This window comes from Schistocerca piceifrons, chromosome 9, assembly GCF_021461385.2.
Source record: "Schistocerca piceifrons isolate TAMUIC-IGC-003096 chromosome 9, iqSchPice1.1, whole genome shotgun sequence".
Classification (NCBI taxonomy): domain Eukaryota; kingdom Metazoa; phylum Arthropoda; class Insecta; order Orthoptera; family Acrididae; genus Schistocerca; species Schistocerca piceifrons.
The window spans coordinates 104,754,634-104,826,722 of NC_060146.1; the positions used below are offsets into that span (position 1 = coordinate 104,754,634).

The 72,089-nt window shown below is 44.1% G+C and overlaps 1 protein-coding gene and 1 pseudogene across 1 annotated transcript; both read left to right on the top strand.

Moving 5' to 3' along the window:
• Window positions 1-20,331: 20,331 nt before the first annotated feature.
• Window positions 20,332-20,449, top strand: LOC124717433 (annotated as a pseudogene).
• A 164-nt stretch (window positions 20,450-20,613) lies between these two features.
• On the top strand, window positions 20,614-21,742 carry LOC124717195 (transmembrane protein 183-like). Its single transcript, XM_047243973.1, has one exon. It carries the CDS (start codon window positions 20,691-20,693, stop codon window positions 21,711-21,713), a length of 1,023 nt encoding a protein of 340 aa, XP_047099929.1. The 5' UTR covers window positions 20,614-20,690; the 3' UTR covers window positions 21,714-21,742.
• Window positions 21,743-72,089: the final 50,347 nt, after the last annotated feature.

Here is a 72,089-nt window from a genome sequence, read left to right on the forward strand (position 1 = left end):
GCAGTATAGATGGTGTACATCCGAGAAATGTTTGGAAACGTAAAATTTTGCTCTTCACAAAACGCAGAAAAGTGATATGTTTAAAATATCAATGCGTGACAACTGCAGTCGTTCAAATACCTGAATGTACCAGTTTGTATGAATATGAAATGGAACGATCATATAGGTTCAGTCGTAAGTTTTGGAAGACTTCGGTTAATCGGCAGGAAACTGCGGGAATGCAATGATTCTACAGAGCAATTGCTTACAAAACGCTCGTGTGTCCGACCCTACTACAATGCTCAAGAGAGACCTATGCTAGGTAAGACGGAAAGGAGGTACTGAACGTAAATAAAGATGGCTAGCACGAACGTTAACAGGATTTTCTGACCTACGGATGGGCGTCACAGAAATGCAGAGAATCGTGAATTGGCAGTCGTTAACTATCCCACAGAAGGATTCACACAAGGTGAATACATTACAGCGTCTTTCGTGTCGATTTAATAGAGACCGCGTGGACAGTATAAGACTAATTAGAGGGTCCACAGTGGCTTTTATATAGTCATTCTTCGCCCACTCCCTACTCAGAAGTAATGGGAAGAGACCCTAGTACGTGGTACTCTGGGAAATAACTACCCTCCGACATGCGCATCACAGTAATTTGCAGGGTACTGATACACGTGTGAAGGCTGGTATGTTATTCAGAACGCGCATGAAACCCCTTTAACTGTTTCCATGTGATACACTCATGTCCCAAGTCTCAAAACTCATTCACACATTGTATAATACAATGACGGTACTGGCCGAGGGTGACACTATGGTCAGTTGGTGCTTACAGGCATGCCACGGCTTCTGGACTCACCTCAGATTTACGTTATAACCACTTACTGGCTTCGGTTGAATGAAATACCACAATCCAAGATCAATGTATGACCGTTTAAGGTATGTTATCCTCTAATTCAGTGTCTCATCAATCTGTCCTAAAAAATGAAAATTTGTGTCACATGGGAAATCGGAGCTGTAGCTTCCCCGCTTATGGAGTATTTGAACATGTCCCCAGACGTTACTCAAACTTCAAATGTCACTAGTGTCTCCTCCTCTCAGATGTGAACGCTATAGTCAAAGGCTCGGCCACGTGGCAAGTGACAATATCAGTACTAGCGCAACGGATTTTCTGGGTAACCATGGATTACTCTGGGACTCAACAACGAACTTAGATCTCCCCCCCCCCCCCTCCTGCCCCTCAGCCCACCGACCCAGTCCATGGACCTATGGACCTGACCTGCAGCTGTTTCATTTCCCCAGTACATGCCAGTCAGAGGATGGCATTTTTCTATGTAAAATATTCCAGAGGTAAAATAGTCCACAGTTCAGCTATTTGAGTGAGAACTACATGGGGCATGAGGGAGGTGGGGAGGATGTTGTCAGTACAACAAACAAACCTGGCCTCTTTAGGACTACTGAGGAGGATGTTGCCATAAGAAGAAACAAATCTGGCTTTGTAAAGACCCTAGCATGGAATATTATTATGATTCCTTGATTCGGTTGTTACATGTTTATACGAGGGTTGTCCAGAAAGTAAGTTCCGTGAAATGAACACCACAGTGAAAACCCAATGAGGCATTGGGCAGATGTGTTGTGTAGTGTCTCTAGTATGACTGTTATTCGCATCAAGACGCTCTTTTCAGTTGTGAGCACTCTGTGAGCGAGTAAAGGTGGCTTGTCTCCCGCCAAGCAGGAGGGGCCACTGAGAGGCTTCGCCTTAATGAATGCAGCCCACCTAACACAACTGCCACACACTTCCTTCTTCGTGTTAATTCTCAGCCGCACTCTGCAGGGGCAGTGAACACGCTCCTGCAGCCTTTTCGATGGGAAGTGCTCGATCACCCACAACACGGCCCTAATAGGCTCGTCCTGAGTATCATCTCTGTTCACATGAAACGCTGGATACGAAGACAACACTTGGGCGCAGGCTACGCGCTATAGACCAGCGCAGAGAATTAGCAGAAAGCGCAGGTGGCTACCTTCTACAACGATGATGTCGGAAATTTGGTATAACGCTCCGACAAATGTCTAAGTCTGAGCGGCTATTATGTAGAGAAGTATCTGGAAAGTGCAGCTAAAATAAAATGTTTTTGATTTTCACTGTAGTTTCCATTTAGCGACCAATGGAACTTACTTTCTGGACAACCCTCGTATTTTCTTCTTTCATCAATAAGTTTCAGTATCCAATAATTTCTACGTGGTGTTGTCTTTTTACCTTCTTTTATCCCATAATACTTTCGCAGATTCATCTCCAAAAGCTATCATCATCACCTATTGTAATTATTTTCCCATATTTCAGTCAATCGTTCCCTACTGCTTCAGTAAATATTACGTGTGTTGTTTCCCTTTGCTTACAGCCGTTCCCAGTACCACCGTTGCAAGGCCATATTGGCTAATGTTACATGATCAGGCCAGTCAATCATTAAGACTGTTGGCCCTGCAGCTATTGAGAAGTAACTCTCTTTGGTAACCACACGTCACTGCAGTCTCTCCATGGTCACCATTTATTGATTAAATATGCGAGTAAAATGCTATGTAGTATCTCCCTCTAGTATACTGGGGCTCCCTTATCACTGACTAACGGATAAATTTACATATCACCGCGCGGGGTAGCCGTGAAGTCAGGGGTGCCTTTCCATGGTTCGTGCAGCTCCCCCAGTCGGAAGTTCGAGTCCTCCCTTGGGCATGAGTGTGTGCGTTGTCCTTAGCGTAAGTTAGTTTAAGTCAGATTAGGTAGTGTGTAAGCCTAGGGACCGATGACCTCAGCAGTTTGGTCCCATAGACCTTAAAAAAAATTTAAAAAAATGCATAAATTAGTACTGCATTATGGAAATAGGCAGTGTTGCTAAATAAACCAGAAAAATATCATGTCTCTTTCACTGTATCACATAATCGTATTTGGTATAATGGGTTTTGGCTGATATAAATAAATAAAAAATTAAAAAAATTAAAAGTAAAAAATTATAAGTAAAATACAAACAAATAAAATTAAAAATAACTGTAATCGGAAAAATCTATTAACATTCTTTGGACACATACACAGAATGAACAACATCGGACTCACAAAGTGGATTTTTGATGTAGTTAACAGCTCAATCAAAAAACCCAACTGGTTTCATGAAATGGAAGAAGACCTAAAACAAGCAGCAGTCAATAAAGAAATGATAAATGAAAGAAACAAATTCAGACACAAAATTATGAACACAAAATATGAAGCAAAGGAAAGGAAGAGACCAGGGAAAATATGGACAGAACAAAGGGAATACGAATACAGTCAAAGAATGAAGTGGTTTTGGGAAGAGAAAAAGAAGAAGAAAACATGAAAAAAGGGGAATTTGAATAATCATGTAACATTCATGTTCAGTCACTGTCCTAAGAGCAAAAAAGTGTAATAATAATAATAATAAAAGCAACTGTACATTGATCACACAGTGGTAATTACTAAAGTCAACAGGAAGGGAACACCGGGACGACAACAGCAGGAATATAAGGAGGAACTTCAACAGCTAAATGTTTCAATAGGAAGTGATTCCAGTGTGGTATTACGCCACCCCACTGGAGGGAGACTCCACAGAGCTGGGCCACTCTACCGACTGCGCCAGCTGCTGGAGTCCTCGACACACGTCCTCGCTTCCAGAGACCAGTCGAATTTGGAATTGGACGAGAAGACAACTGGTTTTGATCAACAGAGCGTCACACACCACAATGAGTATCAAACAGGCACTCTGTCCAAAATGGAAACTACGCCCTGGCGCAAAAAGCAACAGCTATACCAGAATTATAGGACAATCTACTACACACTGACGACTAAATTGAGAACCACACAAAAGACCGTTATGTTTCTAGCTGTACACTACAATACTAAAAACCACACGTTGTATGTAAGACAGTTCAGCAACCTCCTGGAAACTGCGTAATCTAAACAACGAAAATTAATTGTGTAACTGTTGTGCCGAACGAAAATACCCTTGTCGGTACAACTGTGGGTTCCTTATTTTGCTCTGGGAGGGGACCAAGTGAACACTATAACACACAGAATATTAGTTCACTTCATTATAGCATAGATAAGAAGAATTACTTAACTTTTTTACAATTCGTTTCCACAGAAATGTCACGAATAATTGCAATTGTCTCTGAACATTGACGCATCACTTGACACAGACACAATACCAGTCTCTCACTTGGAGTACATTTAACAATAACTTTCACGTAGGATTCTGCCTGACGGAAGACGGGTCTCAGTCGATGATCAGGGCCTGTGTTGAGCGATCCTGTGTTTGGCCGCACGTAGATGTTTGGTGATTCGCTGCGGTGTCGCAGCGAAACGCTGGTGGGCGTGGCTAAGGCAATGTCGCTCATTCGTCGAAGCAACTTGCGGCGATTGTCTTTGCTTCGGCACCTCACTCTCCTCCGAGTTTTAACTGCCAAGTTAATCATCAGGAAAAAGGTCAGAGATTATACATTTTTGTTTTCCTATGTACTAAGGTTTAAATAAGTCACTCATAGAGAAGTCTCAGCCAACTACGACAGTCAGAGTAACACAACAAGTACAGCAAGTTGGGGCGGTCTCTTGTAGTACGCATCCCTCGTTCAGATTGTTGCGAAATCACAGCGACATGTTCGAGTAGAAGATCACTTGCAATCGTAGGCCCTTTTATGGCCCATAACTTAACGGTTGTAACCATGACACTTCATTCATTGTCCCATGATGAGCTGCATCAAACCAGTCTCAGGACTGAAGACCACAACAACAACACGTAGAGAAGAAGATTTTATTTCGGCAAAAGCATTTGTCGCGTCCATCAAAATACTTGCATATCCTGAAGACTTTTTTTAAGGATTCAGATCCGACGAAACTTCAATTTTTAGAATATGCTGTAACACTGTAATGAGGTTCTCGTGCATCCTATTGAAATTAACCGCTGTTTAAAGGTGTTTCACCCACAAATGGGATGCCAACCACAATCAGTCACAGGTAGGCAGCCAAAGGATGCAAATAATGTAAAGTAAAAGGTAAAGTACACATACAATGTAACTTAAAAAAAAATCTGACACATCGTATTCCTTAACCTAGAAATAATTGTGTCCATTTAAGGCAAACAATAGAAAACCCACTGAAGGAGCCACAAATGTGGTGAAATATGATTGGATGATAATACAAAATAATGATGTATGTACATCCTTAGTTAATTGTTTTTCTGCAAGGACGGGGAATGAGCTCAAAATCCCAATATAACAGTTATTAATTTGTAGATTTAATGCTTTAGTTCTATTTATTTTTGTGAAATTATGAATTTACTGTATGTTAGTTGCACTCCATTTTTGTATTAGCTTACACTAAATAAATAAATGTTAATTACATAATTATTGGTATTAAAATATTGTTGGGGTAGTACACCCCTACCACTACTAGTGGTCCGGATGATCTGAAAAGCCATGATATTTTAGAATATTTGATAACTACATATATTAGTACCGAATACATACTTTTGGGGTTGCTAGTTTCATCGATGACAGTTCCAATGACGTTTCACCCTTACGTGCGGGGCTAGGGACCTGAAATTCCAGTGATATACTAGCGTATCTTTGCAATGCCTAAAATAATTTCTACCGAACTTAGCACACATATTTGGAAGAAATTTCTGTTACAGGAAGATACCGCCAGCACCCCTATGGCTATGGGTGGGGGTGAAATGGATGACATAAAATCATAACTTCAGGAACTCTTGGAGAAATTTCAACCAAATTTGGCACGCACGTGTCTCATCACATGTATTGTTTGTGAACTGAAAGAAATACTGATTTCAAAACTCCTCGTCGTTCATTTAAACCCAGAGCATTGCGATAAACACAATTTTAAAATGGGAGGAATGTGAGTGAGTATGAAGAAATGGGAAGAAATAGTTAACCAACTGCATTGTAAAAGCGCCTGTTCCATACTCGCACTTGACGCAATGTATACGACTTTTCTTATACTTCTTACACAGGTTGGTTTAGAAGCTTCCTCGGAATGATACTGTACTGCGAAGCTTGCTGCAGATGCAGATTAAATATGTTTACAAAGATGGCAGGAGAAACCACGGACAAAATTTTGTTAAAAAAATCCTTAAAAACGTATCACGTGAGTACAAATAGTTCTTTCGTCCATTGACAACTGGCTCTGTGTACCTCCACAAAGAGCGCTCTGCCTAAATATAATTTTAATGTTAAGAATGCGACACCGCACTGTATCAATACATGTGGCGGAACGCAGAAGTTATTTTGTAAACTGAGCGCGCGCTGTCGCTATACTTCGCAGGTACTGTAGCACAAATAACAGAGCGTGGCGCAAATTTTTAGCAAATTGCTGGAGCGCCAGATTTAAAGAGCACGAAAAACGCTATAATAGGGAAAAATGGAGGTAAAATTATTCGTGAACGGGACAAAATACGAGAGAAATAATGGCTACCTGTAACTTTAGTTCTTATCTTAACGCCCACAGTCGCCTATTTAGTAGCTCTGCTTTACTCGAACAAGACGGCAAAAAAATTGGCCGCCCAGGGTAATGAAACAAGTTTCGGTGCGGGGACAAAAAGCGTTGTAGGGATAGAGGTGTTGGCTTCTTTTTCTTTTCTCGCGGACAAAATACGGCCATTCACGAAGTCTTAGAGAAATTATTACACAGAAGTCGAAGTTTCCGCAGGCGCAGACCTTCGGCTGCTCTCTAACTCGTTTACCCGACCCGGGGAAAACAGCGCGGAATCGGCAGGGGAGCTTTTAAAGTTGAGCGTAGACCCAAGTCTTTAGTATACTTGCGAAGAAATGCAGAGATTATTGCAATAACTTCCAACCAAAAGTATGTCCTGTCACTAGTAACGAAAAGAACTAACTTCGTCATCCCGATTCAAGAATAAGTGCTACGGTCCGATGCAGTTGATTGGGCTTCTATTCCAAAGTAAGCAACTTTGGCATAAGACAGTATTCCATTCGTAATGCATGCTCAAGTCAACCTTGTCTCTAGTGTTTACTACACTACTGGCCATTAAAATTGCTACATCAAGAAGAAATGCAGATGATAAACAGGTATTCATTGGACAAATATATTATACTAGAACTGACATGTGATTACATTTTCACGCAATTTGGGTGCATAGATCATGAGAAATCAGTACCCAGAACAACCACCTCTGGCTGTAATAACGGCCTTCATACGCCTGGGCATTGAATCAAACAGAGCTTGGATGGCGTGTACAGGTACAGCTGCCCATACAGCTTCAACACGATACCATATTTCATCAAGAGTAGTGACTGGTGTATTGTGACCAGCCAGTTGCTCGGCCACCAGTGACCAGACGTTTTCAATTGGTGAGAGATCTGGAGAATATGCTGCCAGGGCAGCATGCGAACATTTTCTGTATCCAGAAAGGCCCTTACAGGACCTGCAACATGCAGTCGTGCATAATCCTGCTGAAAGGTAGGGTTTCGCAGGAATCGAATGAAGGGCAGAGCCACGGGTCGTAACACATCTGAAATGTAACGTCCACTTTCAAAGTGCCGTCAATGCGAACAAGAGGTGACCGAGACGTGTAACCAATGGCACCCCATACCATCACGCCGGGTGATACGCCAGTATGGCGATGACGAATACACGCTTCCAATGTGCGTTCACCGCGATGTCGCCAAACACGGATGCGACCATCATGATGCTGTAAACAGAACCTGGATTCATCCGAAAAAATAACGTTTTGCCATTCGTTCACCCAGGTTCGTCGTTGAGTACACAATCACAGGCGCTCCTGTCTGTGTGGCACCGTCAAGGGTAACCGCAGCCATGGTCTCCGAGCTGATAGTCCATGCTGCCGCAAACGTCGTCGAACTGTTCGTGCAGGTGATTGTTGTCTTGCTAACATCCCCATCTGTTGACTCAGGGATTAAGACGTGGCTGCACGATCCGTTACAGCCACGCGAATAAGATGCCCGTCATCTCGACTGCTAGTGATACGAGGCCGTTGTGATCCAGCACGGCGTTCCCTATTACCCTCCTGAACCCACCGATTCCATATTCTGCTAACACTCATTGGATCCCGACCAACGCGAACAGCAATGTCGCGATACGATAAGCCGCAATCGCAACAGGCTACAATCCGACCTTTATCAAAGTCGGAAACGTGACGGTACGCATTTCTCCTCCTCCCACGAGGTATCACAACAACGTTTTACCAGGCAACGCCGGTCAACTGCTGTTTGTGTATGAGAGATCGGTTGGAAACTTTCCTCATATCAGCACGTTGTAGGTGTCGCCACCGGCGCCTACCTTGTGTGAATGATCTAAAAAGCTAATCATTTGCATCTTCTTGCCGTCAGTTAAATTTCGAATCAGTAGCAAGTCATCGTGGTGCAGCATTTTTTAATGGCCAGTAGTGTATCATCCTCCCCCATGAACCATGGACCTTGCCGTTGGTGGGGAGGCTTGCGCGCCTCAGCGATACAGATAGCCGTACCGTAGGTGCAACCACAACGGAGGTTTATCTGTTGAGAGGCCAGACAAACGTGTGGTTCCTGAAGAGGGGCAGCAGATTTTCAGTAGTTGCAAGGGCAACAGTCTGGATGATTGACTGATCTGGCCTTGTAACAATACCCAAAACGGCCATGCTGTGCTGGTACTGCGAATGGCTGAAAGCAAGGGGAAACTACAGCCATAATGTTTCCCGAGGGCATGCAGCTTTACTGTATGATTAAATGATGATGGCGTCCTCTTGGGTAAAATATTCCGGAGGTAAAATAGTCCCCCATTCGGATCTCCGGGCGGGGACTACTCAAGAGGATGTCGTTATCAGGAGAAAGAAAACTGGCGTTCTACGGATCGGAGCGTGGAATGTCAGATCCCTTAATCGGGAAGGTAGATTAGAAAATTTAAAAAGGGAAATGGATAGGATGAAGTTAGATATAGTGGGAATTAGTGAAGGCCGGTGGCAGGAGGAACAAGACTTCTGGTCATGTGCCTACAGGGTTATAAACACAAAATCAAATAGGGGTAATGGAGGAGTAGGTTTAACAATGAATAGGAAAATAGGAATGCGGGCAAGCTACTACAAACAGCATAGTGAACGCATTATTGTGGCCAAGATAGATACGAAGCCCACACCTGCTACAGTAGTACAAGTTTATATGCCAACTAGCTCTGCAGATGACGAAGAAATTGAAGAAATGTATGATGAAATAAAAGAAATTATTCAGATTGTGAATGGAGATGAAAATTTAATAGTCATGGGTGACTGGAATTCGAGTGTAGGAAAAGGGAGAGAAGGAAACATAGTAGGTGAATATGGATTGGGGCTAAGAAATGAAAGAGGAAGCCGCCTGGTAGAATTTTACACAGAGCACAACATAATCATAGCTAACACTTGGTTTAAGAATCATGAAAGAAGGTTGTGTACATGGAAGAACCCTGGAGATACTAAAAGGTATCAGATAGATTATATAATGGTAAGACAGAGATTTAGGAACCAGGTTTCAAATTGTAAGACATTTCCAGGGGCAGATGTGGACTCTGACCACAATCTATTGGTTATGAACTGTAGACTAAAGCTGAAGAAACTGCAAAAAAGGTGGGAATTTAAGGAGATGGGACCTGGACAAACTGAAAGAACCGGCGGTTGTACAGAGTATCAGGGAGGGCATATGGGAACAATTGACAGGAATGGGGGAAAGAAATACAGTAGAAGAAGAATGGATAGCTTTGAGGGATGAAGTAGCGAAGGCAGCAGAGGGTCAAGCAGGTAAAAAGACGAGGCCTAGTAGAAATCCTTGGGTAACAGGGGAAATATTGAATTTAATTGATGAAAGGAGAAAATATAGAAATGCAGTAATTGAAGCAGGCAAAAAGGGATACAAACGCCTCAAAAATGAGATCGACAGGAAGTGCAAAATGGCTAAGCAGGGATGGCTAGAGGCCAAATGTAAGGATGTAGAGGCCTATCTCACTAGGGGTAAGATAGATACTGCCTACAGGAAAATTAAAGTGCCCTTTGGAGATAAAAGAACGACTTGTATGAATATCAAGAGCTCCGATGGAAACCCAGTTCTAAGCAAAGAAGGGAAAGCAGAAAGGTGGAAGGAGTACATAGAGGGTCTATACAAGGGCGATGTACTTGAGGACAATATTATGGAAATGGAAGACGATGTAGATGAGGATGAAATGGGAGATATGATACTGCGTGAAGAGTTTGACAGAGCACTGAAAGACCTGAGTCGAAACAGGGCCCCCGGAGCAGACAACATTCCATTGGAACTACTGACGGCCTTGGGAGAGCCAGTCCTGACAAAACTTTACCATCGGGTGAGCAAGATGTATGAAACAGGCGAAATACCCTCAGACTTCAAGAAGAATATAATAATTCCAATCCCAAAGAAAGCAGGTGTTGACAGATCTGAAAATTACCGAACTATAAGTTTAATAAGTCACAGCTGCAAAATACTAACACGAATTCTTTACAGACGAATGGAAAAACTAGTAGAAGCCAACCTCGGGGAAGATCAGTTTGGATTCCGTAGAAACACTGGAACACATGAGGCAATACTGACCTTACGACTTATCTTAGAAGATAGATCAAGGAAAGGCAAACCTACGTTTCTAGCATTTTTAGACTTAGAGAAAGCTTTTGACAATGTTGACTGGAATACTCTCTTTCAAATTCTAAAGGTGGCAGGGGTAAAATACAGGGAGCGAAAGGCTATTTACAATTTGTACAGAAACCAGATGGCAGTTATAAGAGTCGAGGGACATGAAAGGGAAGCAGTGGTTGGGAAGGGAGTAAGACAGGGTTGTAGCCTCTCTCCGATGTTGTTCAATCTGTATATTGAGCAAGCAGTAAAGGAAACAAAAGAAAAATTCGGAGTAGGTATTAAAATTCATGGAGAAGAAATAAAAACTTTGAGGTTCGCCGATGACATTGTAATTCTGTCAGAGACAGCAAAGGACTTGGAAGAGCAGTTGAACGGAATGGACAGTGTCTTGAAAGGAGGATATAAGATGAACATCAACAAAAGCAAAACGAGGATAATGGAATGTAGTCTAATTAAGTCGGGTGATGCTGAGGGAATTAGATTAGGAAATGAGACACTTAAAGTAGTAAAGGAGTTTTGCTATTTGGGGAGCAAAATAAATGATGATGGTCGAAGTAGAGAGGATATAAAATGTGGACTGGCAATGGCAAGGAAAGCGTTTATGAAGAAGAGAAATTTGTTAACATCGAGTATAGATTTAAGTGTCAGGAAGTCATTTCTGAAAGTATTTGTATGGAGTGTAGCCATGTATGGAAGTGAAACATGGACGATAAATAGTTTGGACAAGAAGAGAATAGAAGCTTTCGAAATGTGGTGCTACAGAAGAATGCTGAAGATTAGATGGGTAGATCACATAACTAATGAGGAAGTATTGAATAGGATTGGGGAGAAGTGAAGTTTGTGGCACAACTTGACCATAAGAAGGGATCGGTTGGTAGGACATGTTCTGAGGCATCAAGGGATCACCAATTTAGTATTGGAGGGCAGCGTGGAGGGTAAAAATCGTAGAGGGAGACCAAGAGATGAATACACTAAGGAGATTCAGAAGGATGTAGGTTGCAGTAGGTACTGGGAGATGGAAAAGCTTGCACAGGATAGAGTAGCATGGAGAGCTGCATCAAACCAGTCTCAGGACTGAAGACCACAACAACAACAGTGTATCATCTTTCACGGCAAGAATATACGGCAGCTGGGGGATTGTTCTTATCCTCATTGGCAAGTCTGAGCAATAGTCTAAGAAACCGGAAATAATTGCGTAGTATTCGTCTCCCCCCTTCCCCACTCCCCTGGCCTCCCTCCCCCAAATAATCCATTCAGAGTTTCTCATATTTCATGTAAGCACAGCATACAAAAAATAAATTAGTCACCCGCAGGTTACATCACGATAGTACCGTATAAGAGCGCCTGTAGCCTTGATAATGTCGTCAGTTCTGGGAGGAAGATAGGCCAAAAGCTTCTTCAGGTGTGTCATTTCCAGCTGAAGACCATCGTTGGTGTTTAGATCCCGCAGAGCTACAAAACTGCGAGGGTGTTGGTTGCTGCGTTTCACATGACGACTTAAATGGTACCATACTATTTCTCTAGAATTAAGATCGTATGATTTAGCGGGTCCGATTCGGTTCACTAGCGTGGTTAAGGGGAGGTTTACTATCTTTTGGTTCAAAAAATCGATTTTTTTAAATTTGATTTCTGGATCCATAAAAGTGTTTAGAAGCCACCACTGAAACGCTTTTTCCGAATTCGGAATGGAAATGTTTGTTATTCGCGGTTGGACAAAAGAATGCAACTGCCTGAAATCGGCCTTTTTCATGCACCAGTTTCTTTTCGGGCATTTCGACTTTGTAGCCGCGAAAAATTATTCTGTGAGCTTGCCCATGACTAAAACTGATAAAGTAATCAAGGAGCTTACGACATACTACGGTTTGGCAAATCGGACGGCATTCCAATTCGGTAGAACAGATGAAGAAGGTAATATGGGCAACGTATTTCCTCAAGTGTTCGACGGATGACCGCCCACAACACCAAAATTGTCCGGCTGGGGAAACTAGTTGGTGCACGTGGCGCATTGCAGAGGCTACCGGACATCTGGACGAATGTCAACACGACCAGCCACTCTCCAAAGTAGTTCAAAAAGTGGTTCATCCGCTCTACGAGGGCCTTTCGGAGGACGAGTTATTGTACCGGTGCTAGGGTGGAAACACACAAAATTCAAATGAAAGTTTCAACGCGTGTGTTTGAAAATTAGCCCCCAAGCATTTGCATTCTAGTGTGAAGACTGTGGAGGTTGCGACTTTCCTGGCAGTGAGCATCTTCAACGAAGGGTATTCTGCAATTCTGAAGACCATGACAACGATGGACGTCCCCCTGGGACTCTATTCGCCGCAGTTCGCCAGGCATTCGGACGACCACCTGATTCAAGCGGCCGGAAACGGCTTGTCACCGGCCGTACGATCGGCTCTAGAGCAGCGCAGGATGGCCCCGGTCGAGCAGAACGCCCTGTGTGAGGAAGAGGAAGGACTAGTTTATGGACCCGGAATAGCAGATTGAACGTAAGTTGCATAATATTGCATTTATATGTTGTCAAAACTTCAAACGCGATTCTCTCGAAATGACTCTTTTTTTTTACCGCGCGGTATGGCAACTTCAAATCTACTGAACCGATTAGCATAATTCTTTGTTTCCGACGAAGCTAACTAAATTGCCTAGGAGTTGTACCACTTTTATTTGGATCCATTAACTATAAATATTTCTACTTGGCCGACGAAGTCGAAAAATCGACGAAAAAACCCTATTTTTTTTCAAATGGTCCCATTTTATTTCCTATGGTCCAAATAACATAAGCGAGGTACACTTCCTAAAGAATCTTATATAATTCGCTAACGTCAATTCAATTTTGATTTCAGACCAGCCGGCTGACCTGCGACGTACCGCACGTGGAGGTCTACATCGAAATTTTGTTACGTTCCGACGGTACTTCCGCCTTTGCTCTTCGACACTTCCGATCGTAAAATTCTATTTTGTAGAGGAAATATCAATAAAAATTTTGTCCAAATTTGACATGGATATCTATAACACATCCCGAGAAAAAAATCCTGAAAGAACGTGGTTTTTTTGGGCCCAAGATAGTAAACCTCCCGTTAAGTGTTCGTCAGACCAGGAGGATATGCGTGTAGCCCTGTGAACGAAGTTGTTGTAATCCTGCAAGACAGGAGTGTCCAAAACAAACCCATCACGAAGAAGTAGAAGAAATGGCAACGGTCATCAGAGTGTTTAAATAAGTATCCTGCTTAATGTTCAGTGCCACTTCAATTAGTGGGTCCAAGGCATGGTACGGAAAACATGAGAGAGCCTTGCATCATTTGAAATACAGAAAAAAAATCACTACCCATTGCAACTCAAAACACGTCCCGGACAACATTTTCTGTCAAATGAAACTATAGGATTTCAGAGACCTTTTCAAGTCTCAAACACTTATTATGTATATGTTGTTGTTGTGGTCTTCAGTCCTGAGACTGGTTTGATGCAGCTCTCCATGCTACTCTATCCTGTGCAAGTTTCTTCATCTCCCAGTACCTACTGCAACCTACATCCTTCTGAATCTGCTTAGTGTATTCATCTCTTGGTCTCCCCCTACGATTTTTACCCTCCACGCTGCCCTCCAATACTAAATTGGTGATCCCTTGAAGCCTCAGAACATGTCCTACCAACCGATCCCTTCTTATGGTCAAGTTGTGCCACAAACGTCTCCCCAATCCTATTCAATACTTTCTCATTAGTTATGTGATCTACCCATCTAATCTTCAGCATTCTTCTGTAGCACCACATTTCGAAAGCTTCTATTCTCTTCTTGTCCAAACTATTTATCGTCCATGTTTCACTTCCATACATGGCTACACTCCATACAAATACTTTCAGAAATGACTTCCTGACACTTAAATCTATACTCGATGTTAACAAATTTCTCTTCTTCATAAACGCTTTCCTTGCCATTGCCAGTCTACATTTTATATCGTCTCTACTTCGACCATCATCAGTTATTTTGCTCCCCAAATAGCAAAACTCCTTTACTACTTTAAGTGTCTCATTTCCTAATCTAATACCCTCAACTTCACCCGACTTCATTCGACTACATTCCATTATCCTCGTTTTGCTTTTGTTGATTTTCATCTTATATCCTCCCTCCAAGACACCATTCATTCCGTTGAACTGCTCTTCCAAGTCCTTTGCTGTCTCTGACAGATCTGACAGAATTACAATGTCATCGGCGAACCTCAAAGTTTTTATTTCTTCTCCATGGATTTTAATACCTACTCCGAATTTTTCTTCTGTTTCCTTTACTGCTTGCTCAATATACAGATTGAATAACATCGGGGAGAGGCTACAACCCTGTCTTACTCCCTTCCCAACCACTGCTTCCCTTTCATGTCCCTCGACTCTTATAACTGCCATCTGGTTTCTGTACAAATTGTAAATAGCCTTTCGCTCCCTGTATTTTACCCCTGCCACCTTTAGAATTTGAAAGAGAGTATTCCAAACAACATTGTCAAAAGCTTTCTCTGAGTCTACAAATGCTAGAAACGTATGTTTGCCTTTCCTTAATCTTTCTTCTAAGAACGACAGTATTGCCTCACGTGTTCCAGTATTGCTACGGAATCCAAACTGATCTTCCCCGAGGTTGGCTTCTACTAGTTTTTCCATTCGTCTGTAAAGAATTCGTGTTAGTATTTTGCAGCTGTGGCTTATTAAACTGATTGTTCGGTAATTTTCACATCTGTCAACACCTGCTTTCTTTGGGATTGGAATTATTATATTCTTCTTGAAGTCTGAGGGTATTTCGCCTGTTTCATACATCTTGCTCACCCGATGGTAAAGTTTTGTCAGGACTGGCTCTCCCAAGGCCGTCAGTAGTTCCAATGGAATGTTGTCTACGCCGGGGGCCTTGTTTCGACTCAGGTCTTTCAGTGCTCTGTCCAACTCTTCACGCAGTATCGTATCTCCCATTTCATTTTCATATACATCCTCTTCCACTTCCATAATATTGTGCTCAAGTGCATCGCCCTTGTATAGACCCTCTATATACTCCTTCCACCTTTCTGCTTTCCCTTCTTTGCTTAGAACTGGGTTTCCATCGGAGCTCTTTATGTTCATACAAGTGGTTCTCTTATCTCCAAAGGTCTCTTTAATTTTCCTGTAGGCAGTATCTATCTTACCCCTAGTGAGGTAAGCCTCTACATCCTTACATCTGTCCTCTAGCCATCCTTTCTTAGCCATTTTGCACTTCCTGTCGATCTCATTTTTGAGACGTTTGTATTCCTTTTGCCTGCTTCATTTACTGCATTTTTGTATTTTCTCCTTTCATCAATTAAATTCAATATTTCTTCTGTTACCCAAAGATTTCAACAAGCCCTCGTCTTTTTACTTACTTGGTCCTCTGCTGCCTTCACTACTTCATCCCTCAAAGCTATCCATTCTTCTTCTGCTGTATTTCTTTCCCCCATTCCTGTCAATTGTTCCCTTATGCTCTCCCTGAAACTCTGTACAACCTCTGGTTCTTTCAGTTTATCCAGGTCCCGTCTCCTTAAAGTCGCACCTGTTTGCAGTTTCTTCAGTTTTAATCTACAGGTCATAACCAATAGATTGTGGTCAGAGTCCACATCTGCCCCTGGAAATGTCTTACAATTTAAAACCTGGTTCCTAAATCTCTATCTTACCATTATATAATCTATCTGATACCTTCTAGTATCTCCAGGGTTCTTCCATGTATGCAACCTTCTTTCATGATTCTTAAACCAAGTGTTAGCTATGATTATGTTGCGCTCTGTGCAAAATTCTACCAGGCGGCTTCCTCTTTCATATCTTAGCCCCAATCCATATTCACCTACTACGTTTCCTTCGCTCCCCTTTCCTACACTCGAATTCCAGTCACCCATGACTATTAAATTTTTGTCTCTCTTCACTATCTGAATAATTTCTTTTATTTCATCATACATTTCTTCAATTTCTTCGTCATCTGCAGAGCTAGTTGGCATATAAACTTGTACTACTGTAGTAGTTGTGGTCTTCGTATCTCTCTTGGCCACAATAATGCGTTCACTATGCTGTTTGTAGTAGCTTACCCGCATTCCTATTTTCCTATTCATTATTAAACCTCCTCCTGCATTACCCCTATTTGACTTTGTGTTTATAACCCTGTAGTCACCTGACCAGAAGTCTTGTTCCTCCTGCCACCGAACTTCACTAATTCCCACTATATCTAACTTCAACCTATCCATTTCCCTTTTTAAATTTTCTAACCTACCTGCCCGATTAAGGGATCTGACATTCCACGCTCCGATCCGTAGAACGCCAGTTTTCTTTCTCCTGATAACGACATCCTCTTGAGTAGTCCCCGCCCGGAGATCCGAATGGGGGACTATTTTACCTCCGGAATATTTTACCCAAGAGGACGCCATCATCATTTAATCATACAGTAAATCTGCATGCCCTCGGGAAAAATTACGGCTGTAGTTTCCCCCTGCTTTCAGCCGTTCGCAGTTCCAGCACAGCGAGGCCGTTTTGGATATTGTTACAAGGCCAGATCAGTCAATCATCCAGACTGTTGCCCTTGCAACTACTGAAAATCTGCTGCCCCTCTTCAGGAACCACACGTTTGTCTGGCCTCTCAACAGATACCCCTCCGTTGTGGTTGTACCTACGGTACGGCTATCTGTATCGCTGAGGCTCGCAAGCCTCCCCACCAACGGCAAGGTCCGTGGTTCATGGGGGGGATTATGTATATATGGAATCTGAAACAACAAATGGAGAGTTGTAACAAGGCCAGAATTCGAACCTCTGCCCCTGTGCACTAGCAGATGTGCTAACCACTACGCCACCCTGGCACAGTGGCTTTGCACGAATGCACAGACTACCCTAGCATGCCTCCTTCCTCAATCCAAATTCCCATTCACACCTCATCCCACTTGGTATTCCGCCAAAACTCAAACAGCATTGTATAGGCTCCGCAGCTGTAATGGAATACCGCCTCAGTAACAGAAAAACTAAAATCTTAATTTATTTTTCTGTAACACGGAAGTCATTACTGCTGCTGATAAAGTATACCATCATCACCAAGAAGACATATCGATTCAAATCCCAGAAACTCTTTTATATTTTTATCATATTTAGTAATCAGCAGAGACTATCTTTAAATCACACTAAGCGACACAACATAACGCTACTCGTAATATAAACGCATGCTCATAAATTAAGGATAATGCTGATATGTGGTGAAACAACGCTCTGGTGGGCGGTTTGCAGGTTTAAATCACCTCGGCGTATGACCAAGCGGTGCATTTGACCTGCGATCGTCACACGGTGGCGCTGGCAGCAGTCCACATACGCGGAGGTGTGTTGGTGCATGTCAGAGAGCGGTGCAGCGAGTAAGTGTGGCCGGCCGAAGTGGCCCCGCGGTTCTGGCGCTGCAGTCTGGAACCGCGAGACCGCTACGGTCGCAGGTTCGAATCCTGCCTCGGGCATGGATGTGTGTGATGTCCTTAGGTTAGTTAGGTTTAAGTAGTTCTAAGTTCTATGGGACTGATGACCTCAGATATTAAGTCCCATAGTGCTCAGAGCCATTTAAATTTTTGAAACACAGCAGGTCGCAGCACGGGCCCTCCGTGTGCCACAAAGCTTGATCTCAAGATTATGGCAACGATTCCAGCAGACAGGAAACGTGTCCTGGCGCTATAGTACCGGTCGTCCACAGTGTAAAACGCCACAAGAAGATCGATATCTCACCATCAGACGGCCAAGGAGTACTGCAGGTAGCGTTGCTCGGGACCTTACCGCAGCCAGTTGAACAGTTGTCTTCAGACACACAATCTACAGGCGACTGAACAGACCTGGTTTATTCGCCTGGAGACCTGTAAGGTGCAGTCCACTGACCCCTGGTCACAGGAGAGCCCGTAAAGCCTGGTGTCAAGAACACAGTACTTGGTCATTGGAACAGTGGTTAACGGACGAGTCCAGGTATAGTCTGAAAGTGATTCTTGCTGGATTTTCATCTGGCGTGAACCAGACACCAGATACCAACCCCTTAATGTCCTTGAAAGGGACACGTATGGAGGTGGTGGTTTGATGGTGCGGGGTGGGATTATGATTGGTGGACGTACACCCCTGCATGTCGTTGACAGAGGAACTGTAACAGGTCAGGTGTATCTGGACGTCATTTTGCACCAGTATGTCCGCCTTTTCAGGCGTGAAGTGGGTCCCACCTTCCTCCTGATGGATGATAACGCACGGCCCCACCGACTGCCGTCCTGGAGGAGTACCTTTCAAACAGAAGATATCAGGCGAATGGAGCGGCCTGCCTGTTCTCCAGACCTAAACCTCATCGAGCACGTCTGGGATACTCTCGGTCGACGTATCGCTGCACGTCTTCAAACCCCTACGACACTTCAGGAGCTCCGACAGGCGCTGGTGCAAGAGTGGGAGGCTATACCCCAGCAGCTGCTCGACCACCTGATCCAGAGTATGCCAACCCATCGTGCGACCTCCGTACGTGTGCATGATGATCATATCCCATATTGATGTCGGGGTACATGCGCAGGAAACAGTGGTGTTTTGTAGGACATGTGTTTCGGGACGGATTTCTCAACTTATCACCACTACCGTGGACTTACAGATCTGTGTCGTGTGTGTTCCCTATGTGCCTATGCTATTAGCGCCAGTTTTGTGTAGTGCCACGTTTTGTGGCACCACATTCTGCAGTTATCCTTAATTTATGAGCATGAGTGTAGTTATAAGACTGATATCAGTGCATCATAATTGGAAATTACTACAGTAACATTCACGATGAGATGGCTGAGAGAGGCCAATTCAAACGTATTCAGAATGAATAAAAATATCGGGGTGCGATTTTCGCAGAGCTATAGCGGACAATATGACTAATTTCCTGGCGTTCGCGTGCTCAGTCCGGAACCGCGCGACTGATACGCTCGCAGGTTCGAATACTGCCTCGGGAATGGATGTGTGTGGTGTCCTTAGGTTCGTTAGGTTTAAGTAGTTCTCAGTTCTAGGGGACTGATGACCACAGATGTTAAGTCCCATAGTGCTCAGAGCCATTTGAACCATTTGCACCACAGCAGCAGTACAGCTATCATTGCTGCACACACTCCCCAAAGCCGAATGCCCTAACCAACACAAACCTAAATTCACACTCTCAACTTATTTGTCACTTCTTAGATCATTGCTATTGCCGAGGCTCTCCAGCATTGGAATAGCACTGCAGCATTGGTCGTAATGTGGAAATATTACAGTAGGTGATCTGTAGATCTTGTAATTACATTTTAATTCATTTCTCCAGCTTCCATCATTATTGAAGATAAAGATGAACCTTGAATGTCTTGACTAAAATTTAATTATAAGATCAAAGTTAACAGTATAATGGCAGGCCAAATAATTCTAAATTAATTCTGCATTACACGTCAAAGTGACACAGATACATGACATTACTGTTCGACATGATCACAAAGACTCAGCAAACAACGGTCAGAATGTTCTACCAGTCGTCCAGTTCCTTGACAACAGAAATCTCCACCTTAGTCGCAGGGTGATACAGATATTCATAAACAACCTCATAGTATCATTCCATATAGTAAATTGATCTCCGCATCACAGTGCTCAATAATGATAAGAGGGTATGATGGCTGGCATTTTGTGAGTACATAGCGAGCGTTCTTCAAGGTGAAATTAGATTATTGATGTCTTAAATATATCACGAAAGGCAACGGCCTTGCTGCAGTGGATACACCGGTTCCCGTGAGATCACCGAAGTTAAGCGCTGTCGGACGTGGCCGGCACTTGGATGGGTGACCGTCCGGGCCGCCATGCGCTGTTGACATTTTTCGGGGTGCAATTGAAGAGCTACTCGACCGAATACATAGTGACGTCACCGAGAAGTGTTACCGAGGTGAATCTAGCGTCACCCAACTGTTCGCCATCGTTGTAGCTCAAAACTCGAGAGAGTCGTTTACATTTTCGTTGTTTCACTTGTGTAAGAAGTGAACAGTTAAGTGTCAACAAGTTTCCGCCCTACGTTTTAGGCCTGATCAATTGATTTGCTGTAGAAAAGTCCATGCAAAATGAGTTGCTGTAGGCGAAGGAGACGCCGAACGCGTTCAGAAGGTTCATGTCGGGAATATTGTGATGTTACTCTGGAAGACTTCGCTAATTCCTCCGTGAGCTTTGGACATGCTCGGTTAAAGAAACCAATGAGAAATGTTTTAAGAGAAGTAAAATCATTGACTGAAGCAACTGGTAGTAAAACATATGATGCTGCTGCTGAACATTCAGAAGAAAATGCTGATATGAATCAAGAAGTACCTGTGAGACCTACACGGAGAAGAAGGAAAACACCCCCTGAGAGAAATACCAGTACTGGTGTTAGATATCCAGTTGATCTTTGGTTTCTTATATCAGATTACATTGAACCAGAGTGTGTTGGAAAATTTGCAAGATTATGTAAAGATTCCCTACATGTTGTGCAGATTGCACAGTTTTGGTTGTCTTTGTACAGAAGATACTACAAACCAGGCACTCCTTTACCTGAAAAGCTGCAACCAGAATCAATGGTTCAACGGTATGGGCTGAGAGCCAGAGTAATAAGAGCTCTTTATTACATGCACAGACCATTTACCCTCAGATGTGCGAGTGCTACTCTCTCAAAATCAACAGTGTTGAACAGAAAGGTTGTTCGCCAGTGGTATCAGATTAACTTGGGATCAGGCTACTGGACATACTACTTAAAATTACAAGATATTAATCATACAAGCAAACCAATATCCTCGAACCTTGTTGAAGTGCTGGATGATATCATGATCAATAGAGAAGAAGGCTGCGTGACAATGATGATCGAGTGCTCACAGTTCGTGCACTTGCCCCTACTTATGGGAATGGTGTTGAGAGATATATCGGTTGTGTTGGGCACTGCACTCTTAGGTTCTCAGGCCCATTTGCAGTTTACCTACAGTGTTGCTAACACAGGACCAGCTGTGTGTGTAGATGTAGTTTACATAGTAAGTTTAAATTTTATTCACTGGTGGAATCCTTGTTACCCACATGCAAAACACCCACTCCCCTGCATAACTATTGCTGACTGTAAATGAAGAATTGGAGGTGGAATTACAGAATGAAAATGAAGTGTGATTGTGTTCTAAAGTTAAGTATTGTCTTTTCTACAACATTAATAAAGGAACTAATGTAAAAGATTTTGGTTTAAACATATCAACTTGTACGTTAAAAATTCAGTAATGAAACCAGTAAATAAATGCATTTGTGTATTCGTGTAAAAAAAAAAAAAAAAAATAGTAGCGGCGTCAGTCAAGAATACCATCATAACGACCGGAAGAGCGGTGTGCTGACCCCACGCCCCTCCTATACGCATCCTCCACTGAGGATGACACGGCGGTCGAATGGTCCCGATAGGCTACTCGTGGCCTGAAAACCGAGTGCTTAAATGTATCACGAAGTATATGATGTGAGAGAGATGTTTCATCTGACATATAGAACTTGAGGAACTGAAGCTAACCAGTGAACACAAATGATGGCTATTTGAAATGGAAACTGGAGATGCTAGTTGAAATGGTGAGAAATCTCCCACTCTAGAAAAATAACCAAAACAAAACAAAAGTGTTCGCAGTCAGTGTTATGATTAACTGCGGCACGCCATGTTTTGTTCCTTCTGTGCTACACTCAGCTTTGGGCCATTGTACTTATTAAGGACGTTCTCCAGTATTTTAATTTCAATTCATACTGTAACAGAGTTTCGTACAATAGATGCTGCTGGAAGGTAAGAAGAATTACTGAATTACTGTCGATGTGATAGTGTGTCTTCAGTTAAACTGAACAAAAGACTGAAACGATCACTTTTTTGTAAATTGCGACTTAGAAATTTGAAATGTGGATGAAAAACGCCTAAAATCTTCTTTCATAACGACGCGAAAGTGTGGCGCCCTGCGACATCATCCTCCGGGTTGACGGCGCTTCAAACAGCAACACAAACGAAAAATATGCCAGACCTCAATTTGGTGCGGAATTTCACCACAGCACCGACTGTGGACGTGTCACACGATGCGAAAATTGTTACACGTTCCTCTACTCATATCTCACTCCTTCTCTTGACACCATTGCAAAGGAGGTCAGAACTACAACGCCCAGTTTTGAAATTACGTGGCTTTCTTAACGGCGACGGAGAAAAAACGTTTAGTGGTAAGGCAAACTAAGTTCTGGCACACTTTTAGTAATCATCCAAATTAAATTAATTGATCAATTACTTACCAACACTCCTGACGACATCATTGGTTTTCCCCAGCTCGCACGTGCCCCTCTTCCTACATCACCCCTCTGGGCAATACCCTTCCCATACACAGAAAAAAAATTCCGATTTTGGCGGGATATTCAAAAAATGGTGGGAGATTAAAAATTTCGTGGTACATTCGAATTTTGGTGGTAAATTCGAATGATAATTACATTGTATTTCAGTGGACATAATAATAATATATTCTTTATTCATAAAACTTCAATTTACACTCACACTTATAGTCGACATGAAAAGGCCTTGGAGATGGCATAAAAGGCGGCAATGAAACCACTTCCTCCATTGGGGAGTCCATTCACACACATTTCATGGTCGAAAACGCTACGTGCAATAGAACTGTGTTCTTGACATCTTTTATACTGCTGGCACCTCCACACGACTCAGTCCTGCTCTAAGGATGCTTTGGGCCTGGAAATGCCGTTGAAAGTGATCGGACCCATTTGGAGTGGAGCATGACCTCAATTTTTGTTCTCATGTACGAGTTGGAAGCAGTAGTGACCGTCAAAGAGTATTTATGCTTTTTCAGCCTTCCTACAGCATGATCATCTCTGAGGTGGGGGAACGGACAAAAACATGAATAAAACGGCAAAGGCCCCATCTAACCCACTCCTCCACTCCTTCGCCCCCAATTTGACAACACTACCACGCAGTGCCAGGTGTGCACTTGAAAACTTTAGAAATGACTGATTGCCAGCCGGAGTAGCCGAGCGGTTCTAGGCGCTACAGTCTGGAACCGCGCGACCGCTATGGTCGCAGGTTCGAACACTGCCTCGTACATGGACGTATGTGATGTCCTTAGGTTAGTTAGGTTTAAGTATTTCTAAGTTCTAGGGGACTGATGACCACAGCAGTTAAGTCTCATAGTGCTCAGAGCCATTTGAACCAATGACTGATTCCTAAGCGCTTGTGGAAAGGTAATCCACTTGACACTTGTCAGGTTCCATATGCCCGCAGGTAGGTGGTAAAGCAGCACTGTAGCATCCATCAGCAGAAGGCTGCCAAGTGGGTTGCCTGCCCACGGGCGCCAATGGATTAGTTAAGGGTTGTGCCTGTATAGATACGTTTCCAAAGTGCTCAATAAAGATGTGTAGGTTGCAATGATGGGGTTGCGGAACTGGGGATTCGCAGAGGGACCATTTGCCATTTTATTGACATACACATCAATTTCGCATGTCCCTGCGACCTTGCCAAAAGAGAGTGTGAAACAGGAACGCTGGAAAAGCTTAAACACACTCTGCTGCTTCATCTAATGTTCTGATTTCGCTACAGTCCAAAGGTGTAAAGTCTTGTTCAAATGGGGTGCAGCCCCATAATGTCCTTAGAGGAGGGTAGAATTGTTGGGGATAAGGGTTCCATCAGTGTCAAAAGTTGTCAAGAATGTCATTCTGCTGCACACTGCACTGCAAACTAATCCTTTTAGATCGCAAAATGTGTCTAACTGAGCGTCTAAAATAAAAGGATGCTCTAATTGCTGCTCTCCTTAGGTCTATTTGTGTCCATTCTGGAAAGTGGCGTGTCTGAAATCTTTTCCTCAGCTACCCATAATGCGAAGTGCGATTTAAATGCTGGGCGTCGCCATTTTGCCTCCATAGGAGAGGCAGCAGGGGATGGGTGATATGTGGATAAGGGGGAAAGTGGCAACTTTCCAATTGTGTGAGATATACTGTTGTGTACATAGTTCCGCGTAGTCAGCGCGTACACAACTTTCCCACTAGAGCGCGCCCCGCTAAGCACAACAGTGCAGGCACAGCGCTCGTCCATCTCCGCACTACGAGATGGCGCTGTCTTAGAGACAGACCAAATTCTGCTTCCTCCGATTCGCGTATTAATATGTAACGCAGCCAATGAGATTGCTGCTAACGTAAAACCTTTTCTCCTCGCGGATCACACTCACACAGTGATACCTGAATGCGCAAGGTATTATAACGAGTGTATGATTAGTAGGTCTGCATTAGTCTGCAGTCTGCGCCTGATAAGATTGTCATATTCCTGTACATAGCCATGAAGAGAAATGTATAGACACTTTGTCAAGTACCAGAGATGTGTGAAAATAAGATTAATGTACTAAGACCAAAGGAACTTCAGATTGTCAATTGTAAACAGCATCCAGAATAAAGTTACATAATGTCTAAGATTTTTATTATTTTAATAAATGTGTGTGAAAATTAATCAAGTTCTGTTTAAAGTTGGTCACTATCAACCTGCTACTCTAAGTGTGCAAGTGGCATTTCTATCGTCTGACCTAATGGCAGAAGATAAACACGCCACAATAAGACCACGAGACATATTGCTGACACTCGCCTACTTCGTTAGAGCGATAAGTCAAATAATCTGATGGTGTGTGTACCAAAGGTCTTACAGTACGCACACCACATATACGCAGTGCACTGGATAGAACTGTGGTAGAGATTTCATGCCAATGTGACATATTTAACCCATCCTAAGTATTGAGACTTGTTGTCTAGGGGTAGCGTCTTTGATTCATAACCAAAACGTCTTCGGTCCCGGGTTCGATCCCCGACACTGCCTAAATTCTGATAAATAATCAGCATTGGCGGCCGAAGACTTCCGGCATAAGAAGTCAGCCTCATTCTGCCAACGGCCTTGTCAAAGAGGGCGGAGGAGCGGTTAGAGGTTCAGGGCACTCTCTTGTCCTAGGGGTGGGAAATTGCCCCTAAAGGCGGAGGAATCAGCAATGATCAACGACATGAGGATGCAGAAGGCAATGGAAACCACTGCATTAAAGACACGTAACGTGTATCCACAGGACATGTGGCCTGTAATTGAAGAAGTGTCATGATGATCTCTCCATTGGCAAAAGATTCCAGAATAGTCCCCCATTTGGATCTCCGGGAGGGGACTGCCAAGGGGGAGGTTACCATGAGAAAAAGATTGAATAATCTACGAAAGGATAACGTTCTACGAGTCGGGGCGTGGAATGTCAGAAGCTTGAACGTTGTAGGGAAACTAGAAAATCTGAAAAGGAAATGCAAAGGCTGAATCTCGATATAGTAGGGGTCAGTGAAGTGAAGTGGAAGGAAGACAAGGATTTCTGGTCACATGAGTATCGGGTAATATCAACTGCAGCAGAAAATGGTATAACAGGTGTAGGATTCGTTATGAATAGGAAGGTAGGGCAGAGGGTGTGTTACTGTGAACAGTTCAGTGACAGGGTTGTTCTAATCAGAATCGACAGCAGACCATCACCGACAACGATAGTTCAGGTATACATGTCGACGTCGCAAGCTGAAGATGAACAGATAGAGAAAGTGTATGAGGATATTTAAAGGGATGTAAAGGGGGATGAAAATCTAATAGTCACGGGCGACTGGAATGCAGTTGTAGGGGAAGGAGTAGAAGAAAAAGGTTACAGGAGAATATGGGCTTGGGACAAGGAATGAAAGAGGAAAAAGGCTAATTGATTTCTGTAACAAGTTTCAGCTAGTAATAGCGAATACCCTGTTCAAGAATCACAAGAGGAGGAGGTATACTTGGAAAAGGCCGGGAGATACGGGAAGATTTCAATTAGATTACATCATGGTCAGACAGAGATTCCGAAATCAGATACTGGATTGTAAGGCGTACCCAGGAGCAGATATAGACTCAGATCACAATATAGTAGTGATGAAGAGCAGGCTGAAGTTCAAGACATTAGTCAGGAAGAATCAATACGCAATGAAGTGGGATACGGAAGTGCTAAGGAATGAAGAGATACGTTTGAAGTTCTCTAACGCTATAGATACAGCAATAAGGAATAGCGCAGTGGGAAGTACAGTTGAAGAGGTATGGACATCTCTAAAAAGGGCCATCACAGAAGTTGGGAAGGAAAACATAGGTACAAAGAAGGCAGCTGCGAAGAAACCATGGGTAACAGAAGAAATACTTCAGTTGATTGATGAAAGGAGGAAGTACAAACATGTTCCGGGAAAATCAGGAATACAGAAATAGAAGTCGCTGAGGAATGAAATAAATAGGAAGTGCAGGGAAGCTAAGACGAAATGGCTGCAGGAAAAATGTGAAGACATCGAAAAAGATATGATTGTCAGAAGGACAGACTCAGCATACAGCAAAGTCAAAACAACCTTCGGTGACATTAAAAGCAACGGTGCTAACATTAAGAGTGCAACGGGAATTCTACTGTTAAATGCAGAGGAGAGAGCAGATATGTGGAAATAATACACTGAAAGCCTCTATGAGGGTGAAGATTTGTCTGATGTGATAGAAGAAGAAACACGAGTCGATTTAGAAGAGATAGGGGATCCAGTATTAGGATCGGAATTTAAAAGAGCTGTGGAGGACTTACGGTCAAATAAGGCAGAAGGGATAGATAACATTCCATCAGAATTTCTAAAATCATTGGGGGAAGTGGCAACAAAACGACTATTCACGTTGGTGTGTAGAATATATGAGTCTGGCGATATACCATCTGACTTTCGGAAAAGCATCATCCACACAATTCCGAAGACGGCAAGAGCTGACAAGTGCAAGAATTTTCGCACAATCAGCTTAACAGCTCATGCATCGAAGCTGCTTACAAGAATAACACACAGAAGAGTGGAAAAGAAAATTGAGAATGCGCTAGGTGACGATCAGTTTGGCTTTAGGAAAAGTAAAGGGACGAGAGATGCAGTTCTGATGTTGCGGCTAATAATGGAAGCAAGGCTAAAGAAAAATCAAGACACTTTCATAGGATTTGTCGACCTGGAAAAAACATTCGACAATATAAAATGGTGCAAGCTGTTCGAGATTCTGAAAAAAGTAGGGGTAAGCTATAGGGAGAGACGGGTCATATACAATATGTACAACAACCAAGAGGGAGTAATAAGAGTGGACGATCAAGAACGAAGTGCTCGTATTAAGAAGGGTGTAAGACAAGGCTGTAGCCTTTCGCCCCTACTCTTCAATCTGTACATCGAGGAAGCAATGATGGAAATAAAAGAAAGGTTCAGGAGTGGAATTAAAATACAAGGTGAAATGATATCAATGATACGATTCGCTGATGACTTTGCTATCCTGAGTGTAAGTGAAGAAGAATTAAATGATCTGCTGAACGGAATGAACAGTCTAATGAGTACACCGTATGGTTTGAGAGTAAATCGGAGAAAGACGAAGGTAATGAGAAGTAGTAGAAATGAGAACAGCGAGAAACTTAACATCAGGATTGATTGTCACGAAGCCTATGAAGTTAAGGAATTCTGCTACCTAGGCAGTAAAATAACCAATGACGGACGGAGGAAGGAGGACATCAAAAGCAGACTCGCTATGGCAAAAAAGGCATTTCTGGCCAAGAGAAGTCTACTAATATCAAATACCGGCCTTAATTTGAGGAAGAAATTTCTGAGGATGTACGTCTGGAGTACAGCATTGTATGGTAGTGAAACATGGACTGTGGGAAAACCGGAACAGAAGAGAATCGAAGCATTTGAGTTGTGGTGCTACAGACGAATGTTGAAAATTAGGTGGACTGATAAGGTAAGGAATGAGGAGGTTCTACACAGAACTGGAGAGGAAAGGAATATGTGGAAAACACTGATAAGGAGAAGGGACATGATGATAGGACATCTGCTAAGACGTGAGGGAATGACTTCCATGGTACTAGAGGGAGGTGTAGAGGGCAAAAACTGTAGAGGAAGGCAGAGATTGGAATACGTCAAGCAAATAATTGAGGATGTAGGTTGCAATTGCTACTCTGAGATGAAGAGGTTAGCACTGGAAAGGAATTCGTGACAGGCTGCATCAAACCAGTCAGTAGACTGATGACGTGAATTTCCGAGCGCTGTCCTGATTTTTGAATGTGTCGATACCTTGCTGTCTGAAGTGCCGCCAAGTGTGGCATCGCGCCACGCTTTTGCACCATTGCACAGGAATGTTGCGGATATTTTTGAGCCCAATTTCAATCTTCTCCGTCACAATGCGACAAAATGTCGGTGTATCAAATTACTGAATCTCACATTCTTCTGCCCAGTGACAATGGTCATTAGCCACAAATAGTGGGGAACTACACAGATGTGGGGCATACTACTGGTCAGTACAGTCGCTGTCTCTAAAATCGAAAGAAACTGCCCTCTTCGCTGCACCTGCGTCCACGCTGAGGTCAAGCGGTCAGCAGTGCCGTTTCTCCACACTGCTGGCCCACCAAATGGCGAAAGGTAGACAGGTGGTGCGGGGCCAGCCAACAGCCAGTGGGAGAGCGCGCTGGCCGGTCACGTGACCGTCGTTAGCGGTGCTTTACGGCGCGACGCGGCTGCGCCCTGGTGGCCATTACCCGCAACTAATTTGCTAAGTGCGCGCGGCCCGGGGCTGTGTGATGGTAGAAGGGGTGTGAGGCCAGGACTACCTGCTGCTGAGGCGCCCCCCCCCCCCCCCCCTCGCCTCAGCAGCAGGTAGTCCGGGCGGGGGGGGGAGGGAGGATGAGGCGTGCTGGAGGTGAAGGCACGCCAAGGGGCTGCAAATCACCCGCAGGCGGCGGCCGGGGCATGTTGGGGCGGAACAGGGCGAGGGGAGAGTATCGTACGGCACAGTACTCCCTACCCTAATAGGGTGCCCCAGGGAAGTGCGAGGCGCGCAAGACTACATAGTAGCGCCCTGTGCGTGCTGTCGGTACAAATATCAACACGAGGTGTCTGCTTACGTTGGCATCACTGCCAACAGCTGTCATAGCAGTCCCAGAGGAGAAGTTAAATTCTAACTGATTACACAAGCACCATACAAAAAATTCTGTGTGATCTTTTTCACAAAGAGATGTTCTGTAATAAATTTGTAATCCTGATTTTGAAAAGTACTTTCATTTTCTATCACGTCACAATTTTTAATAAAATATGGTATTAGAAAAGTTTAAACATACTGCCTGAAAAATGGATAAAGCACCCAGAAATGATTGCGACAAGAACATTCGAGAAACTACAGGTGTTATGAACGTTTACCGAGAATCATTCTACCCACGCGGTTTTCGCGAATGGAGAAGGGAAGGGGGAACAGACAGCGCCACCATAAGTAAGTACCCTCTGCCACACACACTGCTAGGAGGATTGCAGGCTGCAGTGGTAACTGTAGATGTTATTCGAGGTTTCTTGCGAGCAGCACGATACAGAAATGAGAAGTCAAAATTTGGTAAAAGCATTACATTTGATACACAGTTTATCCTATGGAGAAAAATGAACCAACGCATCACGAAGGAAGGAATTATGCGAATGGGACAGAAATCGGTAGATGTCATGTACATGTACAGACAAGCCAATGATTACAATATCAGAAATATTGGGTGACTTATTCAAGACAAAGGTTACCTCAAATTATTGTCGGGTTTCCAGCCGGATCAAAAGGTCATCTGAGCACATTGTTTCAGCAGTCCACCTGGCCACCATCTTCAGGTCAGAAAAGCTACGCTGCTCTCGCCGATAACTGATTCCACTCACAAATGACTGCACCTATATAAGCATCGGAAGTACAACAGCGCATGCGCTAGATACAGGGCGCACGCTTTCAATCATTCCTGCTGCCCCCTGGTGCAAAAAGAGTTGCACCGCCTCCGGTGGTGAATGTTGCTGGAAACGATATATCGTTACAAATCATTATTCATAGCCGGCCGATTCAGATGCCGTTGTTTCTTCATATCTGATAAAACTTGATTCAAAGTTTTACTTAGCGGGTATCCATTATCACGATTAGTGATATTATCTGCTAGTCTGATTTCGACAGATTCTTTTAAAACACAATCGCAGTACCGCGAAGCATTTGCAGCTACTTGCGTCTCATTGTATAGCATCCTGCGTCTCTCTGTAAGGCAAGGCTCAGCCACCGCAGATTTTTCTGGTTGTAATAATCGCGTATGGCGATGTTGTTCAATACACCTCTCGTTGACGGTACGAATTGTGCGCACTGTATCTAGCGCATGCGCTGTTGTACTTCCGATGCTTATAAAGGTGCAGTCATTTGCGAGTGGAATCAGTAATCGGCGTGAGCAGCGTAGCTTTTCTCACCTGATCATGGCGGCCAGGTGGACCGCTGAAATATTGTTCTCAGATGACCCTTTTATCCGGCTGGAAACTAGACAAGAATTTGATATACTAATACGCCGGGAAAGTCTACATAGCCACATGAAAGATTGCCAGTGATAAGATTCGCTGACGACATTGCTATCTTCAGCGAAACTCATCATGAACTGTAGGATCTGTAGGGTGAAATGAACAGTTTAACAGTGAAGACTATGGATTTAGAATACACCGAAGAAAAACGAAAGTAATGAGGAGTAGCGGAAATGAGGTTAGCGATAAACTTAATATCAAAACTAGAGACCACAATGTAGAAGTGAAGGAAATGTGCTACCTTTGAAGCCAAATAACAGGTGACCGATGAAGCGGAAGGCATAAAAAGCTGGAGTGCAGAAGCTTTCCTAGCCAAAGGAAATCTAATAGTACCGAAGAGCGGCCTTAATCTGAAGAGTAAATTTCTGAGAATGTACGTTTCGAGCACCGAATTACACGGAAGTTAATCTTGATCTGCAAGAAAACCAGAAAAGAAGAGAAAATATAGCATCTGGGATTTGGAGCTAAAGAACTATGTAAAAAATATTGGGGATTGATAAAGCAGGGATCGAGTAGGTTCCTCCACAAAGTTGGCGAGGAATGGGACATGTGGAAAACAGTGACGAGAAGAAGGGAGGGAATAAGAGGACACTTTTTAACACATCAAGGGACAGCTTCCATGGTAAATCAGGAAGCTGTAAAGGGCAAAAACTGTAGGAGAAGGCAGAGATTGGAGTGTAACCAACAAATAAATCCGAGCGTTGAGTGCGACTGCTAATCGCGGATGAAGACATTGGTGGAAGAGTAAAGCAAATCGTGGCGGACCACGTCAAACCAGTCACAAGACTATTGCCACCCCCACCACCCGCCCCCCTCCGATAAAGAAAGATAGTTCGATGTGCTCCACTTTAATATGGCAACAAACCAGGCAAAGTTTCCGCATTGCTTGACCTGTGACCTATGAAATACAGTTTCTACGAAGCAACTTTTGTGTTATGTGAGTTGCAAACCAGTCACAGACAGTGTGAATGAATCGTGTTTAGAATATAAGAAGCGCGAAAGAACGTTTAGTGCACAGTTGTTTATCGTTCCTAGTTCTAATCTGTATTCCACAGGTGCTGCAATGGAGACGTTTCCGTTTCAGGCAAGACACCTGCAAGAAGTCTGTAGCAAGTTCAAAAAATGGTTCAAATGGCTCTGAGCACTATGGGACTTAACATCTTAGGTCATCAGTCCGCTAGAACTTAGAACTACTTATACCTAACTAACCTAAGCACATCACACACATCCATGCCCGAGGCAGGATTCGAACCTGCGACCGTAGCAGTCGCGCAGTTCCGGACTAAAGCGCCTAGAACCGCGCGGCCACCGCGGCCGGCTGTATCAAGTGATACGGAGATACTGTTTCCTCCAGTGACGCTTGGGGCAACCGTATGAGCTGACAGTGTAGAGTGGAGAACTGTTCTGTCATAGTACGCTGGCAATTAGGAAGAGCTGCGAACATCTCTAGGCCTTACAATTGGGCAGACATGGTTTCACCATTTACGTTTCTCCGAATAATTCAGTAAATGCCATTCGGCTATTGCGTCCCCGCAAGTTTCCAGTTAAATTCCCAGTCTAGATGGAAGACACGATAAAAGCTTCCAAACTCTGCCAAGAGATGGAGCTATCTGTGGCGCTGTGCTTTGAAATACAGTTTGAAGATAGGGGTTGGGTTGCGTTGTTTGGGGGAGGAGACCAGACAGCGAGGTCATCGGCCTCATCGGACTAGGGAAGGACAAGGAAGGAAGTTGGCCTTTCCTTTTCAAAGGACCCATCCCGGCATTTGCCTGGAGCGATTCAGGGAAATCGCGGAAAACCTAAATCAGGATGGCCGGACGCAGGATTGAACCGTCGTCCTCCCGAATGCGCGTCCAGTGTGCTAACCACTGCGCCACCTCGTTCGGTCAAGATCGGAGGCCTGCAGCGACTGAGGGTAAAACCTCTAATTTCACAATACACAATATTTTTGTTAATCCTGTTCTCCTGCTTTCTTTTCTGCAGTTGCTAAGACTGGCGAAAGAAATCTTGTGAGTCCTCTGAGCCAATATTCTCTCTTTCTCGTCCTAAAATATAAAATGATTTAGAGGATTAATGTACAATGTAGTACACACGAAGGTGTTGAACACTCGCCAGTTTCATAAAAAAATATCATACAAAGACGTCCCCTCGATTCCCTAACTACAAAGAGATGACAAATTAGTTCAGCGTTTTTCATGCTTACTGTGTTCCAAAATGATCCTTATAACTTTGATCACGCATATTTCAGAAATGAGTATATGCATAATGCCAGACGTACCTAAAGCCGTAGTAGCCGTTTAACAGAGTTCGTTGTGAGAGCCATACGACGCACGTAGATTATCTAAACGAGATTACAGTTACTTCCGTGTCCGGCGTCTCGTATCCTCATTAAGGTGTGCAACTGGCAACTGCTACTTTGTGCCAGGAAGGGCTCGGAACAAGGGAAGTGTCCAGGCGTCTCGGAGTGAACCAAAGCGATGAAGCGATGTTGTTCGGAAATGGAGGAGATACAGAGAGACAGGAACTGTCGATGACATGCCTCGCTCAGGCCGCCCAAGGGCTACTACTGCAGTGGATGACCGCTACCTACGGATTATTGCTCGGAGAAACCCTGACAGCAACACCACAATGTTGAATAATGCTGGCGGCCGCGGTGGTCTAGTAGTTCTAGGCGCTCAGTCCGGAACCGCGCGACTGATACGGTCGCAGGTTCGAATCCTGCCTGGGGCATGGATGTTTGTGATGTCCTTAGGTTAGATAGGTTTAAGTTGTTCTAAGGTCTAGGGGACTGATGACCACAGATGTTAAGTCCCATAGTGCTCGGAGCCATTTGAACCATTTTTTTTTTTTTTTTTTTTTTTTTTGGATAATGCTTTTCGTGCAGCCATAGGACGCCGTGTTACGACTCAAACTGCGCGCAATAGGCTGCATGACGCTCAACTTCACTCCCGACGTCCATGGCGAGGTCCATCTTTGCAACCACGACACCATGCAGCGCGGTACAGATGGGCCCAACAACACGCCGAATGGACCGCTCAGGATTGGCATCACGTTCTCTTCACCGATCAGTGTCGCTTATGCCTTCAACCAGACAATCGTCGGAGACGTGTTCGGAGGCAATCCGATCAGCTTGAACGCCTTAGACACATTGCCCAGTGAGCGCAGCAAGACGGAGGTTCCCTGATGTTTTGAAGTGACAATATGTGGGGCCGACGTTCGCCGCTGGTGGTCATGGAAGGCGCCGTAACGGCTGTACGATACGTGAATACCGTCCTCCGATCGATAGTGCAACCAAATGGGCAGCATACTGGCGAGGCATGCGTCTTCACGGACGACAGTTCGCGCCCCCATCGTGCACATCTTGTAAATGACTTCCTTCAGGATAACGACATCACTCGACTAGAGTGGCCAGCGTGTTCTCCAAACATGAACACTATCGAACATGCCTGGGATAGATTGAAAAGAGCTGTTTATGGACGGCGTGACCCACCAACCACTCTGACAGATCTACGCCAAATCGCCGTTGAGGAGCGCGACAATCTGAGCCAACAGAGCCTTGATGAACTTGTGGATAGTATGCCACGACGGTTACTGGCATGCACCAATTCAAGAAGACCTCTACTGGGTATTAGAGGTAACGGTGTGCACAGCAATCTGGACCACCACACACTTTTAATCACGTATTGTATATTTCCAAATGGCTAAATGCCAGCACAGCCCAATTGAAAGTTTACCTACTAACGGCTTCCAGAAGCAACAAAAACTTTATTTCCAGGATTTCATATAAGTTTATTTATTTAATCGTATGGCTAGGGCCCCCCATCGGTCAGACCGTTCGCCGGTTGCCGGTCTCTCAATCTGACGCCTCTTCGGCGACCTGCAGTCGATGAGGATGATAGGATGATGATGAGGACAGCACAACACCCAGTCCCTGGCGGAAAAAATTTCCCGACCCAGACGGGAAACGAACCTGGGCCCAAAGGATTGACTATCCGTCGCGCTGACCATTCAGCTACCGTGGGCGGACTTTATATAAGTACTACGCGAATGTAAAAAGCTGTCATAATCTGCTTATTAAAAGGGTATATTCTTACATTAAAGGGTTAACGCAACAGTTGAAGTATTAAAGCTATAAACTGTATATTGGTCTTGAGGCAGCACACCTCACACAGTGCGCAAATTAACCACGCGGTATTCATCCAGTATTTGAGAATGAAAGTTTTTGGGAATGAAAGCATTTAGGGACTTGTAACAAACTTTGCCCATGGAACCAAGTATTTAGAAACTTTTTCTCGTAGACTGTACCCAAAAATAATGGAAGAAATAAACATTGTAGCTTATTACATTTTCGTTGTTCACGCACTAGAGCTTCAGTATCAGGTACCAGTTTCTCATTTATTAATTCTTTACTACGAACTCTCCTCGCAACACATTTTACAGACAACGCCCACATATACCTGCGAAACTACTGTCAGAGCCCCAGAGCAATTTAATTATAACTCGATTACGAGAGAGAAGTTAAAGAAGCAGCGAGCGCTGAGATACAGAGGCTAGCAGAAGCGCCGTAGGGAAAGTGGAGCAAGAGAACAAATGCGTAAACGAGACAGTGCCAGTACACCAGAGTTTTCAGTCGTTGCTGGACGACTCCACCCCGGACACAGTAGGCCGGCCGTCACATAGTATGCAGATAGTACTAAAAATGTGTCAGGGAAAGCTGGGCTGATCTTCTAAAAAGCGTGTGTAAGGGCAGCTTTGAGTGGTAGAGAGCAGAGTTACGGAGCCAGCACTGAAGAAGGAATGAACCACCATCACGTCGGTAGTAGCCGCTACCTCACCTACGAGAAGACGGATTTCTCCGGAGGGCACAGCTACAACTGTTCGGTAAACAGCAAACTTTAATTCTTTCACTGGAATAGTATTGACCAGAGACAGCCTGTCCTATTTCATACCAGAGTTGTGTAGTAATTTAGTTATTAGTAGGAACAAGTCACTGTCTGGATTTGTCTCCTGGAATAAATACACTATCTGATCAAAAATACCCAGACACTTGGCTAAAAATGACTTACAAGTTCGTGGCGCCCTGCATTGGTAATGCTGGAATTCAGTATGGTGTTGGCCCAACCTTAGCCTTGATGACAGCATACACTCCGACAGGCATACGTTCAATCAGATGCTGGAAGGTTTCTTAGGGAGTGACAAGTGACAGCCCATTCCTCACGAAGTGCTGCACTGAGGAGAGGTATCGGTGTCGGTCGGTGAGGCCTGGCACGAAGTCGGGGTTCTATAGGATTCAGGCCAGGACTCTGTGCATTTCAGTCCATTACAGGGATGTTATTGTCATGTAACCACTCCGCCACAGGTCGTGCATTATGAACAGGTGCTCTATCGTGTTGAAAGATGCACTCGCCATCCTTGAATTGCTCTTCAACAGCGGGAAGCAAGAAGGTGCATAAAACCTCAATGTAGGCCCGTGGTGTGATATTGTCACGCAAAACAACAAGGGATGCAAGCCCCCTCCATAAAAAACACGATCACGCCATAACCCCAGCGCCTACGAATTTCACTGTTGGCACTACACACGCTGACAGATGACTTTGACTGGGCATTCGCCATACCCACACCCTGCCAATGGATCGCCACATTGTGTACCGTGATTCGTCACTCTACATAACGTTTTAACAGTCTTCAATCGTCCAATGTTTACGCTCCTTACAGCAAGCGAGGCGTCGTTTATCATTTACCAGCGTGATGTGTGGCTTATGAGCAGCGACTCGACCATGAAATCCAAATTTTCTCACCTCCCACCTAAATGCCATTGTGCTTGCAATGGATCTTGATGTAGTTTGGAATTCCTGTGTGATGGTCTGGATAGATGTCTGCCTGTTACATAGTACGACCCTCTTCAACTGTCGGCGGTCTCTGTCAGTCAACAGACGAGGTCGGCCTGTATGCTTTTGTGCTGTACGTGTCCCTTCACGTTTCTACTTCACTATCCCATAGGAAACAGTAGACCTAGGGATGTTTAGGACTGTGGACATCTCGCGTACAGATGTATGACGCAAGTGACACCCAGTCACCTGACAACGTTGTTCGAAGTCCGTGAGTTCCGCGGAGCGCCCCATTCTGCTCTCTCACGATGTCTAATGACTACTGAGGTCGCTGATACGCGGGACCAGGCAGTGGATGGCAGCACAATGCACATAAAATGAAAAACGTATGTTTTTGGGGGTGTCCGGATACTTTTGATCACGTAGCGTAGGCGAAGGAACTACTTAGTACTGCAAGACCACACAGATGGGTTATATGTCATGCCGGAGAGGCCTGGCACGAAGTCGGCGTTCCAAAACATCCCAAAAGTGTTCTATAGGGCTAAGGTCAGGACTCTGTGCAGGCCAGATCATTACAAGCATGTTATTGTCGTGTAACCACTCCGCCACAGGTCGTGCATTATGAACAGGTGCTCGATCGTGTTGAAAGATGCAATCGCCATTTCCGAATTGCTGTTCAACAGTGGGAACCAAGAAGGTGCTTCAAACATCAATGTAGGCGTATGCTGTGATAGTGCCACGCAAAACAACAAGGGGTGCAAGCCCCTTCCATGAAAAACACGACCACACCATAACACCATCGCCTACGAATTTTACTCTTGGCGCTACACACGATGGCAGATGACGTTCACCGGGCATTAGCCATACCCACACCCTGCCATCGGATCGCCACATTGTGTACCGTGATTCGTCACTTCACACAACGTTTTTTCCACTGTTCAATCGTCCAATGTTTATGCTCATTACACCAAGCGAGGCGTCGTTCGACACTTACTAGCGTGATGTGTGGCTTATGAGCAGACGCTCGACCACGAAATCCAAGTTTTCTCACCTCCCACCTAACTGTCATAGTACTTGCAGTGGATCCTGATGCAGTTTGGAATTCCTGCGTGATGGTGTGGATAGACGTCTGCCTATTACACACTACGACCCTCTTCAACTGTCGGCGGTCTCTGTTGTCAGTCAACAGACGAGGTCGGCCGGCATGCTTTTGTGCTGTACGTGTCGCTTCACGTTTCCATTTCACTGTCACATCGCAAACTGTGGACCTAGAGATGTTTAGAATTGTGGAAATCTCGCGTACAGACATGACACAAGTCGCACCCAGTCACCTGACCGCGTACGAAGTCCGTGGGTTCCGCGGAGCGCCCCATTCTGCTCTCCCACGATGTCTAGTGACTGTTGAGGTCACTGATATAGAGTACCTGGCAGTAGGTGGAAGAACAATGCACATAATATGAAAGACCTATGTTTTTGGGGGTGTCAGGGTACTTTTGATCTCACAGTGTATAAAGGACAGAACAGTTGCAGCGACAAGGCATATTGTCTAGAAGACGATGATGCTAATGTAGTCAACATTTCCAATTAAACGCTAACATTGAGAGAGACACACGACAAACCCTGTAGCACTCAGTGAAGGAGATTTTATTTTTTATCTTATTTTGTTTTACGCATGTAGCTTCGTAGGACAAAAATGAAGAGCAAATATCCATGGTCATGGGACAAGTCATTAAATGATATTAACATCAGAAAACTTTGTAACAGATAAAATAAAACTTACACGAATCGTACGCAGACGACAAGCTGCTGAGTACGTGTTAGCGGGAACTCCACGATAGGACAGAAGGAGTGAGCAATTATGAATTTTCTCATTTTAGATCGAAACGTGGGAGGATTAGTGCTAATAATTTTTTAATTCTTGGTAGCTTTCTGAAAATCTATGCAGCAGAATATTGCACGCGTTTCTGCACATGATTCAAGAATGTGTGATTCAAATGTGGTTTGGATTTCTGCCTAGTATTAACTGCTTGGAAGCTGTTAATTATTGGCAATTACAAATGACATTACAGAAACTATGTTTTGATTGGCCAGTGTAGAATTCAAAGACTCGTGAACAATAATAAAAAAAGAGGTTCGTGAGCCACATATTGTTAGAACTGCCAGTTTCTGGGCCAAAATTACCGTTCGGGAATGAGTAGAAATAGCCCAGAAGACAATGTCGTGTATCATAAACGAATGAAAATATACAAAGTAGACTAATTTTCATGTTGGACTATTGCTTATTGCAGATAGTGTTCTGATGGTAACTGTGGTGCCACCGCCAGACACCACACTTGCTAGGTGGTAGCCTTTAAATCGGCCGCGGTCCGCTAGTATACGTCGGACCCGCGTGTCGCCACTATCAGTGATTGCAGACCGAGCGCCGCCACACGGCAGGTCTAGAGATACTTCCTGGCACTCGCCACAGTTGTACAACCGACTTTGCTAGCGATGGTTCACTGACAAAATACGCTCTCATTTGCCGAGACGATAGTTAGCATAGCCTTCAGCTACGTCATTTGCTACGACCTAGCAAGGCGCCATTACCAGTTACTATTGATGCTGTAAAACATGTACCGCCACGAGCGAAGTTCACCATTTATGGATTGAAGTTAAATATTCCACCAGCTACGTCAGTTTTTTCTAAGTCTAATTTCCTTGTCCTGTTCCAGACCTCACGCCAGCCTGCGTGAGCTAAAACGCGTGCCTTTCGGCTTCCTCTCATAGTGGGTTGACTCTCTTGCCAATCCACAACAGTAACAATATCCCGTTTTACAAGAAGATCCTGAACATGGGATTCCCATGAGAGTTTATTATCTGAAAATCTAAGAATGTCGACTGCGCAGGCTCACTTGTCATATGCCCATTCTCTGTAATCAACACGTCAGTTTTAACTGAAGTGTGCGTTAGAAAGCATAAAAACTTAGTCTCACTGAGATTTGGGAGCTATTTATTTACTAAAAGTCTTGAACATATGTCTTGAAATATACCCTTTGATACACTACCAATATTGTACTCAACATCATTCGCAACCAAGCTAGAGTCATCAGTAAACAGAAATATTGTAGAGTCAATTGTTAGAAGATGTATTACATTGAGGTGAGAAATGCCACGTATAGCGACATGCACAAATACAGATGGCGGTTGTATCGCATACACAAGGTATAAATGGACAGAGCATGGGCAGAGATGTCATTTGTACTCAGGTGATTATAGGCGCTCGATGGAAATTGACAGACTTTGAACGCGGAATGGAAATTGGAACTAGATGCATGGGACACTCCGCATCGGAAATCGTTAGCGAATTCAGTATTTCGAGATCCAGAGTGTCAAGATTGTGCTGAGAATACCAAATTTAAGGCACTACCTGTGGTGTCACCGCCAGACACCACTCTTGCTAGGTGGTAGCCTTTAAATCGGCCGCGGTCCGTTAGTATACGTCGGACCCGCGTGTCGCCACTATCAGTGATTGCAGACCGAGCGCCGCCACACGGCAGGTCTAGAGAGACGTCCTAGCACTCGCCCCAGTTGTACAGCCGACTTTGCTAGCGATGGTTCACTGACAAAATACGCTCTCATTTGCCGAGACGATAGTTAGCATAGCCTTCAGCTACGTCATTTGCTACGTCCTAGCAAGGCGCCATGTTCAGTTACTATTGATATTGTGAATAATGTACCGTCAAGAGCGATGTTCACCAGTAACGGATTAAAGTTAAGTATTCCAACAGCTACGTCCGTTTTTCTAAATTCTAATTTCCTTGTCCTGTTCCAGACCTCACGCCAGCCTGCGTGAGCTAAAACGCGTGCCTTTCGGCTTCCTCTAGTAACCCGGTGTTGGCTCTCCTGCCAACCCACAACACTACCTCTCAGCACAGACAACGGAGAGGGTACCGGTATTTTAGTAAAGTTGTCAGTGCTGACAGACAAGCAACCTTAAGTTAATTAATCTCAGGAATGAACGTGGGACGTACGAAGAACGTATCCGTTAAGACGGTGTATCGTTGTTGCTTTAATTTGTTGTGAAAGCGGTGCTGATAGACAATAAAAGCGGGTTAAAAGCTGTGAGCTGTCTGGGGAAGTTAACCTTGCATTACTGAGCAACTGTTTCACCACGTATCCTGTCTAGCTTACCAAATTCCCAACCAGACTAACATTAATTATAATCTTTTAATAGTCATACGACCACCGGTGATATATATATATATATATATATATATATATATATATAAACGAGAATTTAAGTAAAAACAAATAAATCAGTTTATCAGTTTCAAATCAGTTTATATTTGGAAATTTATTTTAACATTGATCATTGAAATTTCAGCATATTAAACTTGAGTTATAACTGAGCTGGTGCCTTATTTAGGACTGTGAAAATGTGAGTTTGTAATCTTACGGGACACATCAAATATGGAGCCAAGATTGGGAGACTGCATACAACACTGCATTCATAAAATAACACACGAAGAACGTTGAAACATATGCAAGAGGAAATTAACCACAACCAACCGATTCAATTTTCACCCAAAGAAGTTACGTTCGTAGCACAATCCTGTCCGTCATGAAATTACCACACACTGGTACTAAATTCATACTAACTCTCTGTGCAATCTTCCCGAAAAGAATAGCTGAGGGCTACTTTGATGATTACACCACATGCTTCACGTGGTCAACTCGGTTTACACAAAGAGTGTAACTCCACAATAATTTTGATAATTAAAATAAATTAGATCGAAAATCAATTTACAAAAGAAAAACCTCGAACTGGTTACTATCGTCTTACTATTAACCTGATGGGTCAAAGTACACCCCACGTGGGTTGAACATAAAGAAAAGTTGCTATATTGAAAAATATTGTCAAGGCGAGACGTTATAATCTCACGCACATTCGCATTGAAGATTGATGATGCTAGTTAGAGTTACTGATCAACACATGGTTCCACTTTACTCATAAAGTAGTGACAAAGCAACTATCGGAATACATTCTGAACTTCACACTCGAATTACTCTGCGTTGCAATTTAAGATAACATTAGATATTTTAGAGCTAAACCTGAAATAAAGGTGATTAAATTTTCAGTTAGGCTGAACTTAAGAAATCCATTGTCCTACAGACTTAGCAGACACGCGCTTAGCAGGAGATCTTACCACTTCAGACGCTCGCCACGGGCAGACTGACCTGGTCTCTTCATGAGGGTGGCTCACAAATACAAACGGAAGTGGCCAGAGGGGCAGCTTCCTATACCAACATGACAAGGGACGGACAGGACCATACTAAGAATAGAAACCTCTCTCCTTTTAGAAAGCGTAGCTACCTGTTCCGACGTTGGTCCTACTGTTCTCTAGCAGACAGGCTTGTCTGCTACCCTCAAGCATGCAACTAGAAATACATTTGCTCATTTATCCTCTCACACAGAAGGGAAGGGGCATGACAGTATCTTATCTTGTACAGTATATAAAAGAAAGCGGATGTAGGTTCCGTTTGAGACTGTGTGACATGAATTACATATAAACTGTCTTTTAAGTGTAGCAGTGTGACAGATCGTTCTTGTTTATGTGTAAAAGTAACACGTTCCACTACTCAGTCTCCTCCCAGATAGTCAGAAACGCCACAGTAAATTTAGAAGAGGAATTTATGCCGTAAATGACAACAGATTTAAGAAATTAACATGAAAGGAATCCAACACAGACCTTTCAACGGGGTGGCGAAATTTGGCGGTATTAGCTATGGCAGCATATGAGGTAAGCGAGTGCCTTTGGCAACGTCACGACATTGCCTGCAGCACCTCGCTTGGGCTTCTGAAGATATCAGTTAGGCCCTAGACGACTGTAAAACTGTGGCCTGGTCTACGGTTTCCGATTGCGGTTGGTAAGAGCTATTGGTAAGATTCGAATGTGATGCAGACCCTCCAAGCCATGGACCCAGGTTGTCGACACGGCACTGTGCAAGCTGGTGGTGACTCGATAATGGTGCCGGTTGAGTTTACACGGACTGGACTGGAAATTGTTATGTTCAGCTACTTGCAGCCATTCATGGATTTCTTGATCACAAAGAACGACTGGATTGTCACGGAGTCACAACTGCTCGCAGTTGGTTTGAAGAATGTTCTCGACCCTTCGAGCGAATGATTTGGCACCCAGATCGCTCGACATGAATCCCATCGAACACTTATGGGGCATAGTCGAGGCGTCTGCTAGTGTACAAAATCGTGTACCTCTAACACTTTTGCAATAATGGACGGCTATAGAGGCAACATGGCTCAATATTTTGCAAGGGACTTCCATTGATCTGTTGAGTCCCTGCCATATCGAGTTGCGGCACTACGCGGGACGAAAGGAGGTCCGACACGACACCAGGAGGTATCCCATGTCTCCTCAGTGTACTTATTATACACGCAAAAAAAAAGCTTTGCATCACCTCGGTTCCGAGAGTTCCGGAACCTGTACAGAATATTGGAATAGAGATCAACATAAACACCATTTCCGCCCTTTTTATTGATCCTGAAAACCACACATTGCATGTTGTACCACTATAGAGCGTATGCAATTGCAACGTAACCTTCTACTAGCAGTGGTATTGTTACTGTTAAAATTCAACCTGCTAGGAAGATTACCGTTGCTTTTCATGTCCTAGAGCTCCTGCAAGCTACCCTCTGTAGTAATGGTTAAACAAATTCGTGTGGTCCACGAAATTACAAGCCCCTGCGAGTTACTGCTGGGGTATTAATAATTTCTAGCGGGTGGATTTAACCAACCGGCACAAATTTGAATGCAATGGCTAACGCAGTATTTTTTTAGAAGCACTACAGAAGGCACCTATGCAGGACTTAATAGGTAGCATAGAGCTTTTCATTTACTTTCATATCTCTAGTTAACATGATTCACTTTCACCACGTAATTATGGAAAGGGAGAGGGGAACGCAGACTCGGCTTCTATGGAACTTTCTGCAGGCACACAATTATACTTAAACCCATGCTTGTTACATTTAATTGCTATAGGTCACGCAGAACAAGTTCAGCAAAGACACTACAAGCGAACCCGGTCAGGGCGGAAGACTATTTGATTACATATTTCACCGGCCGCGGTGGTCTCGCGGTTCTAGGCGCGCAGTCCGGAACCGCCTTACTGCTACGGTCGCAGGTTTGAGTCGTGCCTCGGGCATGGATGTGTGTGATGTCCTTAGGTTAGTTAGGTTTAAGTAGTTCTAAGTTCTAGGGGACTGATGACCACAGCTGTTAAGTCCCATAGTGCTCAGAGCGATTTGAACCATTTGATTACATATTTCAATTTCCATTAAAACGTAAGCTGAAAAGAGGGTAGCAAGTGGTGCACTTGACTATGACTGCCTATTTTGGTTTAATCTTGCTTTCAGAAACAACACCACATTACTGAGCTGGGGGGAAGAACATTTACTATCACATGGCGGGAAAATTTTGCAAGTCTTTATTCCATCAATGGGCATTAAAATCTTAACCTCTCCTGGATACAAGAGTTTAAACCGTGTATTTTACGTAACGTACTTCATTGTAGGTAAATCAAGTAGTTATTAGGGGCATAAGAAACTATCAAATCAATAATATTCCACACATGTGGCCATGTTGCGGTAGCCAAAGGAAATGCAAAAAATATGGACACACAAGATTATGCTTTCCCTATCTTACATTCACCCCCTACCGTATCGTTATTCACTCGTCGACTATACATTTTGAGACCGAAACTGCACTTTACCAATGTGGTGCCGGCCGATGTGGCCGAGTGGTTCTAGGCGCTTCAGTCTGGAACCGCGCGATCGCTACGGTCACAGGTTCGAAGACTGCCTCGGGCATGGATGTGTGTAATGTCCTTAGGTTAGTTAGGTTTAAGTAGTTCTAAGTTCTAGGAGATTGACGACACATTTTGAACCAATGTAGTGGTTGCTCCAACCGACCACGTGGCGCGGAAGCAAGTACACAAAGGAAACGTATGAAAAAAATATAAAAAAACCTCAAAAATATTACTGTAAAAGAAAGACCACATTAAAATACATTAAATGAGGTCTGTTAAGCACAGATCAATAATACGACCGTGAGCTTAAGGCCCATGGTACGTGGCCTGACCAAGGCACAAACGCAAAGTTCTTACTGAAATTTGATTAAATTGCGAAGGTTTTCTTATTGGTAACGCCACGTAGCGCTCTGTATGAAAAATCACTGGCTGTGCTGTGTGCAGTCTGTGGCTAGTTTAAATTGTTGTCTGCCATTGTAGTGTTGGGCAGCTGGATGCGAACAGCGCGTAGCGTTGCGCAGTTGGAGGTGAGCCGCCAGCAGTGGTGGATGTGGGGAGAGAGATGGCGGAGTTTTGAAATTTGTAAGACTGGATGTCATGAACTGCTATATATATTGCGACTATTAAGGTAAATACATTGTTTGTTCTCTATTAAAATCTTTCATTTGCTAACTATGCCTATCAGTAGTTAGTGACTTCCGTCGTTTGAATCTTTTATTTAGCTGGCAGTAGTAGCGCTCGCTGTATTGCAGTAGTTCGAGTAACAAAGATTTTTGTGAGGTAAGTGATTTGTGAAACGTATAGGTTAATTTAGTCAGGTCCATTCTCTTGTAGGAATTACTGAAAGTCAGATTGCGTTGCGCTAAAAAAATATTGTGTGTCAGTTTGAGCACAGTCATGTATAATTGTTCTAAGGGGACGTTTCATAAATCACTTACCTCACAAAAATCTTCGTCACTCGAACTACCTGCAGTACAGCGAGCGCTACTACTGCCAGCTAAATAAAAGATTCAAACTACGGAAGTCACTAACTACTGATAGACATAGATAGCAAATGAAAGATTTTAATAGAGAGTAAACAATGTATTTACCTTAATAGTCATAATATATATAGCAGTTCATGACATCCAGTCTTACAAATTTCAAAACTCCGCCATCTCGCTCCCCACATCCACCACTGCTGGCAGCTCACCTCCAACTGCGCAACGCTACGCGCTGTTCGCATCCAGCTGCCCAACACTACAATGGCAGACAACAATGCAAACTAGCCACGGACTGCACACAGCACAGCCAGTGATTTTTCATACAGAGCGCTACGTGGCGCTACCAATAAGAAAACCTAAACAGCCTACTTACAAAATAAAGTGGGTTTAGTGGTAATCTCGCACCTGATTTCAACATCTGAACTTTATTAACGAGTAGATTTGAAACATTGTAATACCTTTGTTAACATTACCAAAATCGACAGCTGCGTCTTTCGAGCGCCGCTACCCAGGAACAAGTGGACCTGTGGCCACACCGTCTAACCGTTGTTCGTTCAAAAGGTGGTGGAGAGATGTTCGCCAACCTGACAGAGCGACCTCCCTGACGTGACTTCCAGACTATCTTTACCGAACTTGTTCATGTTTAGAGGGTTGGTATTATCGTACCACAGAACCATTTTACTCATGCAACGCTACAGCCTCTGACTAAGGCTTTCTGCTACTTCACATAATTTCTCGTTCATACCGCCCAGGTCTAATAAGAGAAAGGATGCAGGGAAACGTGGCACACACGAAATAAAAAATCAATGTATAAATAAATAGTCACCGCTTGGTTCATTCTCTCCTGCTTGTTATCCAACTATTTACTTCTTCAGAGTAAAAACACTCTCGCTATCGATCTCCTGTACCGGAATTTACTGAGAAAAATGTGGAACGGGACAACAAGTTTCGTTTCACAGTGGACCTAGGGATGTTTAGAGTGCGGAAACCTCGTGTACAGACGTATTATACAAGTGACACCCAATCACCTGACCACGTTCGAAGTCCGTGAGTTCCGCGGAGCGCCCCATTCTGCTCTCTCACGATGTCTAATGACAACTGAGTTCGCTGATATGGAGTACCTGGCAATAGGTGGCAGCACAATGCACCTAATACGAAAAACGCATGTTTCTGGGGGTGTCCGGATACTTTTGATAACATACTGTAATTACAGCTTTAATCATTTACAAGCCTACCGATGACGCGTAGGTGTATGAAGCTACCATTCCGGGTGTCTTAATTTTTTTCTCGACCAATGTATATAGCTAACGCTCATGTTGATTTGTAGTATGAAGCTCTATAGTACTCTAGGTGACGGACCATAACAGTCCAGTGGGCAGTGTGAAGGCAGCGGCGGAAGTCTCGCGGACCAGGCGTAATGAAGTCGCAGCTCGCAGGAGGGCCTGAGGCGGTCCTGCTCCAGAGCAGTCCCGCTCCCCTTGCCCCCTCCAGGCTGCTCCAGCCGTGAACTCATTAGACCGCGGCTGGAGGAGGGCCAGCGCTGGAGGATTCCAGCAGCACCCGCTGAGTGCTGCAACCGCAAAACGCGCTGCCCTGCCTCGTTGTCAGTGCTGCAGAAGAGTTCAGCGCGCCGCGCGCTCAGGCAAAACACGGCCACGCTTCCGAACAATACGCCGCCTCAGTCAGCGCTTGTACGAGCTTCTTCTGCTCGTTGGTGTCTTTTAGACCTTTTTCACTGAAGCACGATTAGTTTTCAACTGATTTATCGGGAAGAAAAATCTAAACATCTTGCGACAGAACGCCAAGGGCAGACCAGCTGATGATAGAAAAAGGATAGCACACAACCAGTATTACCCCCAAAATCTGTGTTGTCAAACACTGTGTTAGTAGTAATAGCTCTATAATTTGCGTTACTGTGACATGAACTTTGTATTGTACAATGGAATAGTGTCGCGTCCCACCAAACTTAACTTCTGAGGTCATCAGTTCCCTAGAACTTAGAACTACTTAAACCTAACTACACCTAAGGACATCACACACATCCATGCCCGAGGCAGGATTCGAACCTGTGACCGTAGCAGTCACGCGGTTCCGGACTGAAGCGCCTAGAACCGCTCGGCCACCGCGGCCGGCGTAGATTTAGGTAACAATATATGTCATTAGTTTAATCGTGTGTAACACGCGTCACAGTGAGGTACCAGAATCTTTCCCCTTAGTTGGATGATAGAGTTGGTTGGTTGGTTTGGGGAAGGAGACCAGACAGCGTGGTCATCGGTCTCATCGGATTAAGGGAAGGATTGGGAAGGAAGTCGGCCGTGCCCTTTCAGAGGAACCATCCCGGCATTTGCCTGGAGTGATTTAGGGAAATCACGGAAAACCTAAATCAGGATGCCTGGACGCGGGATTGAACCGTCGTCCTCCCGAATGCGAGTCCAGTGTCTGACCATTGTGCCACCCCGGATGATATTCTCCTTACAGATTCAACCAGACCCCGCATGACATGGGACTCGCATTCGGGAGGTCGATGGTTCAATCCTGCGTCTGGCCATCCTGATTTAGGTTTTCCGTGATTTCCCTAAATCACTCCAGACAAATGCCGGGATGGTTCCTCTGAAAGGGCACGGCCGACTTCCTTCCCCATCCCTCCCTAATCCGATGAGACCGATGACTTCGCTGACTGGTCTCCTTCCCCAAACAACATCAATCCCGCATGACATGTAAACCATCTGTGTGGTCTTGCAGTAATTCCTTCGCCTACGCTACGTGGTCAAAAGTATCCGGACACCCGCAAAAACATACGTTTTTCATATTATGTGCACTGTGCTGCCATCCACTGCCTGGTACTGCGTATCAGCGACCTCAGTAGTCATTAGACATCGTGAGTGAGCAGAATGGGGCGTTCGCGGAACTCATGGACTTCGAACAACGTGGTCAGGTGACTGGGTGTCACTTGTGTCATACATCTGTACGCGAGATGTCCACAGTCCTAAACCATCCCTAGGTCTACTGTTTCCTATGGGATAGTGAAGTAGAAACGTGAAGGGACACGTACAGCACAAAAGCATACAGGCCGACCTCGTCTGTTGACTATGTAACACGCAGACATCTATCCAGACCATCACATAGGAATTCCAAACTACATCAGGATCCATTGCAAGCACAATGACATTTAGGTGGGAGGTGAGGAAATTAGGATTTCATGGTCGAGTCGCTGCTCATAAGCCACACATTACGCTGGTAAATGCTAAACGACGCCTCGCTTGGTGTAAGGAGCGTAAACATTGGACGATTGAAGACTGTTAAAACGTTATGTAGAGTGACGAATCACGGTACACAATGTGGCGATCCGTTGGCAAGGTGTGGGTATGGCGAATGCCCGGTCAACGTCATCTGTCAGCGTGTGTAGTGCCAACAGTGAAATTCGTAGGCGGTGGGGTTATGGTGTGATCGTGTTTTTTATGGAGGGGGCTTGCATCCCTTGTTGTTTTGCGTGACAATATCACACCACGGGCCTACATTGAGGTTTTATGCACCTTGTTGCTTCCCGCTGTTGAAGAGCAATCTGGGGATGGCGAGTGCATCTTTCAACACGATCGAGCACCTGTTCATAATGCACGACCTGTGGCGGAGTGGTTACACGACAATAGCATGCTTGTAGTGATCTGGCCTGCACAGAGTCCTGACCTTAGCCCTATAGAACACTTCTGGGATGTTTTGGAACGCCGACTTTGTGCCAGGCCTCTCCGACCGACTTCGATACCTCTGCTCAGTGCAGCACTCCGTAAGGAATCGGTTGCTGTTTCCTAAGGAGCCTTCCAGCAACATTGAACGTATGCCTGCGAGCGTGGAAGCTGTCATCCAGCCTAAGGGTGGGGCAACACCATATTGAATTCCAGCATACCGATGGAGGGCGCCACGAACTTGTAAGTCATTTTCAGTGGGGTGTCCGGATACTTTTGACCACGTAGTGTATTTGTGACAGCTATAGTGTCTACCAGAGTGCATTTGCGATGTGATTTGAATAAACAAGACCGCTGCGATGTTAGAATTCTTCATTGGAGAACATGACCGGTTTTTCAAATTAAATTTGCCTCTTCAGGTGCTTCACTGTTTACGAAGGAATTTAAAAAACTTATCAGAAATTCAGCCACGCTAAGAAAAGGACAAGTAAAAGCTAGAAGGTCTGCGACGACTTACAGTCAAAATTATTAAGGTTCTATTTAAACCGTGTAGTCATTTCCCAACATTTATATCCAGGAATTTACACTTATGACTCACGAATGTGAAAGCGTCTATGATAAAATTACAGGGGAATAAGGCCATCCCAAACCTAAAAAAGAACCCAATAAAAACGTCAAAGTGAGAATATAGCATCTAGTAAAATCATTTGTAATGAAAAATAATTAAAACACATAACAAAAACACCGAGTTTGTCACATTAAAGGAAAACAGTTTGTCAGTAGTGCCACAGATTGTAGACAGCCTGGGGAGGGGGTTTTACTGCCTCCGGCCCCAGATAACGGCTAACCGCAGCCAGGTCTAAGCAAAAAAACTGCGCATGTGCAGTGTAGCAAACATTAAGCAACCAGATACCTTTATTGAAATGTTAGGAGCTGTCTGCATATTTTACATTACCAAACTGCAGTAACCGGAAATAATACACTTTGTTTATAAGTCGCATGAGTTCAAAAATGGTTCAAATGGCTCTGAGCACTATGAGACTTAACTGCTGATGTCATCAGTCCCCTAGAACTTAGAACTACTAAAACCTAACTAACCTAAGGACATCACAGACATCCATGCCCGAGGCAGGATTCGAACCTGCGACCGTAGCGGTCGCGCGGTTCCAGACTGTAGCGCCTAGAACCGCTCGGCCACCCCGGCTGGCAGTCGCATAAGTCATAACTAGTGTTACAACTGATCTAGGAAGGCTTCCTGACACTGTCTGGGGTCCTATATGCCAGCGCTATCCAGTGCAGTGTCCTACAATTAATAAAACTGTTTTCACAAATGGAAAGACTTTTACATTAATAAAAAAAAGAACACTGGTAGAGCTGGAAAACGACATTCACTTAGATAATCAAAACTGGTTATGTCACGTTCCTGTGACGGAAATCTGTCTAGGAGTTGAGAGTATCTTCTGGGGCTCTTTCCAGTGCTCGAAAAATCTCCAATTCTTCTACAATATTTAGACTCACACCTTATCGCTTTTATTTATCCCTTTCCTGGCATGGCTAAATTTCTAATAAGTTTTTTTATTTCTTTGCATACTGTAAAGCACCTGAAGACGCAAATGTATTTTGCAAAACCAGTCGTGTTCTTGTCCATTCAAATCATGGAGTATTTCGGCTATGGATGCCCTACAAATAAAGTAGTGCGTACCTATAAAGTAGTGTGTACATTTGCGTTGTTAATGTCTAGTGCTGTTATCACCACTATTATGATATAACTTTGAGGTATGACCTCAGGTCACAGCTGGTAGTAATTGAGGGAATACTGACGGCACAAAAGTGCACTCTGAACATCCCACGTCCTAGTGTCTTACACCTCTTGTGACAGCGTTGTGGTAGCATTTTCCAACAGGACAATGCTCGTCCTCACGTTGCACGTGTCTCTATGAACTGACAGTGAGATACTGAGGTACTCCCATTGCCACGAAGATCGCCATATTTGTCGTGGATACAACAAGTGTGGACATCAAATCCTCCCCAGTGCCAGTATTCACAACATGGAGAACAAGTGGGAACAGTTGTGGGCTAGCTTGCCCAAGGAGAGGTTGATGATGATGTTTGGTTTGTGGGGCGCTCAATTACCCTAAAAGTCCCAATTTTTACACAGACCACTCTAGCCACTGTGACGAATGATGCTGATGAAATGATTGGGAGAGTACAAACACCCAGTCCCCGCACAGAGAAAATCCCCAACACGGCCGGGAATTGAACCCGGGACACAAGGAGAGGTTCGTTCCATCTCAATGGAATCAGTGGATGATCCGGACCACAGGAGGTTGAATGTCATTCTGAAAAGTCGGTTCTTTTGTAAATTTGCCTCGATTTTGTAATCACAGAAATAACAGCACATACCTTCGCAACCTGTGAAGTTTCATTTCGTATCTTCCTCTCCTTCGTGTGCTTCGCTTAATTTTGTCACCCAGTGTGGATGTGGAGAAAATAACACTTCTAGCCACTGAAATGATTTACGATAACATCTTCGGTAGCTTCAGTGTCAGGTCGGATATTTATTAACTGACAAACAAAGGAAAGTTTTGTGTAGATAAATGAGTGTTTAAATTCTTCCTGAAATCAGCTCAGCTATTAGGTAGCAGTTTGATAACAAAGAAGTACCGGTAAGCAAAAAAGACAGTTGTTTGGAAGAATAATGTAACCACCTGGAGATCACCTGCAAGAATGTGGTGCAATCGGCGAAAAACGTAGCGCGTAGCGCAGGGCTTGCTAAACCGCTGGAGAGAATGACAAGGTAGCGCCACAACAGAACGGAACGGTCTACGATGTCGAGAGTGGTGGATGTAAGAGCGTACGACAGCGAATGATGTGAGAGTCTTGTAGAGGTATTGAGAAAACAGACAATTTCAGGTAGTATACTCAGGCACAAGAGACCCATGACTCATGAGTAAGAAAATTATAGAACAAGAATTGGTGAATAGAATGACATGTAGAACGTTTAAAGTAAGTTGCGACTTTTGACAGTTCAGTGCGGAGCGAGTGGAGGGAAGCGTAGTTTCCAGTGTGTACTGGGCGCGTGAGCTGATGACCACAGCACTATGCCACACCTACTCGGCGGGAAACTGGCAGGCAGACCTTACTGCGTAAACATCAAGCCGCGCAACGATTTTAAAGAAACCCCTTGGTACTAATTCCTCATTCTCGCACACCTTATAGCTTAATTCGTCAGCTTCATGATGAACCGCCTATCGTTTCCATAATGCTCAACCTTACTGTGACATTTCGATAGTAGGTAAACTACTGCAAGAAATTCTCAGCTCGCAGTGAAAAGTAGGTATCGCAGCGAATTTGTGTTTGGTGTGTGCTAGGTTATACGTTACTGCGTAATAAACATAGATAATAAATTGAATTCAAAAAAATGGTTCAAATGGCTCTGAGCACTATGGGGCTTAACAGCTATGGTCATCAGTCCCCTAGAACTTAGAACTACTTAAACCTAACTAACCGAAGGACAGCACACAGCACCCATCCATCACGAGGCAGAGAAAATCCCTGACCCCGCCGGGAATCGAACCCGGGAACCCGGGCGTGGGAAGCGAGAACGCTACCGCACGACCACGAGATGCGGGCATAAATTGAATTATTCCTTAAACTTAGAAGCATATCGCTGTCTGTTCCCAATCTCGAGAAAATTGAATTTATGTAAGGCGCTCCGTCACGAACTCGTGCGTCAGTGAAAAACAAACTAGAATGAGGTACTCATAAATTCCTCGTATCTCATAAATGATTTTTAGATATCGAGACAAGATTTTGCATATGATAGCGCGCGAAGACGAGAGTGTTATGCCATACGATTATTATGCGAAACTTCCGTGTCTACCGCGATATCCAAGCAACTGAATGATTTTTCAGCGAAATAATGTAATTACTGAGGGCCCTCCATAGCTGGTGAAACGAGTACTGCTGTTGGTTCTGTAACAACATTAGTGAGGAAGTTACCCGTTTATTTTTATACTCAGAATGGGCCATTTCATAGGCTATTGATCTGGCTTGCACTCACTTGTTAGTTTAATAATACACTATGTCAGGATTTTGTCGCAATTTCAACTGAATTAGAATGTAAGTCACATGAATATTTCTAAACATGGCAACAAGAGAAGTTATCTATTCCTCCAAACTCGTCGCTAGTTGCGGCTCGTGGGTATACAGTCTGGGTGTTCACAAATTTTCAGATTCAGATAAATCTGAGAACGTGAAATTATTAGCATCTTCCGTATGACGGTTATGCTTATCAACAAGTTTATACTAACTACAGCAGTGCCAACAATAATAACAACAGTAGTAATAATAATAAGATGCATAACTTATCTGACAATGGAAAGAACTGTTCTTGTGAATTTTGGTTGTTTTGTGCATAATGAAGAACAGTTTAGGATAGTAACGAAATAATGTGCAAGCTTTCGCAACTCCCCAATTCGCATTTTTGTGTAAGTGGGAGTTTTCGAGCTTTTCCATTTTTTCAGACAAATGTACAATATCCCTAACAGATGTATTAGTTCACGAATTTACTTTCGGCCTGAAAATCAGATATTCTTACGCTCCTCCCCCATAAAAACTTGTTAGATGTTTGCTTGCAGTCACGAGTATTTGATTTCGTCACTCTCTCAATCAAAGGATCTTTCTCAGAGGCTCTTGTTCCTTTGCGGCTAACTTTTGCCGGTAATTTATCTTTCTGTTAGCAGAATCAGATTTTTACTCTGCAGCGGAGTGTGCGCTGACACAAAATTTCCTCGCGTATTAAAGCTGTGTGCCAGACGGAGACTCGAAATCGGGACCTGTGCCTTGTACGGGCAAATGCTCTACCGACTGAGCTAACCAAGCAAGACTCACGACCCGTCCTCACAGCTTTAGTTGTTCGCATTTAAAATAGATTCAACATAGTTCACGTTTACACTACACAGGAAAGTCGATTCCCACACAGTAGTCAACAAATTCCAAACACAAACTGCCGTTCGTGGAAATGATTAAACTCAAGTAGTAATGTCTACCAACATGGGCATTTAACAAGAATACAAATGAGACACTGACACTCATAAGGGCCACAGCACACCGCCGTCGATCCCACATTTAAGTGAATACCAGAGAAACCAGTGATATAGTTTTTTGTGAGTTTTCATATACACAAACCTGACTGACCATAGATGCTACAATCTCACTTTTGTAGACTAGCAAGACAGCCAATCCACGAGGACGGGAGGCCGAAGGGCCCGCGCTTGGCTCACGCCAGCCTGCGTGAGCTTAAACGCGTGCCCTTCGGCCTCCTAGTGGATTGGCTGTCTTGCCAGTCCACAAAAGTTGGCGATTACGTTGCCATTAATGTCCACGTATCGCTCTCAGCCCCGAGAAGGTCGCACGCCGGCTGAGTTGTTGCACGGTCGTCCTCATCGAACCTTGATGTCTTGGCTACATCCGCCGCATCAGGTTCTTGTGCAGCGGCAGACGCCTGCTTTTGCTCCAGGCGACGTTGTCTACTATCGTCACTATCGAGGTTCACGGCGTTGGCTTGAAGGCCGCATTCTTCGCTGCCTCGGCCGCGCTATGTATCTGGTTTTGGGGACCTCTGGTGAGGTGCGTCGGCATCTCAATCAGCTGCGTCCCTGTCATCGCACGGGTTCTGCCGCTCCCCGTCTGCTTTCAGCGACGGTGCCGTCCGGTCAGCGCCCTGGGGACCCATCTACTGGCTCGCCTCAGCCCCAGGTGTTACCGACGATGCCTTCCCTTTTGCCCCATGGCGACGCGCCGCCACCGCCGCCGCCGCCTGTTCTCCCGCCGGCGACGCCCGCAGTGGACGCGTCGCTGCAACCGCCGGGCGCCTCCCTGGGTCACGCGCCGCCGATCGCTTCCCGTGACCAGTTGTCCTCCGACATGGAACTCTTACCCGCTCCGGACCATATGTCGTCTTGGCCCGTCGGGTGCCCCGACCCGATGGAGGTCGACCCTTCGGCCCCTCCTGTCTCTCTACGGGCGCATACACCGCATGTTGGCGTGCACCCTGGAGCAGGTTTTCAGGCGTTTCCTAGCTCCCCTCGGGCCGAATGGCAGGGTGCGGGTGGCACAGCCTCGCCTGTTGTTAGGCTCCCCACCTCGTCGCATACGTCAACATGGGGTCCTCCCCACGGCGGGCGGAAGCCTTATAACACAACCGTACGCCGATTTGCGGGGGAGGAATGTGGTGTCACCGCCAGACACCACACTTGCTAGGTGGTAGCCTTTAAATCGGCCGCGGTCCGGTAGTATACGTCGGACCCGCGTGTCGCCACTATCAGTGATTGCAGACCGAGCGCCGCCACACGGCAGGTCTAGAGAGACTTCCTAGCACTCGCCCCAGTTGTACAGCCGACTTTGCTAGCGATGGTTCATTGACAAATTACGCTCTCATTTGCCGAGACGATAGTTAGCATGGCCTTCAGCTACGTCATTTGCTACGACCTAGCAAGGCGCCATTATCATTTGCTATTTATCTTGTGACGCATGTACCGTCAGAGCGATGTTTACCAATTATGGATTAAAGTTAAGTATTCCAGAAGCTACGTACTTTTTTTACTAGACTCAACACCTTTAACTGTTCCAGACCTCACGCCAGCCTGCGTGAGCTTAAACGCGTGCCTTTCGGCTACCTCATAGTGGCTTGGCTGTCTTGCCAAGTCACAACCCTCACAATCGACGGTGATGTGCTATAGGCCCTTATGATCCTCAGCGCCTTAAAGATATTACTGAATGACAAAATTCATGACTTAATATACTATAACTCATTCAGAAACAAACAAAATAGGTTTATTATCAGTACAACTTTAATGTATACTGAAATGCAGTCTAATTTTACTATGTAGTGAGCGAATTAGCATATCTGGGGAGTGTGCTACCATCTAGCAGGATTTATGCCTAGTGAATGGGGATAAAAATCTGCCGCTGTACCTGGTGGCACTGAGGTAAACTTGTAGTTGAGTGGTATGGAATAGTTGTCCACTCCGTGAACCATGCACGTTGTCTATCAAATCCATATCTATTTTGCGTCACGCTACTTAAAACGTGCATAACTGAAGGCGTACTCGGGACCCTGATGTCAAGTTTCACGGAATGTAGATGAGCAGTAGCACGGTAGAGTTATGTGCCGTATCCTTTAGACTGCAGCACCTATGTTACGTTTCACAGCACTCAAAGGCAAATAACCAATAAATTCGCAAGGTGTCGAACGTTAGTGCGTTCACTTGCTCTTCTACTCTTGCATAGCAGTCCCCACTGTTCGTCTCAGCCGGCCGAAGTGGCCGTGCGGTTAAAGGCGCTGCAGTCTGGAACCGAAAGACCGCTACGGTCGCAGGTTCGAATCCTGCCTCGGGCATGGATGTTTGTGATGTCCTTAGGTTAGTTAGGTTTAACTAGTTCTAAGTTCTAGGGGACTAATGACCTCAGTAGTTCAGTCCCATAGTGCTCAGAGCCATTTGAGCCATTTTGAACTGTTCGTCTCACAGGCGTTCATAAATCGACGTCTCCTCAACTACCTGGTATGGCTGACAACTCAAGACCAGTACTGACGTGTACCATTTGCAGTGACTTCTTTTGTCATTATAAAAGACATCATATTTACGCCAGTGACTGTAACACTTTCTTTATTTCACGATTGCAATTTCGGCCTTAGGCCATAATCAAGTGCAGATTTTTGTGGCTTTGGTTCAAATGGTTCTGAGCACTATGGGACTTAACATCTGAGGTCATCAGTTCCCTAGAACAGAACTACTTCAACCTAACTAACCTAAGGACATCACACACATTCATGCCCGAGACAGGATTCGAACCTGCGACCGTAGCGGCGCGCGGTTCCAGACTGGAGCGCCTAGAACCGTTGGGCTACAGCGGCTGGCTTTGTGGCTTTAAGCTATGTCAACTTAAAACGAGCTGTATTTAATAGTAATGACAACGACATATAAATATGTCAGCACATTTTTAGTTGACATGTCTTAAAGCCACAAAAATGTGCACTTGATAAAGGCCTAAGGCCGAAAATGCAATCGTAAAATAAAGAAAGTGTTACACTCACTGGCGTAAATATGATATCTTTTATAAAAGTTCTACATGACTGTGAATCCCAGGTATAAAAAGTTCTCTTGTCAGTATTCCAGTCTCAGTGAGCGTAAACGTCTTATTGTGTTTTGGCCACATTACCTTTCACCTTGCCCTATAGATTCTCAGTCGGATTTTAATGAACATGATACTGAGGAAGCCTGATTTAACTATGCCCTTTACCGTTAGGCATTTCTACGACCTGGTAGCGTGAAGTATTGGCCTAAATGGCACTACAAATTTCATTAACTTCGCCCTAACATGCGCGCCTCTCACGCATTCGTTCCGGCCCGCGAAGGCAGTGTCGGCGCCATCTCCGCTGGGATACCTGGAACAGCGGGTCTTCCGCAAAAACGCCGCTGGCAATGAAGAACTGAGATTCGAACTAACGGCTGCTTTAGCATTCTAGTAATGCGCCATATTGTACCAATTCTACACTGAGGAGCCGAAGACTGGTTGTTGTTGTTGTGGTCTTCAGTCCTGAGACTGGCTTGATGCAGCTCTCCATGCTACCCTATCCTGTGCAAGTTTCTTCATCTCCCAGTACCTATTGCAACCTACATCCTTCTGAATCTGCTTAGTGTATTCATCTCTTGGTCTCCCTCTACGATTTTTACCCTCCACACTGCCCTCCAGTATTAAATTTGTGATCCATTGATGCCTCAGAACATGTTCTACTAACCGGTCCCTTCTTCTCGTCAAGTTGTGCCACAAACTCCTCTTCTCCCCAATTCTATTCAATACCTCCTCATTAGTTATGTGGTCTTCCCATCTAATCTTCAGCATTCTTCTGTAGCACCACATTTCGAAAGCTTCTATTCTCTTCCTGTCCAAACTATTTATCGTCCATGTTTCACTTCCATACATGGCTACACTCCATACAAATACTTACAGAAACGACTTTCTGACACTTAAATCTATACTCGATGTTAACAAATTTCTCTTCTTCAAAAACGCTTTCCTTGCCATTGCCAGTCTAAATTTTATATCTTCTCTACTACGACCATCATCAGTTATTCTGCTCCCCAAATAGCAAACTCCTTTACTACTTTAAGTGTCTCATTTCCTAATCTAATTCCCTCAGCATCACCCAACTGAATTCGACTACATTCCATTATCCTCGTTTTGCTTTTGTTGATGTTCATCTTATATCCTCCTTTCAAGACAATGTCCATTCCGTTCAACTGCTCCTCCAAGTCCTTTGCTGTCTCTGACAGAATTACAATGTCATCGGCGAACCTCAAAGTTTTTATTTCTCCTCCACGAATTTTAATACCTACTCCGATTTTTTCTTTTGTTCCCTTTACTGCTTGCTCAGTATACAGATTGAATAACATCGGGGAGAGGCTACAACCCTGTCTCACTCCCTTCCCAACCTCTGCTTCCCTTTCATGTCCCTCGACTCTTATAACTGCCATCTGGTTTCTGTACAAATTGTAAATAGCCTTTCGCTCCCTGTATTTTACCCCTGCCACCTTTAGAATTTGGAAGAGATTATTCCAGTCAACATTGTCAGAAGCTTTCTCTAAGTCTACAAATGCTAGAAACGTAGGTTTACCTTTCCTTAATCTTTCTTCTAAGATAAGTCGTAAGGTCAGTATTTCTACGGAATCCAAACTGATCTTCTCCGATGTCGGCTTCTACCAGTTTTTCCATTCGTCTGTAAAGAATTCGTGTTAGTATTTTGCAGCTGTGACTTATTAAACTGATAGTTCGTTAATTTTCACATCAGTCAACATCTGCTTTCTTTGGGATTGGAATTATTATATTCTTCTTGAAGTCTGAGGGTACTTCGCCTATCTCATTCATCTTGCTCACCAGATGGTAGAGTTTTGTCAGGACTGGCTCTCCCAAGGCTGTCAGTAGTTCTAATGGAATGTTGTCTACTCCTGGGGCCTTGTTTCGGCTCAGGTCTTTCAGTGCTCTGTCAAATTCTTCACGCAGTATCGTATCTCCCATTTCATCTTCATCTACATTCTCTTGCATTTCTATAATATTGTCCTCAAGTACATCGCCTTGTATAGACCCTCTATATACTCCTTCCATATTTCTGCTTTCCCTTCTTTGGTTAGAACTGGGTTTCCATCTGAGCTCTTGATATTCATACAAGTGGTTCTCTTTTCTCCAAAGGTCTCTTTAATTTTCCTGTAGGCAGTATCTATCTTACCCATAGTGAAATAAGCCTCTACATCCTTACATTTGTCCTCTAGCCATCCCTGCTTAGCCATTTTTCACTTCCTGTCGATCTCATTTTTGAGACGTTTGTATTCGTTTTCGCCTGCTTCATTTACTGCATTTTTATATTTTCTCCTTTCATCAATTAAATTCAATATTTCTTCTGTTACCCAAGGACTTCTACTAGCCCTCGTCTTTTTACCTACTTGATCCTCTGCTGCCTTCACTACTTCATCGCTCAGAGCTACCCATTCTTCTTCTACTGTACTTCTTTCCCCCACTGCTGCTAATTGTTCCCTTATGCTCTCCCTGAAACTCTGTACAACCTCTGGTTTAGTCAGTTTATCCACGTCCCATCTCCTTAAATTCCCACCTTTTTGCAGATTCTTCAATTTTAATCTGCAGTTCACAAGCAATAGATTGTGGTCAGAGTCCACATCTGCCCCTGGAAATGTCTTACAATTCAAAAGCTGGTTCCTAAATCTCTGTCTTACCATTATATAATCTATCTGATACCTTTTAGTATCTCCGGGATTCTTGCATGTATACAACCTTCTTTTATGATTCTTGAACCAAGTGTTAGCTATGATTAAGTTATGCTCTATGCAAAATTCTACAAGATGGCTTCCTATTTCATTTCTTAGCCCCAGTCCATATTGACCTACTATGTTTCCTTCTCTCCCTTTTCCTACACTCGAATTCCGGTCACCCATGACTATCAAATTTTCGTCTCCCTTCACCATCTGAATAATTTCTTTTATGTCATCATACATGTTGTGGGTTGGCAGGAGAGCCAACACCTTAATAATAGAGGAAGCCGAAAGGCACGCGTTTTAGCTCACGCAGGCTGGCGTGAGGTCTGGAACAGGACAAGGAAATTAGAATTTAAAGAAACGGACGTAGCTGGTGGAATACTTAACTTTAATTCGTTAATGGTGAACGTCGGTCTAACGGTACATGATTAACAAGATCAATAGCAACTGATAATGGCGCCTTGTTAGGTCGTAGCTAATGACGTAGCTGAAGGCTATGCTAACTATCGTCTCGGCAAATGAGAGCGTATTTTGTCAGTGAATCATCGCTAGCAAAGTCGGTTGTACCACTGGGGCGAGTACTAGGAAGTCTCTCTAGACCTGCCGTGTGGCGGCGCTCGGTCTGCAATCACTGATAGTGGCGACACGCGCGTCCGACGTATACTAACGGACCGCGGCCGATTTAAAGGCTACCACCTAGCAAGTGTGGTGTCTGGCGGTGACACCACAATACATTTCATCAATTTCTTCATCATCTGCAGAGCTAGTTTTCATATAAACTTGTACTACTGTCGTAGGCGTGGGCTTCGTGTGTATCTTGGTCACAATAATGCGTTCACTATGCTGTTTGTAGTAGCTTACCCGCACGCCAATTTTTTTATTCATTATTAAACCTTCTCCTGCATTACCTCTATTTGATTTTGTGTTTATAACCCTGTATTCACCTGACCAAAAGTCTTGTTCCTCCTGCCACCGAACTTCACTAATTCCCACTATATCTAACTTTAACCTATCCATTTCCCATTTTAAATTTTCTAACCTACCTGTTCGATTAAGGGATCTGAAATTCCACGCTCCGATCCATAGAATGCCAGTTTTCTTTCTCCTGATAACAACGTCCTCTTGAGTAGTCCCCGCCCGGAGATCCGCATGGGGGACTATTTTACCTCAGGAATATTTTACCCAAGAGGACGCCATCATCATTTAACCATACCTCGGGAAAAATTACGGCTGTAGTTTCCCCTTGCTTTCAGCCGTTCGCAGTACCAGAGCAGCAAGGCCGTTTTGGTTATTGTTACAAGGCCAGATCAGTCAATCATCCAGACTGTTGCCCCCGCAGCTACTGAAAAGGCTGCTGCCCCTCTTCAGGAACCACACGTTTGTCTGGCCTCTCAACAGATACCCCTCCGTTGTGATTGCACCTACGGTACGGCCATCTGTATCGCTGAGGCATGCAAGCCTCCCCGCCAACGGCAAGGTCCATGGTTCATGTGGGTGGGATGGTGGGGGGGTGGCTGGGGGGGGGGGGGGGGAAGAAACTGGTACGCCTGCATAATATCGTGTAGGGCCCCCGCGAGCAAGCAGAAGTGCCGCAACACGACGTGGCATGGACTCGACTAATGTTTGAAGTAGCGCTGGAGGGAATGACACCATGAATCCTGCAGTGTTGTTCATAAATCCGTAACAGTAATATGGGGTGGAGATCTCTTCTGAACAGCACGTTTTAAGGCATTCCAGATATGCTCAATAATGTTCATGTCTGGGGAGTTTGGTGGCCCGCAGAAGTGTTTAATCTCAGAAGAGTGTTCCTCGAGCCACTCTGTAGCAATTATGGACGTGAGGGTGTCACATTGTCCTGCTGGAATTGACCAAGTCTATCGGAATGCACAGTGGACATAAATGGATGCAGGTTATCAGACAGAATGCTTACAGTGACTCCGCAAAATATTAGTCCGACGTGGCGCGTAGACTATAATACGCACAGTCATACAAATATAACTGCGAAATGGATAATAACGATTTCCTTACATTTGGCTGATTTCTACAATTGGAAATAAAACGCTCTTTATGTTTCATACGTCGCTTAATTTGTGACCAAACACACGCTATGTAAAATCACGCCGCAATGGACGCCAAACAGGTATTCGTCTAGTAAGCAATTCGTGTGGTATTGGGCCGCAGTGACACACGCCACTCTCGCATTCATTATGGAGACGTGTTCCATCCAGCATAGTGAATTGTTGTCTCTCCTGTCTGAAAGCAGTTGAGTGACATGGATCGACAACGTTGCTAAACTACAAAGGAAGAGAAATAAATCGGCGTCAGGTTGTTTCGACAAGGAAACTGTTTTCAAGAAAACGGCGAAGCCGTCGGTAAACCTGCCAATACAGTGAAGAGTATTATGTACAGATTTAATCAGAGCAAAAAGTACGAAAACAAATCACGAAGCGGTCGTCCTGGTATTCTGTCCAAGCTGGAGAAACGACAGCTACTTCGAGAAGTCATCAAAAATCCGAAACTGAGCGCTCCACACCTTGCTACTGCTTTTCAAATGCGTACAGGAAGGTCTGTTTCTGCTTCTGCACACTCTGTAAGAAATATGCTTCATGAAGCCGGGTATGCAGACCGAACATCCTGTAGAAAACCGTACGTCAGTAAAATCAACAGATGAAAGCGACTTGCATTTTCAAGACGAGAGTCGATTTGAGGTGTTTAAGCCGCGTGGGATTAGCCGAGCGGTCTAAGGCGTGACGCGTGAGAGAAGAGATAGACGACGAAGCCGAGATAGACATCGATCACACTTACGGACCCTTAGTTAATTTCGAGAAGACGACCCAGTCTTACACCAACGTCTGGGGAACGAGTCGATAGATGGCTCTCTTGCTCTATCGAACGTCGGGTCGTGAGCAGGTGTCGCCCCCGACAAGAATTTCATTTCATTGCTACAGGAGCATGTTTCTTTTGTATCTGTACTATCCGCAATGTCTTCCTGTCTTTCATTTGGGCATTTTCAGTTTTCATCATTCCTTAATTAATTAATTTTCTAATTAGCCACTATTTGTCAACATATGGACATTGTAGACACAATTTATGCGGTAGTACAACAAAGTGTATGTCAGCAAAGGTGGTAAGCCTGACATTGGAAATAAAAAAAAAGCGTGTTCGGTCAGAGGGTTAGCTGCCCTCTGTAATAAAAAAAACTGAGTAAAAAAAAAGTTGGTAGAGTACTTGCCCGAGAAAGGCAAAGGTCCCGAGTTCGAGTCTCGGTCCGGCTTACAGTAAAGAAAAAAAAAAAAAAAGGCGCTGCAGTCATGGACTGTGCGGCTGGTCCCGGCGGAGGTTCGAGTCCTCCCTCGGGCATGGGCGTGTGTGTTTGTCCGTAAGATAATTTAGGTTAAGTAGTGTGTAAGCTTAAGGTACTGATGACCTTAACAGTTAAGTCTCATAAGATTTCACACACATTTGAACATTTTTTTTTTTGAGCTGTTTAAGTGTAAAGGGCGCGTATCTGTGTTAGAAAAAAGAACTGTTAACTTGAAGAGAGAAATATAACAGCCTCAGTTAAACATGGGGAATGTTCAGTAAATTGTGTGGGGGTGTATGAGTGAAAATGATGTGGGTGATTTGTGTTTTATTGATGGCATTGTGGACCACAAGATCTACATAAATATGCTAAAAACACATTTATCTATCCAGTAGTGTGAATCATGTAGGTCTTAATGGGGATTATTTTTCTCACAAGATAATGATCCAAAACATACGGCTCTAGATACAAAGCTGTGACTTTTGTGTAACACGCCACACTGGATGCAGACACCACCACAATCCCAGACATTAAGAATTTGTGGGATTTATTCGACAAAAACATCAGGAATCGTCAGATATCCCTTAGAAATGACCTACAGACCGCTCTACAAGAAGAAAGGCGTAAAATTACGGTGCAAACAATAGAATCTCTGGTGAAATCCGTGCCAAGAAGAATGTAAGCGATTATAAAGAGGAAACGAGGCCTTAGTTAGTACTAACAACAACATTCTATGTTCAAAGTGTGATTTTCAAGCTGTAGACGAATACTTATTTTGCATCTTACATTGCCTAACCATGTTTATTTACATAGAAATCTGTGTTTCTTTATTGTATTCTCATTTTCACTGATCAATAAAGACGTCCTTGTCCATGCTTTATTTCAGTTCGCCAGTATTCCACCCTTTACACACGCTTCAACATACTATCATGTATTAGACGAATACTTTGTGGAGTAACTGTACGTGTCACGTGTCAGAGTCGTATCCAGACGTATCAGAAGTCCAATATCATTCCAACTGTACACGCCCCATACTGTTACAGAGCCTCCACCAGCTTGAACAGTGTGCTAACATGCAGGGTTCATGGATTATGAGGTTGTCTCCACACCCGTGCATGTCCATCCGCTCGATACAATTTGAGACGAGAATCGTCGGACCAGGCAACACGTTTCCAGTCATCAACAGCCCAATGTCGATGTTGACGGGGCCAGGTGAAGCGTAAAGTTTTGTGCCGTGCAGTCAACAAGGGTACACCAGTGGGCCTTCGGCAACGAAAGCCCGCATCAGTGACGTTTCGTTGAATGATTCGCACGCCGACACTTGTTGATGGGCAAGCATTGAAATCTGGAGCAGTTTTCGGAATGTTTGCACTTCTGTCACGTTGAACAATTCTCTTCAGTCGTCGTTGCTCCCGTTCCTACAAGATCTTTTTCCGACCTCAGGGATGTTGGAGATTTGATGTTTTGCCGGGTTCCTCATATTCGCGGTACAATGGTGAAATGGTCGTACGGGAAAATCCCCACTTCATCGCTACCTCGGAGATGCTGCGTCCCATCGCTTGTGCGCCGACTATAATACCCCGTTCAAACTCACTTAAATCATGATAACCTGCCCTTGTAGCAACAGTAACCGATCTAACAACTGCGCCAGACACTTGTTTTCTTATACAGGCTTTGGCGACCGGAGCGCCGTATTCTGCCTATTTACGGATCTCTGTATTAGAATACGCATGCCTATACTAGTTTCTTTGGCGCTTCATTGTATGTAAATTAAACCATGCGTCAGAAAATTATAAACTCTTCACAAGCTGGGAGTCATGTTGTTAAGCAAGCTTACGGAGGTTCCTAATTGCCGCAGGAAATTCATTTGATATGATTTAGTCCATAGTTAATGGACTCAGCACCTGAACTACTGGGCAGATAAGCCCGTGACTTGTATCAATCGATTCATAATCTAAAGACGAAGTTAAATCTCTATTGATCGAATTTTATTACGACTCTCTCCCTTTGTCAGAGGGCTGTATTGATTGACACTTTGCCTCCATGTGTTCTGGCAGTCCAGTGAAACTGCCAGAAAAAAAGCCTGTTCCTTGCAAAAGGTGGGGTAGAAGATTTTATTTTTTTAACTCGTTCATATTGTTGGAAAGGTTAGAAAACGAAGTTTTGCTAACAAAATTTCTCTTGGGAAAACTTTCTGCAGTCAAAAAACTTCGAAAATTTCGGACTTTTTCCAGTTTTTTCAAAATATCTCAGTTTCGTTTGCTCCTATCGCTTTGACGTCTGTTTTCTTTTTTAAAGAGCAAAAAACTCTCTACAAATTTGATTATTACCATTTTTTTCTTCTCCCAGTATCTAAGGCGCTACAGCACGTCAAAGAACACCATTTTTTTCAAATTTCGAGCAAAGTGGCAAATTACCTAATTTTTGAACACTGTTATTTCAGTTTCTATTTGTGTAGTATAAACATATTACTCATCATGTTATTCACTGCAATTTACCATCTCACTCTGCTGCAGGGCCAGGACAAACAGCATCATATTCAGTAACTACGAACACATTCACGTCGGATTGCGTGAAGTTTATTTGTGTTACAATATGTAATACGATCGCATGCAGGTGCTGTACATTTTCTACAGTTGATTGACGTTAATGATCAGTTATAAGAAAAAGTATGTAGGAATTGTTCTTTAGCGGACAAAAGCGTATTTATTCTTTGGCATTCGTTCCAGTGGAAGACGTGAAGTCAGGTGGACCGAGTAAATTTTTTGTCTTTGATGGAGGGTACCTTATCCACAAAGTGACTTGGACTCGAAATGTTTGCTTCAAGTCAATAGCCCAAATCTATGTTTCGTCATTTTGGATCTCAATTTGCTATTGTATTTGATGGGTATCCATGTGAAGGAGACAAATGTAGCACAAAGAGTGCTGAGAGGATTCGTAGGTCCAAACAACATTCTTCGGTTGATGTTGTGGTTGAATCAGAGATGGTGAGCCAGGTCCCTCAGGACAAATTCTTGTACAACGAACGAAACAAGATGCGTTTGATCACACTTCTTAAAATGGAATTTCTGGAGTGTAGCATTGAAGTGCACCAGGCACAAGAATATGCTGACGTTATAATTGTAACATCTGCCATTTCAAGAACCAAAGATTTTGGAAGTGTTGTCATTGTAGGAGAAGATGTTGACCTGCTTGTGCTCATGACCGGTTTGGGGCAAGGCATTGAAAACTTATTTTTCTTTAAGCCAGGAAGAGGAAATGCTGAAGACAAGTGGATTTCAACTGCATCTTACAAGTTTGACAGTGAATATATTCAGTTCACTCACGCCTTTAGCGGATGTGATACAACATCTGCTTTTTTGGTCAAGGAAAAATTTAGTGCTGCGATATTGTTGCGACAAATGAACACCTAATCTCAGCGCTTTGCACGTTCAATAAACCACATGCTACCCGTGAAGAAATAATAACTGCAGGAGAACAGGTTACTATCGCATTGTATTGTGGAGGTGTCAGCAGTTCCCACACACTAGACCATTTGCGGTACCAGCTACTCGCCAAGTCTGCCACAAAAAGCAAACTGAATCTTGCAGGGTTGCCACCTACACAAGATGCTGCACAACATCATTCGTTGCGGACTTACCAACAAGTCCGAAGTTGGATGGGAAACTGGGAACCTCCTGAGAAATGGGGCTGGAATCACAATGACCACGGTCCAATACCCGTTATAATGAGCCAAGATCCAGCACCTGAAGCACTTCTTCGCATTGTTTCATGCTCATGCAAGCTGAACTGTGGCGGAGAGTGCTCCTGCAGAAAAGTGGGTTTGAAATGTTCTTCAATTTGCAAGAAATGTATTGGGGTCAACTGTGAAAACGTGCCAAAATTTTTGTACGAAGACAGTGAAGAAGATGTTATGGAGGATGTTGAGGAAACCGCTGACGAAACCAACGAACTTGCTGAGGCTGACTCGCTGTTTAAGGAAGAGGTCAATCTGGGATCAACCCTATGTGCAGACCCTGAATCCGTAACTCAAGGTATTTCTGGTGACACTGAGGGACCTGGCCCATCAAAACGTTGGAAGTGATGCTCATATCTGTCTCAAGTGCGCTTAAGTGCAATATTACAAGTATTACACACCCAGAACTGTCAACATTTTTTAGTAACTGACAATGCATTTTAATTGTAATAAAGCTACTTATTTTTAATGTAAACTGTGTGGCTTTTATACACAAGAATAATTACCTACCTAATTAGGTTGCCTATTGCAGCTAATAATAGTTCAGCTTCCTGAGACAATTTATTTTGTGTGCGTGTGTATGTGTGTGTGTGTGTGTGTGTGTGTGTTTATGTCTCTTAATGATGTATTTTTATATATTTATAGTTTTACAAATACCAGGGCTGAGGTGACCCATAGTGAACTTCAGGTAGTGATGTAAGAATCACAATAGTTGGGTGCCCACCAATCCTCATGTTGCATACAGAGAAATTGAATACCTGAAAGTGAGGTGGTAAATTCCAACTTACAACATGATGTATAATGTATTTATACTACACAAACAGAAACTGAAAAAATAGTGTTCAAAAATCAGGTAACTTGCCACTATGCTCAAAATTTGAAAATTGGTATTTTTTGAGGCGCTGTAGCGCCTTAGATATTGGGAGTAGAAAAAAATGGCAAGAATAAAATTTGTAGAGAATTTTGTGCTCTTTAAAAAAGAAAATAGACGTTAAAGCGATAGGAGGAAATGAAACTGAGATATTTTGAAAAAACTGAAAAAAGTCCGAAATTTTCGAAGTTTTTTGACTGCAGAAAGTTTTCCCAAGCGAAATTTTGTTGGCAAAACTCGGTTTTCTAATCTTTCCAACCATATGAACGAGTTGAAATAATAAAATCTTCTTCCCCACCTTTTGCAAGGTATATCTACTATTTGACTGGACTATGGGGCTAGGTAACAACGTACATCAGCGCTACGAGAGTAGAGGCAGAAGGGGGAGGCATTGTGTTTGAACGCACCAAGACAACACCACGAATAATGAAATGGCTCTGAGCACTATGGGACTTAACTTCTAAGGTCATCAGTCCCCTAGAACTTAGAACTACTTAAACCTAACTAACCTAAGAACATCACACACATGCATGCCCGAGGCCGGATTCGAACCCGCGACCGTAGCGATCGCGCGGTTCCAGACTGTAACGCCAAGAGCAGCTCGGCCACCCCAGCCGGCACGAATAAAGATTCCTGATATTTGGTATATCAACGCAGAAGATCGAACAATAGGTTTGGCAGCAATGCAATTCAGCATTCAGCGTTAACATTACAGCAGATAGATCTTGACTGCTCGCAATGCCTATAAGTGGGGCACAGGTCTTCCCCAAAAAAGAATATCAATTAATGACGACGGTGCACCAATGTCCTGCGAGAGTTTTTCGGGAATTCAGCTGTACTTCAGTCCAGCCTTCGTCCCTACACAGGACTCTGGGAAGTGGTGATGGGGAGCTCGTGAATGAGTCGTTCAAATGAACACTTCACTCCAGTGAAGTGTGAACTAAACTCCCAATTTCAATGGGCTGGTACTTCAAACTCTTCACAGATAACACACTCCATACTTTTTTCTAGTTCCTCACTCTCTTCCCCTTTCCCTCATCCCATTACATCGGCGCTACGTCACTCATTCTCCCTTCACTTCAGTTCCCCCTCTACTGCCTGTCCACGAATCGCGGGGCGTTTGTGGGGAACGATAGGTCTGCGTGGGGTTGTGGTGGTGAGGGGCGAGGGGAAGGCAGCGTCACCTGCTTCCTGCAGTGCTGACATCATTACCCGTGACTATTTGTGCAGTTATACTTCGCGTCTACCGGTAGCCTACCGTTGGCAGCGCTTGCGGACCAATGAATATTACAGATACAAACGAAGAGGCTGGCTGTGTGAGCACGCACAGCCAACATGAAAATAGAAGGTTTGTTAATAACACTGAAAGAGGGATTTTACCTGAAATCGTACCAATGACTACAGGTGACAGTTTAAACTGTTTTGAATCTGGAGGGTTATTATTCTCAACAAAAATAAAATCTACAGGAAAACTTCTGAATAATTACTTAATGTAGATATATAGACTTTGTGACAGTGGTAAACATACACATTCTATTTTGGATTAAATTTTAAAAGGAACATAAAATTGGACTGCATTTCGTTGGTAGCCCTAGTTTTCAGTCCATGAATACAACAAATAATGTTTCACTTGGCAGATAAAGACTTTTTTGGGCGCTTCATGAGAAAATGTCGAGCAAGATTAAATGTAATACCTTCTTTATATGTGACAGGCTTCTCTGTTTATCTTTCCTTTGTCCCCTTCGACCATGCTCTATTTAACTCAGACGCTGTAAGAGCGTAAAACGTTGCGTGCACGTTACTGCATAGTTCGGCCATCTGTTGGTAAAATTATGAAGTATTACGAAGCTTTATTGTACGAGCGAGGCGAAGCGAGCGTAGCCGCGGCTGAGCGGCGAACTGGGCAACTTCGCCAGGCTTCCGTACTTCACGAATGAACTACTTCATTTGAACGCTTCACGGCAAGGAGTGAAATGAATGAAGTAGTTCACGGGAATGAACGAGTTCGACCCATCTCTACTGGGAAGACCCTCGTCGAACGATAAATAGCGTCTCCGAACTGCCGTCGGGGATTACCCGGAAGCGCACGCCGCGATCGTGTTTTGTCAGCGCGGGCCGCGCCGTCACTGCGGGCGACACGCAGGGCTGCCAATATCCGGGGACGTCAGGTCCCGCGCGCCCGCTCACCGCAGGCTATTGGCAACGACGTCAAGTTTTTGACGCAACAGGTGCTGGCAGCCGCAGCACGGGGATTACGGGACAACTTGCCGGTAAAAGTTACGTCAGCGTCGTGACGTGTACTTGACGCTCGTGCCTCGGTATTACGCCAGGATTAGCGCGCAAAACCGTACCTTCTCGGTTAGAGTGCTCATATTCCTCGCGGTTGCTCTACGGTTATTGAAGATACTTGAAATCTTCCCTCGCAACTTCTAAAATGATGCATCTTCATTCCACCAGATCCATTCCGTTTTATCCATTTACAACACCGCCAGTAACTATAATGAAATATACCGGGTGATCAAAAAGTCACGGAATAATGTAGATAGAGAGGTACAAATTGACACACATGCTTGGAATGACATGGGGTTTTATTAGAACCAAAAAAATACAAACGTTCAAAAAATGACCGACAGATGGCACTTCATCTGATGAGAATAGCAATAATTAGCATAACAAAGTAAGACAAAGCAAAGATGATGTTCTTTACAGGAAATTCTCAATATGTCCACCATCATTCGTCAACAATAGTTGTAGACGAGGAATAATGTTGTGAACAGCACTGTAAAGCATGTCCGGAGTTATGGTGAGGCATTGGCGTCGGATGTTGTCTTTCAGCATCCCTAGAGATGTCGGTCGATCACGATACACTTGCTACTTCAGGTAACCCCAAAACCAATAATCGCACGGACTAAGGTCTGGGGACCTGGGAGGCCAAGCATGACGGCTGAGCGCACGATCATCACCAAACGACGCGCGCAAGAGATCTTTCACGCATCTAGCATTATGGAGTGGAACGCCATCCTGCATAAACGTCGTACGTTCCAGCAGGTGTTTTTCACCCAGGCTGGGGATGATGCGATTCTGTAACATATCGGTGTACCTCCCACCCGTTACGGTAGCAGTTTTGCTGTCCAGCGCCGTCTGTCAAACATTTTGTGAACTTTCTTTTTGGTTCTAATAAAACCCCATGTCATTCCAAGCATGTGTGTCAATTTTTACCTCTCTATCTACATTATTCAGTGGTTTATTACGTTTTCAAATTTATACTGACTTTTTGATCACCCTGTATATAGCCTGTTGTTAATATTCCGCCACTTCGCTATTGCTAACAGTTTATCTTTTATTTTGGTGTATACATTTAATAAACAAGTGAAATTTCAACAAATAAGTAATTCATTAATATTTACAGAATTCCACTTTCTGGTAGAACAACTTACTTAAGGCTGAAAACAAAGAAACTGCGTTTTTCATCTGCTAGTTGTTTATTTCGAACTGGGTTTCAGTCAATTAAGTCATCGCCAGGAAAAGAACAGACTAATGTACATATGAGACACGGGTGTATTGGAACTAAAACATTAAAAAGGATGCTACTGTAAACACCTACAGCACCTTTGGTCGCGCCATTTGGTGAGAAACTTCTGAGAGCTCATCACTCGTGTTACGCAACAACAAACTCGTTAGATCACAGTTTACAAGATGAATAGTATCGAATACAGCACATAACGAAGCACTCCGTCTTCAGGCCACGAGTGGCCTACCGCGACCATCCGACCGCCGTGTCATCCTCAGCGGAGGATGTTGATAGAAGGGGCGCGGGGTCAGCACACTGCTCTCCCTGCCATTAAGATGGTATTCTTGAGCGAAGCCGCTACTATCCGGTCGAGTAGCTCCTCAATTGGCATCACGAGGCTGAGTACACCCCGAAAAATGGCAACAGCGCATGGCGGCCTGGATGGTCACCCATCCAAGTGCCGACCACGCCCGATAGCGCTTAACTTCCGTGCTCTCACTGGAACCGTTGTATCCACTGCGGCAAGGCCGTTGCCA

Bases quoted from the DNA above. Each gene is read 5' to 3' on its own strand.
- LOC124717195 (XM_047243973.1), top strand. From the start codon at position 20,691: ATGAGTTGCTGTAGGCGAAGGAGACGCCGAACGCGTTCAGAAGGTTCA.